This window comes from Sphaeramia orbicularis, chromosome 9 (assembly GCF_902148855.1).
Source record: "Sphaeramia orbicularis chromosome 9, fSphaOr1.1, whole genome shotgun sequence".
NCBI lineage: Eukaryota > Metazoa > Chordata > Actinopteri > Kurtiformes > Apogonidae > Sphaeramia > Sphaeramia orbicularis.
In genome coordinates this window covers 38,598,838-38,670,926 of record NC_043965.1, presented here as the reverse complement: position 1 = coordinate 38,670,926, position 72,089 = coordinate 38,598,838, and the positions used below count along the sequence as shown (strand labels likewise).

Genomic DNA, 72,089 nt, shown 5'->3' with positions numbered 1-72,089 from the left:
CATTAAAGTTTGTCAGTCAAAATGTGTGGTAACTATACATGAACCTGCTCCCACAACAAAAGCCTCCTTAAAAATGGAATGCACCTTATAATGTAGCTGTCACTTCTGTTACAAACACACCAGGAGTTAGTCATTGGCTGTTCTCTGTGCGGTGGTTTTTTCTATGTAACCGGTTAAACGTTTTTCCTTTTCATTTCTTGCTCCACAGTGTTCTTAAACAGACAAACCAGTGTCCCTTTGTTAGTCTTAGAAACAAAGGTGTTGTTCTTTGTTAGCTTTGGGGATGGGCGGCTAACTTTGTTGCCTTAAAAATGAATCATTACCTATTTTTGTTCAACTTGGATAAAACAAACAATGAGTAAAATTCCACCAGTGGGAAATATCTGTGAAACCGGTCTGTGCTGTCCAGGGTATTGTCTGGTCCTCTTATCAACAGGTATCAGGGTTTTGTTTGGGTTTCTGGAGGCTGCAGATATAATCAGGATCATGGGGTTAATATTACATGATTGAAAACGTTACATCTAACTTGTTATTGTGATTTTTTTTTTTTTTTATTAAAGCAAGGCTGTGTTGAGCAGTTAGACACAATGTTTACAAATGGAGATGATTTAATACAGTGGTTACTCTCCCTAGAAGACGATTCCAAGGGCATAATGCCGAACACTCAGTGAGGTTAAAAAAAAAAAAAAAAAAAACACTAGAGAAACATGTCTATGTAAGTTCTAATTTGCCCATGCAGGTCATCGTTCTTTCCTTAAAACATCCTCCACAGACCACTCCTCCTATAGGTTTATACGTCCACTCTCCCCCACCAGCAGTTAGAACTGAAAAAGTTTCTTGGATGAGGGATGAAAGGTTTTCAAAAGAGCAAAACTAGTCCAGTTGAACCTAGAAAAACCACCAAGAAGCTAGAAAAACAGATAAAAGCTTTAATAAGGAATCATTGGAACAGGTTAAAGGTGGGGTAGGAGATGTTTTCCTGGAGCATTTTTTTTTTTTTTACTATATTGCTTAAAATCCCCTTCACACCCTGATTACAACCAATTAATTAAATGATCTAACACAAAAATAAAAAAATTGAGTCACCTGTGGAACAGACAGAACTGAAAAAACACCATCCAATCACTTTAACCGGCCCATTGAAATGATTGAATGGTGATATGTCTATCAAACTCAACTGCCATTTGTCCCTCCCCCCTCTGCGCGTACCCGTCTTTGTGCATGAATCGTGCGCTCTGAGAGGTTCGGAGCACTTGTGCATGAAACAAAGCCAGAGCCAGAGCTTGGCTATATTAGCTATAATAGGATGGAAAGTTCAGGGCCGGAGCAAGAGCTGGGGCTGGGGCCGGGCAAACTGATGCTGTTTAGCGCTCCTGAACCCTCGGGAACATACACTGTGCCAGTACTCTGGAGGCGTGGCTTCGAGGGATGTCTGAAGAAAGGGGTTTGGTCTTTTGAACTGTGTATTTTCTATTAATAGAAGAGAATACAATACAATACAAAAAAATACAATAGATCTTTATTCTCACTGTTACAGGAACAATAAAAATCAATTTAGCAGCTCTGTTTCTGTTTAGCAGCTAACACTTAAAGTGCAAAAAGACTGTATAAAAATATCCCACAAAACACTGAAAAATAACGAACATTATGAAAAGCTATCGCTATACTACAGATAAGAAATATGCACAACATATAAGGATAAATACAGGTAATAAAGGATATATATATATATATATATATATATATATATATATAAGGTAAAATTAAAAACAAGGTGCGTGTTTTGTGATTATTGTGCTGAGGTACGGTGAGTATTCCACTGTCCATTAGACTGGGGGTGGTGATTGTTCAGCCTCTCACCACTCGCTGCAGGTCCTTCCTGTCCTCTGCAGTACAGCTGATGAACCACACTATACAGCAGTATTTTCCGTGTGGTATTACTGACTGAACACCTAAACAATTCAGTACTTAAATATGGATTTGAACACACCTAGGGAGCAACTACATTATTAGCATTCTTTGCCACATCTTTAGAAAAATAAAATAAAGCACCTATAATTAGCCCTCCACAGTCTACAGCTGGACTAAATCTAAATATTGTTGAAATGGCATTGAATTATAGATTTATTCATTTGATTTGAAGTTGATGACTCCATACAATGCAGATGTTGATACAATGACAATGTTACTTCAATATATGTAAATTAATTCACATGGAACTATATTATAATGCAGCTTTAACATGCTTGATGCAATGGACTTACACAGGAGGACATTTTCTTTCTAGACCTCCTTAAATCATAATTGATCCCTGGACTAAAGGAACATGAATAATCCTCGACACATGTCTTGGATTTATGATGAATTGTTCAACAGCAAAAATCGCAAATAGCAAAACTATGGAGAATCTAAGCCTTCTAATGAATGGAGTGAATGAATAATGGATTCAGCGAAAAGTGCTTCACCTGCCTAGAAAAGCCCTGTATTAACCCAATCAATTATTATTATTATTTTTATTATTATTATTATTGTTATTATTAGGGATGTCCGATAATATCGGCCCACCGATATTATCGGCCAGATATTGGCATAAAAATGTAATATCGGTGAACATCGGTATCGGTTTTTTTACCTATCATTAAAACCGATAAAATAATGCTTTGATTTCACCGGCATTTACCAACGCGTAAATGAAGCATTATTTGTAACTGAAAGAAATGTGCAGTTTTCAAAATTGTACAGTAGAGTTGCCACACTGTAATAGGCTCATGGAGGGAGGGAGAGAAAATAAATAAATATGGCATTTTTTCCACAACTTAAGTTGAAGTATGTATTCTTTGCACAGACAGTGTTTACAATTTAAAAGCCGTGTTGCATTTGAGAATGCATCCAATGGGGCATCACAATAAAATTAGGCATGATGTGTCAATTCCATGACAGGAGATATGTGATGTTACCTAAAATTAGTTTAATATCCCATATATATCGGCAGCGATATCGATAGATATCGGAATCGGAAATTAAGTGTTGGACAATATCGGCATATCGGTTTTTGGCAAAAAAGCCAATATTGGACATCCCTAGTTATTATGATTATGATGATGATGATGATGATAATGATTATTATTATTATTATTATTATTATTATTATTATTATTATTATTTATTTATTTTTTATTATTATAGCACTGGAACTAGCAATATGTTTATGACTTAGTGAACATTGTGTGTGTGCGTGTGTGGGGTTCAATGCTTAGAGCACAGGTGTCAAACATGTGGCCCGGGGGCCAAATCTGGCCCCTGGGATGAATTTGTGAAATGCAAAAATTACACTGAAGATATTAACAATCAAGTGTGTTAAAATCATTTTAGGTCAATTCAGTCTAAAGTGGATCAGACCAATAAAATCCTTTCATAATAACTTATAAATAATGAAAACTCTAATTTTTCTCTTTGTTTTAATGTAAAAAAAAAAAAGTAAAATTACACAAAAATATTTACATTTACAGACTAGCCTTTTACAAAAAAAGTGAATATCTGAAATCTCTTGAAAGAAATATGTGCAATTTTAATAATATTCTCCCTGTTATTTAATGTTTTGTAAATTTGTAGATCCACTGTGATAAGTTGTGATTCACGTGTATAAATGACAAACTAAGGCGCAATATTGTTAACATTGCACTTATTTTACTAAATAATTTTCAGGTTGTTCATATTTGTTCATGTTATGTTCAAGTACAATTCATGGATATAAACATGTTCATTACGGAATTTACTTTTTTCACCCAAAAGTTCTTATCCTATTATTTATTTTATTTGACTGGTCTGGCCCACTTTAGATCATATTAGGCTGGATGTGGAACTGAACTAACATGAGTTTGACACCCCTGCTCTAAAACATAGAGAAAAGTTTGGAGTTGACATTATTTATATATTATTATGTTATTATTTTACTGGTCCGGCCCACTTCAGATCAAATTTAGCTGAATCTGGCCCCTGAACTCAAATGAGTTTGACACCCCTGGCTTAGAGGATGGATGTCCAGGGGTTAATATTCACGGCAGTAAAATGCAAAATACATTCAGTACATTTTGGTGGTAACATACATAAACTTTTACTTTTAGTGTAGAATTTTTCACAGAGTAATATTAGCACTTTGGCTACAGTGAAAGATAAAAAAAATCACCTCCAACTCACCTATAAATAAATTAAATAATGATAAAGATAAAAGATGCTAAAATGATGTGATTGCTGTTTTTCTACACTAGGTGGCGCACTCCGTCCATGTTTCCTTCACTGTGCGTTGGGCAGGTGGTTGGTTTGGTTGTCACTTTGCACAATGTCAAACAGATCAGTCAATCTGACAGCACACACTGAGGTGTTTCAGAGCACATATAAAAAATGTATTTTCTGCCACTTTTATCAAATATGACCTCAATATTTGACGCTCACTGTCTGTCTCCTCTCACTGTCTCCCTTTGTCTCTCACACATATAATAGTAAACACTGGACACATGCAGTACCTCATGTGTGTCAGTTAATTGTACACTTCTCCTCATTCGGAGTTATCGGGCCTTGAACTGGCTGAAATAACAGGCAGCAAGAGTCGACAGGCTGATAAATGGTTTGTCTCTTCACAGCTGCTCAGCCAGGACCCGACTGAGCTTTAATGGACGGAGAGTCTGTTAGAAAGAGAGAGAGAGAGATGTCAGGAGATGAGTTAGTGAGCAGATTACAGCTGAAATCAATCAAAGCCGCCATGCTTTCCCTCTCTCTTTGTCCTGTTTCCTTCTCTTTTTTTCCATGGAATCTCCACCAAAGCTTTACAGCTGTCTTTCCTCTGAATCTTCTCCTTTTCATGAATTAAAAGGGTCAAGTTTGTGAGACAGAGACCACATTAGACTTGATTTATCATGTAGGAATAAATTCTGACTTTGACAGTGTCATTTTACATATTACAGTATGGTCTGAATGTGCCATGCCCAAAGAGCTTCACATCCACAATCTTTAGTATTGTAATCTTCTAGTCGTTTACATGTTTTTCTTTATCACATTTTGTCGATTTTAGTTTTAATTCATGAAAGCTTCTCAGTTATCAGTCAGTTTAGCAGCAACACATCTGTGTATTCCACATCTGTATTTCATTGTTTTGTTTGAATAAATCCACAGTAATGCAGAAAAATCAATTAAATAAAAGAAAAAGCCATGTGTGCAGCATACTAATTCTTGACTGCATTCATTACCTTTTTCACCCTCTGCCAATCAGAAGCATTTATGGATCTAAATGTTCCATCACTGTTGAACCACTAATCCTATCAATACATTGAAATATTCCAGGTAAAATACAGTTTCTCAAATTTTCATGGTCATCACATATGACCCATTTGGACTTTCAGAGTCTTCATAGTGAACATGGAAACATTAATGTCTTCTACAACACTGAATCACCAGTAAAACCCATGTGTCTGACAAATGCTTACTTTATGTTAGGTGAATGATATATTTAGTTAAAAGTTCAGTTTTTCGATTTTCGTTAGGATATCCTTTGAATACACTCTGAGCTTTTATAAACATTTACATCATCCTTCAGTTAAATATAGGAAAATTCATTATTTTCACTGAAAAATGCCAAATGCAAATGCATATTATGATAAATGGTGATAAATCACTTAGGAAAGGTTAGGTTAGATTAGATTAGATAGAACATTATTGATCCTTTGTGCAGAGCCCTCAGGAAATTGAGGTTCTAAAAGCAGTACAAACACCGAATATACACACATGAAAATACCAATAACTATTAAATATATATATAAAAAACAGTAGTGAAAAAATTGCAATTGCACATTGGAAAGTACTTGTAGAAACAAGTGGTAAAGTACTAGCTTATTATGTTATAATATAATATTATAGTATGCACAATCTCTCTCTCTCTCTCTCTCCTCTCTCTCTCTCTCTATATATATATATATATATATATATATATATATATATATATATGTATATATATATATATATATATATATATATATATATATACATATATATACACACACACACATATATATGTATATATATATATATATATATATATATATATATATATATATATATATATATCAGAGACAAGTGACAAAGTAGTAAAGTAGTCAATAATAATAAGTAGCTTATTATGTTATAATATTATTTTACAGAATTTACAGAAAAATTCATTTGTAAGTTAGCACAAAAAAGTTCAAGGTCTTGAAGGGTTAACTTGACTTAAGCGTGTGTTATGATTACACATACATCTCTGAGTTTACCTGACAGAATACATTAAATACTTCAACAGAGTACAGCGACATCCACCACTTTGCCTGTGTTTGCTTTTGGACTGTAACTTGAGTTTCTTTTGGATGGACAGGAGGCTGCTGGATGGCGGTGTGTTTGTATTTCAGGTGGCTGACGGAGGACTGTACATCGTGTGCTGAAACAGAAACAAAAGAGCTGAGGAAAATATTAAGGGCTTGAGGGACACGAGGTGCCCTGTGAATTGTTTGAGTGAACAGCCTCTGTGTGTGTTTGTCTGTGTTTCCATGCAAGTGACAGCTTGCGGCAGTGGCTGACAGCAAATAAACATGTTCCAGTAATTAACCTTGACAGGCCCAATGTGGTGCCAACAGCAGAAACCTGCTAATGACACAATTAATCCATAATTAAGGCATTCTGTCACACCGCGCTCACACACATACTCGGTCTGTGAATGTAGAGGGTGAGTGTGAGGGGCTGATGCAGAAAAATACAGTTAGATACATTAAGAAAATGGAGATGGATAAGTCACAGTTCAATCCACAAAATTGAAGCCACCTATATGAATCTGCAGTTGCATACATACTCAGTCTGTGGCCTGTTCTTACACATATTCATGTATGGATTAACCCATAAAGACCCAAACCAAAATCATCTGTTGACCTGAAATGTTTAACTGTTGATCCACTAATTCTATCAACACATGTAAATAATTGGTGTAAAATACAGTTTGTCATCTTTTCATGGTCATCAGATATGACCCATTTGGACGTTCAGAGGCTCCGTAGTGAACGTGAAAACACCATCATCTTCTGCAACATTGATTCACCAGTAAAACCCATGGAGTTGGATCAATGACAGTGGATGGACACATTTGTTTTATGATCAGTTAATGATAAATCTTACAGAAGAAGTCACTTTTTCTTCAGTTGTCTCAATTTTCGATACTTTAAACTGAGCTTTAATGAACATCTATATAATAAGTAAATTAAATATAACAGCCCCCCCCCCCCCCCCCCGATTTTCACTGAAAAAACATAATATAAAGAAGATAATATTACAATAAATGGTAATAAAGTAAATCCCACATCTGTGAAAGCATCATTAGGGTTAAAACCTCGATGGCATAAACAGTCATAAAGAAGTCCCAGTAGTTTCTCTGACGATGATGAGCCCATAATTTCTCAAGTTTAAAGATGACCTTTGTTTTATGCAAGTTATTACGATCACTTTTTACTTTTTTATTGCAAATTTTCCCACAGATGTGGTAAAGAATGATATGGTGAAAGATGTATTCAGATCCTCCTCTGCAGTAATGGCACTGATCTACAAGTAAAATGCTTCCAGAAAAAAAGTAGTTAAACTTTACCAAAGTTGAGTCACTACTAAAGAAAAATTAAGTCAAAAGTGCTAGTTGGTTGTTGTTTCTAAGATACAGTCTTCTAAGATGCAGGGCCAAAATGTGAAATTCTGAGAATTAATGAAAGAATGGGTTTTATTCAAAAGGAATATTTATCTCAGAGCTACCAGATCTACCGCAAAACAGTGTCTGCACATTACAATACATTCACTTTACAGGTTCTTTCTAGTGGAACATTTATAAATCCATTGTATAAATGTACATAAACCAACATATATGAGTAATAACACCATCATATATATTGAAAACATGAACTAACCAGTACTTTTGTCGTTTGTTTTGTGATTCATCTTATTCAAGTATGTAAGATTTAGCACATTTAATGTCTGAAGCAGACATTTTCTAAGAAATTATAGAGCAGTGTGATATATTCAAGTGCTCAAGTACTAATACAACAATACATTATGTAAAAATGTAAAAAAAAGTCTTAATCTATAGTTTTGTTGTTTATATAGGGTTGTAAATAGCATAAACATCTATTTATGTGTCATTAGTAAGTAACAAAAAAATAGAGGCAATGTATGTACAAATTTAACCTCAACACATGCCAAAAAAAATCTGAACTAAATGGCGTTTACCAGCAAAAGTAAGTATTTAGTGTGACCTCTATTCCCATGACAAAAGAAATGCTTGAAATTCGTTGAATGTAAATCTTGTTATCGTCCACATAAAACAGCTCGACAAATATCAAGTTAACTTTGATATATATTTTCTAAGACATATTTCCTGAGTATTCCACTTGTATTTTAATCCAGTGACAAAAATGCGTGTGTATGGATTTTATAACCTGGTAAGACATACATGATGGTGCCGCATTTCAAAAAAGTCAACTTTTCATGAGCTCAGATTAAAAAAAGGAAAAAGTGTGTGTGTGTGTGTGTGTGCATGAGTGTGTGTGTGCATGTGTGTGTGTGGGGGGCTTTCCAGTTTTGTAACAATGCATTTTCAGCTAATCCAAAGGAATTTTTAGATCAGAAAGAAGGAGAATCTTCTCAACCCATAAAAGTTTATCAGACATTCGAATACATTTAGACAAGATGAGAATAAACAACCTGAAACACAACTAAAGCTGTCAGACAAATGCACTGAAGAGAAAGGTACCATATTTGACTCTGAGATGCAGTGGAGTTGAAGTGAGAAGCTGCCAAAAGTAGAACGAACTACCTCAAATTGCATTAAAAAAGTCTCAGTCCTATGTGTGATAAGTTTCTGCACAGATCTATTTTGGTGCATTGTTTAACTCATACATTCACATTACTGCACCTTAGTCACTTTCACACCTGTATGTACATACTTTATATTTATATTTATATTTATATTTATATTTATATTTATATTTATATTTTCCATTTCCTGTATGCAAATCTTGTATTTTTTCTGCTTTATTGTTGTATTGCATTTATATTATTTATTGCTTTTATCTCTTCACACTCCCTTTCCTTTTTTTTTTTCTTTTTTGCTTGTGTTTTTTCAAGCATGTTTTTGTATGCAACTGGGCTATTGTGACCAAGTAATTTCCCTTGTGGATCAATAAAGTTTGTCTAAGTCTAAGTTTCTTTTACTTAATCCCTGTCGAAATATCCATGTGATGACATTTTAATGATTGCATCTGTGGGGATAAATGGAAGTAGATGAAGTAATCGTGCATACTCTTTATACTTAATCTATTTTTATCACCTTATCGGCATTTGCTCCATTTCTGCAGGTCATTAAAGTACCATGAGGTTTCATTTTATCCAGGGTTGTATAAACTGACTGCTTACTGTAAGTCTGTGCAGGTGAGCAAAAGCTGCAGATCTCTGAAAAACCCTACCTCCTCAAACACTTCATTTCTTATGTCACTCTTGCCCTATTTTCCTCGGTTCCACCATCCCTCTACTGATGCAGCAAGTAATCTCCTTCCCCCCTCCCCATCGCCCGCTGAGTAAGCAAACAAACAAAACAAACATTCATACATCTATTTAGAAACTAGGCCTGAAATCAATTACATCTTGTCAGCATTCGTGTTCAATGATCCCTCCAAGAGGAAATTGACCTACAGTGTGGCTAGTCCTCACACTCACCACAGGAAAATATTACATTGTCAGTCAGCGGTTATTGCTTTGTCGTATCCCAGAGGTATTGTAGGTATTGGCTGGTTAGATGGTTTTCGTGATAGTTGATCTCAGAAGAGCCTTTGTAGAGTAAATGTTCCTGTTAGATATTCTAGCATAGTCTTTTCACACAATACAATACACCCAGGATAAACACAGGCTCACATTGGCAGTAAGAGCCTATACCTTTAAATAAACTCATACATATTTCTACAGAATTGAATCAGCTTCAGCCTAAATGCAAATATTTCTGGTCATAATCACCTGAAATAGTACACTGATGTCTATTCACAAATATTCGGATGACAGACGTTGACAGCGGCAGCCAAAATCTGAGCGATGAGTGTCTGAAATACTGGCAGGTCGATCAAAGTAAAGAAGACAGGAGGTAAATGATCAGGTTTTCTGTAAATAGGAACAACAAATTATTTACAGAATAGTAACCCACAGTCAACAACTGACTACTGTTACATGTATTGGAGCTGCTCAGCAATCCAGTCCTCCTGGCTATAGAGACATTATCAGAAATCCAAAGTATCCAGGTATTAGATTTTGCATTATATACTTGGAATTTTAATTCTCAGAAGTAACACAACTTGATGCTGACAAAAAAGCAATAACTAAGAAATGATTCAACATGAAAACTGACCAACAGAGGGAACATAGAAATGTCTAAAGTGAAGTTTATTCTGCAATCCAGTTGATGTGAGTGAGTCTTGAATACGTTTCTGGACACATACAGATGTGTCAAAAGTAAGGCTGCATGATATTGGAAAAAACTAACACTGCGATTTTTTTAACTCTGCGATATATATTGCGATATGAAAAAATACTCAGTGGGATATAATAGCTGTGTGGTGCTGACATAAATAGTCAGACAAATTAGTTGTGTTTCCTCTCATTGTGGCAACAGGCGCATTAAGGCAGTGTCGACACAGAACAGGTGTTTCAATATCATCCTTCTTGTAGCCGAAATAATTCCAGATAACTGACTTTGCTTTTCTTTTTGGCACCAAGTCTTCATTTTCAGTGATTTTCTTTTGTTTGTTGCTCATTTTTCTATATTGTTACCAGCAACTCACTCCAAACTGATTAAGAAAAATTGTGATTGCTGTGTGCAGTGTGTGTCAGGTACCCTTGAAATTAGATGAGAACATGTTGAGTTCATTTTACTCCTACATTACAGGACCTGCGATGTGACTATGGCGCACATGTGCATCGTGATGTCGATGCTCAAAGTATATATTGTGCAGCTCTAGTCAAAAGTATTCACATTCATTCCTCAGGTAGAAGTATAGGTACTGGGGTTTTAAAAGACTTCTGCAGAACGTAAAGTATCAACTCAAACTTTTTACTCAGTTAAAAGTGTAAAAGTACTGGTATGGACAGAAATTTGTTTCTTTATTCATCAATCAAAAAGAATGGATGCGCAATTAAAAAAGAGACTTGAGAGCAAAAGACAGTAAGTGGCAATAAAAAAAAGGATCATTTTGCTTATAAACCAGTCCTCTTTGCTTATGAGTTAAAAACTTTTGCTTGAGACTTTATAAGTTTTGCTTGAAAATCCCTCCTTTTTGTTTGCAACTTCAAAAGTTTTGCTTGTGAAATTAACTGCACTAAATAAAGAGAAGTGGGTTTAAAGGTGGGGTAGGAGATGTTTTTCTGGAGCATTTTTTATTATATTCCTTAAAATCCCCTTCACACCCCGATTACAACTAATTAATTAAATGCTCTAACACAAAAATTTAAAAAAAATCAGTCACCTGTGGAACAGGCAGGACTGAAAAAACACCATCCAATCATTTTGAGCGCCCACTCAAAATGATTGAACGGTGATATGTCTATCAAACTCAACTGCCATTCACCCCTCCCCCTCTCCCCCCTCTCCACGTGCCCCTCCTCACCTTCCCACAGGCTGGAGCCTTGTACAGGAAGTGTAGCCAGAATCTGGCTGTATTAGTTCTATTAGGATGGAAAGTTCACCTGCAAACTGTTTTGTCACTAACATAAACCACTAGGAAATGTAACATTAGTCACATAGGTCTGAACTGGGGCTGTTCTGTAAGAGTGTGGGGGGTGTTAGAGGAAACTGAATGAGCTATGGATGGATATGTGAGCCAGAGGCTAAGTCGGGGCCGTAGTCGGGGTAGGAGCCCGAGGCGTATGGGACCGGAGCAAGGGACGGAGCCTCAGCCGGTGTCAGAGACGGTTCGACCGGACCGGACCGTAGACGGCGTCAGAGCCCAACCCGGGTATGGAGCAGAGCAGAGCCTCATGGCTAATTGGTGCCGTGCAGCGCTCGTGAACCCTCGGGAACAAGCATTGCGCGTGCCACCACTCTGGAGGCGTGGCTTCGGAGGGTCGTCTGAAGAAAGGGGTTTGGACTTTTGAACTGAGTATTTTCAAAATATAGTTAGTTCGAGCTGTTTTTCCAAGATCTCAGACCCCACCTTTAAAGCAGAAGCTGGAGCTGGTGCTGGAGCCAGGTCAAACCCACCAATAGAAACTCTTCTGTCATCCATCGGCGTAGGCCACGCCCATTAAGTGCAGTTAAATTCACAAGCAAAACTTTTGAAGTTGCAAACAAAGAGGAGTAATTTTCAAGCAAAACTTTTGAAGTCTCAAGCAAAAGTTTTTAACTCACAAGCAAAGAGGAGTGATTTATAAGCAAAATGATCTTTTCTTGGATTGCCACTTACTGTCTTTTGCTCTCAAATCTCTTTTTTGGTTGCAAATCTGTTATTTTTAATTGCAAATCCATTCTTTTTGATTGATGAATAAAAAAACAATTTTCTCTCCGTATACTGGTTTAAAAATTACTTAAAGTATTAAAGTAAATGTAAGGGGGAAAAAGCCATTAGGACATATAAGCTTAGGCCACACCACAGGGGCCTATAGTGCACTACCTGTGTCCTTGCTGGAGTGTATCGTGATTTGTGTCATGTGCAGGTGTGATGGATGGTGTACAAACCAATGGACTCTATGCACAGCCCCACTACTTCCTGAACTTCAGGTGAGTCCTTTATTTCCTGTCTTTCATTACTGGACACACTGATTAATCCAGGTGTGCCTAATTAATCAGTAGTCACAACAAGAAGTAGCAGACACACCTGGATTAATCAGTGTGTCCAGTAATGAAAGACAGGAAATAAAGGACCTACCTGAAATTCAGGAAGTAGTGGGACTGTGCATAGAGTCCATAGGGTGTTGGAATGGTGTATGTTTATACTTCTCATCCAACCACAATCAAATTCACTCTATCTGTATGGCATGATTTATCTGGATAGTTTTTTTTTTTTTTAATTTGAACAATGACAAGCTGGAATTAAATATATGGTGGCCAACAGGGGCCAAACACTTTGCAACCGCCCAATGCGTCTCAGTTAGAGAAAACAGCTGCAAGTACAGAAATGGTGCAAATTCACAAACTCAAACACAAGTCTAAATGAGGTACAAAAAGAGGAATGTGGTGCAAATGAAAAAATGCACCGCAAGACACAAACACACAAACATAACCATCAAATGCTCTGCAAATAGAGAAACGATGCAAAACACAAAATGATTCAAACCAAGAAAACATCAGCAAACAAAAAACACTGCATAAACCAGTCACTACAACAGAGGTGCTCCAAACCTGTAGGGGGCGCTGTCAGCAGAACAGCTCAATGCAGAGACACAGAGAATGGAGAGAGAGACAGAGAACAGCTGACTGACAGTGGGTAAGGTTACGTGATGTTTCTTTAAATCTGATTTATTTTTCCAGAAGAAATTAATCCGGACCTAAAGTACTTTCTCTTCTGTTTACATGGAAATGTTAAACTCGAATAAAGGTTTACATGAGAAACGTTTATTCGGGTATAGTTATTTCCGCTTCAAGAGCTGGGGGTGTTAGAAAGGGCTCTGACTGGGCAGAACATATGGACGTGACGTTTGATGTCTTCTGGGGGAAAAAAAAAAACTATGTCCGGTTCCTGTTTATTTTTGTGTTTCAAACTACAGTGGGAACAAATTGAAGTTACAGCATAGCACGGTAATGTGACTTTTATTTGATTCTATTTGACACTAGTCTGTTTTCTGTAAACACCGGCTTGCTGCAGGTTTGGTGCACTTCCGTTGTAGTGACTGGTTATGCAGCATTTTTAGTTTGCGGATGTTTTCTTGGTTTTCATCATTTCTTTATTTGCAGAGTATTTGATGATTATGCATTTGTTTTTGTTTCTTGTGGTGCATTTTTTCATTTGCACCACATTCCTCTTTTTGTACCTCATTTAGACTTGTGTTTGAGTTTGTGAATTTGCATCATTTCTGTACTTGCAGCTGTTTTCTCTAAATGAGACGCATTGGGCCGTTGCAATGTGTTTGGCCCTTGTTGGCTACTGTAGAAATAGGAGTAACTAGACTATTTTTAAAATGTAAGGAGTAGAAAGTACAGATAATTGCGTGAAAATGTAAGGAGTAAAAGTAAAAAGTTGGCTGAAAAATAATTCTTCTAGTAAAAATAGATATCCAAAATTTCTGCTTAAGTAAAGTAACAAAGTATTTATACTTCATTACTTGACACTTCTGGATATGTACGAGATGGAAACAATGGAAATATCATTTAATTACAATCAACTGATACAGTAATAAATATACAGTTGTTTGATAAAGACACCAACTTCACGTTTGACATATATTAACACAGAGATGCTCTTTCCAGTGAAGTAAATGCTTTTATGGTGCATATATGAGCAATACAAATACATATGACCTGCACTGTTACCCATAAAGTTGGAATAATTTTATTCTCAGCCACATTCCTCTTTTTGTTCCTATTTTTACACATCAGCATTCACCTTTGACCAGGTACAATGATTACATATTGAGTCACAGTTACACTGAATACATTGCATTGTCACAGTAATTTCATGAGAACAGGTGAAAATATTTTATTCCAACTTAATGGGCAACAGTGTGTATGCCTCATGAATTAAAAAAAAAAAAATATATATATATATTGGTCTTAATTAAGAAATATCCTTAGTCACCACACTAGTAAAACAAAAGTTGCACTTGTAAATGAGTTGCAGACATCTTATATGTTAGAATAAGACTTGAAAAGTTTGTGCATCTTTTATGAATAGATCCAAAGTAATGACTTAGTGAACTCATCCTTTTATGGACTGACTCGTATTCACAGTAAAATCAGCGTCACACCCTATTTTCAAAGCTCTAGTATCTCAAAAACCAGTGAAGACATTAGGCTGAAATTTTGTATGGCGTTTACTCAGAATAATAATATTAATTTCTGAATTTATGACACAAATGACAGATGGTTAGTCATGACGCCTTCATGATTTCACATGGACTGACTGACCTTTTCTGAATGAATTTGTCAAAAATGGTTCTGCATGTATTACTCAGAAACAATACAAATCTCTTCTATTGTTGAGTGTTTTATTTTATTTATTTATATTTGCTTACTATTGTTATAATGTTATATTTATATGTCATATTTTGCAAGTGAAAAGATTTTTGGGCATACAATTACACTGTAAGTGTTTGTTAAATAATAGTCATTTACAATTACTATACATTTAGAATGCATTTTGATCATGAAAGAACTGATTTCTTTAGATACCTCCAGATTACATACTTTGAGAAAACCCATCTCAATAACTTAGAAACTGCATATTCCAACGATTTGGATCACTGTCTTAGAGACTACTTACCGGAAAATCCCGCTATATCATTTGTTATGATACATTACAAGAACTGAGACAAGTAAATATGAATTGTATTAAAACCAAATGGGAGAGAGTTTGGGATGGATAGAACAAAGGACATCTGGAATGAGAATCTGAATTATGTCAATACATGTTGCATTAATACTAGACACTGTCTGATACAGATCTATATTATGCACAGGCTGCATTACCTAAAGGTGAGACTGACTGAAATCTTCCCAGACATATTGGTGATATGTGAGAAATCTAATCAAACAGAGGCAGATTTTCTCTGGTACGTGTCCTGATCTTTAAGACTTTTAGACTTACAATAGTCTCATAATTCTCAAAACTTTCTAAAAATTTAATTAGACCAGATGCACTTTTTATCCAATTGGGAGTCTCTGTGAAGAAAAAAAAAAAAAAAATCTTTGTGCAAAATTACTTGACAAGTTTAATTATTTTTTTCTAACCTTGTTTGGACGAATACAAACAGATCTTTAGTTCAGCTATTGACACCACAAATTGGACAGAAAACAGGTGATTTGTGCTTTTACTGTGTCTGTTTTCTGTCTAAAAACAGCTAAGCTAACAAAGATATAATGTAAACTATCATCTGATATAGCACATGAAGACAGTGTTATTTTGACTGACTGTCAAAATAAGTGGCTATGAGTTTTATTTTGAAGAAGAAAACTTGAGGATATCATAATACAGATGTGTGTAAACTATGATCTTTATACTTTATTCAGTGAGTGATACAGTCTGTGGATACATAGTGTTGATTCGTTGGTGGTTTTGGTAGTCGTTTGGTGGTAGTTTGGAATATTAATAATACATAGAACCCCTTTTAGTGAAATACAGCAAACTGATAACACATTAGATTAGATTAGATTAGATTAGATTACATCAGACTTTATTGATCCCACAGTAGGGAAATTCAACAGTGATTCCCATGATTCCCATAGAAGATCTTGTAAATGGTCAAATGAAGTGTGAATGAGACCCTTTGACCCTTAATATGGTGTTACAAAGGTGCACATAAATCTATATTATAAAAGCCAAGTGGCCTCTGTGTGCGTGTGTGTGTTTTGGGATTCACACAAATTCCAGAAAGAGCTGACTGCTGCAGTTCGGCATACTTATGAATTTCTGGTCATGGACGACACTAGCAAAAATGGCAAGTAGATAGGACCAGTATTTTGGGAGATACTACTAATTCTGGAATACAATAGTCTTCTAATCACGTTGCTATACCCAGAACGCTTTGGCGGTGACTGCTGGACAAATGTGGTACAGCATGCACGAATACACAAATGCATAAAAACTACCACATCTAGAACTGGTGGATCCCCACGGGTCAACACATTAGTTATACATACATGTGGTTTTAAAGTGCTTTCAACAAAAGAATAGTTGGTGTTCACTCTTTTTTTTCTGCTTAGTTCTTGTTACAGGAGAGGTGCAGTGGCAGATATTTGAATATCTTGGCAAATAAGATTAAATCTATCTGCACAGATGAGAAAATAGGTTTTCATGGTGATTTGGTCGATGAAATTGGGCCAGGAGTTGCTTAAAACACGTCATTGTGAATCTTGCAGGGTGTCAAGACTTTTGAGTAAGAAAAGGAAGTACATTTATCACACTGGACTGGCTAAAATCCAAAATAAAATGCCAACACTGGCTCGACATTTTGGCATTATATTAGTCCAACTCTGAAACTGATAGTACACAAACTTTACTGTGCCAACTCTTGTTCAGAGCTCTGCCACCCTGTTTATAACTTTGACAGCTTTATTATGTACTTTGTATACCGCTTCAGCTGCAAGTCAGATTCCTGGCATGTGTAAATAGACTTACAGGTGATTTTGTGGCTGTCAAGGTGTTAGTGAGACAGTCGTGACTGATTTATAGACGGCATGTCAAACACAACCTGAATAATCCAACAGGCAAATAAAGATGAGACTGTGCTCTCAGGTACACGCCAACTGCAGTTGCTTCCAATATAAACACACATGTAAATAGACACACGGCAGTACTGGTCTGCATGATAGCACCATATTACTGACCGACCAGATGAAGACAATGGAGCAGTATCATCTCACATATAAATATTTACTATTTTAACAAAAGGATTTTTAGGTTAAATGAAGATAGTGTCATGAATCAACAACATACAAAAAAACTTCAAAAAAAATTATAATCATGTACTATTTTAACAAGATAAATACATTTAAACACCAAAACCATGTTATACACTGGGACACATAGTATAATGAGCAAAAATATTTTTCCAAAAAGTGGGAAAATATCTTAATATGAAGTGAAAAACATCTTGTTTATAAGGGAAAGTATAGTGTTACAACATAAAAATATATTATAGTGACAAACATTTTTTTTTATAAGCCAACATATCTATCATATCATGAAAATATAATGTTATAACATAAAGATATCTTGATACCAAGTGAAAACATAGTGCTATTAACTGAAAAACATATGTTTAAAAGAGAAAACATCTTGGTATAATATGAGAATATCTTGTTATAACTTGAAAATACCTCATTATGGTGTGAAAATATATCGTTGTATGTTGTCTGTAGTAACATTTCTTTTAAATTAAACAGTTTTTTCAAGGTTAAATATCTTTAAACCTGGAAAAAAATGTTCTAACAATAATCTTTTCATAATATAACACTGATGTAGATTTGTGTGTTCATCAGCTCAAGAAATCAAAAGAAAGAAAAATATTAATTAAAATACATAATGAGTGAATCATTTACTGAACCGATCTACCTTCAGATTAGTGTCCAGTGTAATTTCAAATGACTAAGGTGTTGTACAGTCATGTGACACTGATCTGTTTTTCCTTGTCTGGCAGCTTTATGCTTTTATACTATATAATATAGGAGTGTGTGTTTTCATATGGACATCTGTATTTGCCTGTGCACTGTTCACCCACTGACTGTGTGTATGAATGTCAGGGCGTGTCAGGCTCAGCGTTGACAGGTGTGTGTCACCTCATCATTCAAGCTGTCAACGCTGCCGACGGGTAGGAGGAGACGAGTAACAGATGAAGGTCGCCGGTTGGCTGACGCTTAGCCCGAGTCACTTCCTGTGAACACAAACGCACAGTTCAGAGTCAGTCTTGGAGAAGTCCTATGTAGGACAAAGGCAGCCTGCGGCGAACTCCCCCCCATTACCACTGTCTGAAACGCTCCAAATGAAAAAAAATCCCCCATCTGACTTGACTCATCGCTCATCACCAGCACTGAGAGAGTAAGAGAGAGCTCCACGGATCAAAGACTGTATGTCATTTCCCCTCCCTTCCCCTAAATTCATCCAAAAAGCCAGAGTGAGGGCTGTATATATGTGTGTGTGTCAGAGCCGAGCTGCCTGCCAAGCTCCTCGACGTGAAGCGTGTGTTTATGTACTTTGTCACTCAGGAAAATGAGATGTGTAAATCCAAATGTCAGCAAAGAAGAGGAGATTTCTGACAGTGCTGTGCATCATGTTCCAGTTTTTTTTTCTGTCTTTCTTCCTCCTCTGCTCTCTCACTTTTGGCCGGCTGGACAAACTGCTGACAGCGACATGGCTGATGAGCAGAGTGGAGAAGGTCTCAACACTACCAGAAAGAAAAGGGGAGAGATGATGGTAGATGATGTTCCGTGAATGGATACACACATAAAACAGGGAGCGTATAAAAGCCAAGGTCAATGTTGCACATCTGTGTTTGACAGCAAGTCTTTACCTCGTATAGAGGGTGTGTGGATGCTTTCTGAGTACAAATTAAACTGAGGCCTCTGCAGCACTGATGACACAGTAATGGAGGCTAAGATGTGTGTGTGCGTTTGTGTGTGTGTTCATGTCTGTCGCAGGCATTCATTGGCTCTACCAGTCAGTGTTACATACACTGAGTTGACAGCTCCCGCTTAAATGTGTCACTCGATATTACCCATAAAACACCACTGGAGTGGGAGAGAGGAAGGGTGGGTGAAGAATAGGCCGGTGTGTATGTATCTCTTAATGGCAACGAAACAGAAATACCGAGCTAAAATGGGTCATCTTCCTCTTTTTCTTTTAATCGGTATATTCAGGGGCTGCTGCTCAGTTCCGGTTTCTCAAATTTAGGAGGAGAAACACCCAAGGGCCCTTCAGGGAAGTCCTGCACCCCCTCAAGTAAAAATAAGAACATTTCCTTTTTCAAAGAAAATATGTCTTAGAGAAAACTTCCAGTAGAGGTTGCCACCTGCAAATAGTTTGAATGTTAGTTGCTATTTATCTAAATGGACTGTGGTGACAGTAATAATAGAGAATACCTGTACAGCTATAAGGTAATGGAACACACTGTACTGCTATAGGTGTGTTAGGTACAACTGTAAAGAAAAAATACATGCAAAAGTGTATTTCTGTGCACATGAATAGTCAAAAACACTTTGACTCCTGCAATGGATCTCAATAACAGTGTCCAATCGTGAGATTAAAATTACTACGTACAACTTAAAGGATGCATATGTTTTAGGAACATCTAATATATAATAATAATAATAATAATAATAATAATAATAATAATAATAATGGATTGGATTTATATAGCGCTTTTCTAGACACCCAAAGCGCTTTACATTATTAACCCATTATTCATTCGCTCTCACATTCACACTCTGGTCATATAATCATGATCATTTTGGAACAGTATTAAAAAATTTTTACATCAGAATCAGCAATTCATATTTACAGAGGGACCCAGTCTGCCATTTTTCTACAGTTGCTCTTTCTTCTGCATCCTCTCCTCTTTCCTTTTTAAGGCGGACGGCACCCAGTTATAGCTACAAACTGTTTATAAAAAGGGACATAGTGTCAGCTCCGTAAAACTGAAGTCAAAACATCTCAGGCTCTCCCTTGTGGCTGGTTATACTATATATAGGTGATATATCATATGTCTGTACCAAAGGTTTCTATTGTTTTAGTTAGATTTCATGAGACTGATTTGTGTTCAAGTCATTAAACAGTTATATTTAATCAGTTACATGTAGTATTGATATTCTCTGATAGTTTCGAGCAGCAGGAAGTTGAGTACCAGAACACACTTACGATGAACAAAACCATCCATGAATCAAAGCTCACGGTTTATACACATCTAAATTATGGTATCAAGTTTTCTTCTTCAAATAAAAGTCCAATCAGTCAAAATAATCTTCACATGCTGTAGCTGATAGTTTACATTATAGCTCTGTTAGCTTAGCTCTGTTTTTAGACAGAAAACAGCCACAGTAAAACCATAAATCACCTCTGTTTTCTGTTCAGTTTGTGTGGTCAATAGCTGAACTAAAGATCTGTTTGGAATCGAACAAACAGGGTCAGAACTGTCACAGTTTAGTCTGAACCGTGGATCAACAAACTGCAACTTAGCAAAGATAATAACATCCCATTATGCCACTCAGATTACACACTGGACTTAATCTGAAGAATACTCCCAAAGACAATGATGAAATACTAAATATAACAACATAAAAATGATGTGCAGTCTCATTTAAGTTTCTGGATCAGGTTAGGACAAAGTTTGTTTCAACCTCAGTTGCATTTGTGTTTGTGGACTAATGACTACAATAGTTAGTAAAATTAAAGGTGAAAAACGGTGAAAAACAGTTCGAGCAAGCTACATTTTGAAAATACTCAATTCAAAAGTCCAAACCCATTTCTTCAGACATTCCCTGAAGCCACGCCTCCAGAGTACTGGCACGCACAATGCTTGATCCCGAGGGTTCACGAGCGCTGCATAGCCTGGCTCCGGCCCTGGCTACGGCTCTGAGCCCGGCTCCAGTGGCCCCGGCTCCAGCCCCGATCCATGCATACCTCATTCAGTCTCCTCCAACACCCCCGCTCTTACAGAACAGCCCCAGGTCATACCTATTTGACTAACGTTACATTTCCTAGTGATTTATGTTAGAGACAAAACAGTTTACCCGTGAACTTTCCATCCTAATATAACTAATATAGCCAAGCTCCGGCTCCGGCTTCGTTTCCTGTACAAATGCTCCAAGCCTCTGAGAACGCATGATTCATGCACGAAGAGGGGTACGCACAGAGGGGGGAGGGACAAATGGCAGTTGAGTTTGATAGACATATCACCGTTTAATCATTTTGATTGGGTGCTCAAAATGATTGTATGGTGTTTTTTCAGTCCTGTCCGTTCCTCGTGACTAAATTTTTTTATTTTTGTTTTAGAGTATTTAATTCATTGGTTGTAATTGGGGTGAGAAGGGGATTTTAAGCAATGTAGGAAAAAGTGCTCCAGGAAAACACCTCGCACCCCACCTTTAAGGTACAATATGATGTATAAAAATGTGGCAGGTAAAGGAAAGTCCAGGAATTGCTTCATTCTCCACTGAAGAGTATGGGCAAACACATTTGATAGATAATGATTCATTTTCTGTATCAGTTAATCCTGGAGAGGGTTGTGGAGATGTAGACGTCTGTCCCAGATACCAACAGTATAACAGGTCTATCTGATATATAGGGACGAACAATCATTCGTTCTCTCATTTTAACAGGGGCTTATAAGAAACACATCGCTGTGAGCAGGATTTGAACCTGCGCAGGGAAACCCCATTGGATTTCGAGCCCAACGCCTTAACCACTCGGCCATCACAGCCTGTTTTGCAGAGAAAAACAATAAGTAAATCATGGAAAAAACAAATGGTCAACTTTGACCAAAACATACATACATGACATTTTATTCTGCAGGGAAACTGTGATCTTAATACCATCGTATGCTTCATGTGCATGTGTTTGACCACAACAAGTTCTCTCCTGACACTCCTTGTGGTAGTAATACCAAGGCTGAGTAGACCCTGGACATTCAGGTGCTAAATACAATTTAATGAGTTTATTACCTCCTACTGGCACAAGGAACAAATGATTAAATTTTGGTGGTGATCGGGGACAGGGAGGACGGGGGGACAGGGGGGCTGTTTGTTTGTCTGTCTGTTAGCAAGATAACTCAAAAAGTTATGGAAGGATTTTGATGAAATTTTCAGGAAATGTTGATACTGGCACAAGGAACAAGTGATTATGGTGGGGATCAGCGGGCGGGGGGGGGGGGGGGGGGGGGGGGGGGTTAATCTGCCTTGGCAGAAATCTGCACTCTCCGAGTGCTTTTCTAGTTTTTGTTTTTAATATGTGTATTACTGTTATTAAATGGACACAGTTTATTTTTGTTTTTGATATGGGTGTTTGTTACTGCTACGAAAGGGACAGAGTTTATTTTGATGTGAAATGCTGTTTCAGAATGGGCAGTCTATCCTTGATATGTATAGCATTTTAGTGTTTTGTGCTTAGTCAGTATTTAGTCTGATATGAGTAGGATTTTGAGTTACTTATGGGGTCTGACATTGGAGTTTAGGGTAGGTAGAAGGATGGGGTAAGGGAGCGGGAGATTATAAGTTAAACTTCATCCCTCTCCTTTTCGAATGTTTTCCTTTCTTTTTTTATAAATCTTTTTGTGGTTTGGTTTTAATGTTATATTTGAAAAAAATAAACAAGCAAACAAATTGTAAAAGCCACTAATCACCATAAAGGACTCCACACAGTAAACATGTATGGTGTAAACTCGAGGTTCATTTGCTGCCAGTGCCTTTGACGAAACTGATTAAACAGATTTACACACAGGCCCGGACTGGCTAATCGGGAGGACCGGGACAATTCCCGGTGGGCCGGTATAATATTTGGGCCGCGAGGGCTGGAGTTCACTTTAAATATGTATTTAATATTTTATTTATTTATTTTTGGGGGGCCGGTGTTCAGTCATAGCACTGAGTTGATCACGTAATCTGCAGCCGCTGTTCCTGGGCCACACCCCCTCTACGAGCAAACTGTTTGTTTTCTTCCTCTTATTTGCAGACGCACCGTGACCTGGCGTAACATCTCCTTGCATTCGGTTAGTAGCTCTGTACTGTAGCTGTGGAGCAGATATGATCTGTGCTCTGTAGGCTGTGGATGGTCAGCTGTGTTTGCTGTTTGAAACATGGATAATAGAAAGAGCATGGGTGGTGTGGAGAAGGCAAGAATTAAAAAGAGGAAAGTTCTGGAAGCAAACGCAGCCAAATGTGACAAAATCTGCAACTTTTTCACAAAAACGACCTCCGGTTGGAAACAACTAATGAGGACGATGAACCGGGTCAGGTGAGCTGTTGGAACAGACTGTGTGAACAAGCATTAGTTCCAGTAAAACCACTTTCTAGACCTAAACGATAGTACTGGCCTATTTTAATTTTTATTATTAAAAGTGAGACAGTAAATACACAAAGCACACAACTGAAAGGCAATAGCATAAAGTCATATTAAATAAGCCTGCATATTTAGCCAATGTAAATATCTTAATTAGTTAAGTAAGTCAAAATGTCTGTAGATATTATTTTTATTGTGATCCAGGTGCAGGAGAGTCTAGGGAAACTGGAGGAAGTGTGAAAGGGAGAGCAGAGTCTGCTGATGACAGAGGAGCAGCTCAGCAGCACAACCCTGAACCACTAGGCACAAATGACACAGATGAAGATGAGTCTGTCATTAGCTTTGCTTGCCCTCAGTCACAGGATACACATGTTTTTTTCTTATCATCCTCATCAAACCCCTAATATCACTATACCAAAAGTTTTCAATAGCAACGATGGAACAAACCGCAAGTAAGTTGTGATGGAAATCTTTTGTTGCAGAGGATACAAAAATAATAGTTATTAGAAAGTGCAGCAAGCTTTATTTATTTATTTTTATTTAATATTTTTATATATTCTTTCATTTCAAACATTTTAAAGGTTTGAAAAATGTTAAGACTTATAAGAACAAAAATATAGATTCTGTTATTGTTGTGTTGTGAGGAATAATAATGTTGGAGATGTCGATGTGCACTCACTGTTAAAATAAATCCACATTGTGAAGCAATCTTTATTTGTGCTGAATTGGAAACATTTTAGAAAATACACTGAATTAGAAGGCTTTGCAGAACAGTGTGTAGACCTAACATGTAAGGTTATAATTGCATGATTTTAATAATAATCGGTCGTGATCTAAAGTGGGCCGGTCTGAGGTATGAAACTCCAGGGCTGAAAATGAGTCTCAGTCCGGCTCTGTTTACACAGACACTTTTCCGTAAATGAGAGCAGCTGAAGATATTTTATTAACTAGACTATATGACTAAAGCTTTGTTTTCTGTCTGTTGGTACATGTTTTGGTGAATTGACACATACAGTAGGTGTTTGGCTGCATAAAGTGGTCAGATCAAGCTGGATTATGAGAGTTAAGGGCCACATGTCAAAACACGTCTTTCAGTCTGCCCTGGGGCGCCATAACAACAAACCCCCATCCCTTGAAAATCCAACTACCACCGTTCTCCTCATGTCACTCAGTTCCTATCCGAGGGCACAATCAACTCTCTCAGCTCCATTTCCTGCCAATGTGCCTGTTGACACGCACACACACAATATGTACAGTCACAGACACAAACATGAATATCAGTAACTGGCAATGACTCAATACACACAAACTATCATGAAATGTTACAGATTTCTGTTCTGTCTGACAGCAGAGTTCTCCAACAGTGAATCAGTTTAGATAATCTTCACTCACAACTGAAGTGTCTGATGTTTGAGGACATATCTGGATTCATCGGCCTGTTGTGTGACTGTTTGTGTGAATGATAGTCTTCCTTTATGTGTACCGTGAACCAGGAATTATAGAGAAATGGAGGTATATTTGTTCATTTTATTTATTTGTTTGTTTATTTTGTAGGGACAGCGCACACTGATGAACATCTGTATTGAGACAACATCAAATATAAATATGGCGGATTATAGCTAACCTGCTAATTTGCATTTGTGATCCCTTGGTAGGTAACAAATAAACATTAAAATTAAAACATGCAAATAGCAATAAAAATGTAAATGTATGTCAATGTAACCATGCAATTAAAACAATAATTTTCACATATCAGTCTGACTTGTTTATATGTCCTATGTCCTGTGCCCAACACCCAAAACTCTGCTCATCAAAATCAAACATCACATATCTATATAATGTTACATAACTGCAGTGTTTAAACCTAGTTTATGTCATTTATGTGAATGTTTTCTCCAATAAGAAAAAAAACCAAAACTGTTGTAGTATTAGAAGAGTTGGATCATGGGGTGTTATTGTTTACACCAACACTGTTAATGCAACTTGGGTAGAAACCATAAATACGGAGGGAAAGTCACTGGTCAATGAAACATCTGACCCACATGGACAAATATCATCCACACCTTCAGGGTTGTCAAGGTGAACTTTTCATAAGAGTGTGCAAATACCTACGAGCAGGGCTTGAACTTGGACTGGAAAACCCCACTGGATTTCAAGCCCAAGGCCTCAAGCACTTGACCATCACAGCTTAGTCAATGGTAGAGAACTATTGTGTTACAGCACTACTGACGTGTGCATGTAGTCTGACTTGAAGGATGCCAGTGGCAGGATTGTTACTGTCCTCCCCTCTACTTTCTGCATGTCCCCTTCACTGTGAAGAACAAAAACAGACCTCCAACTGCGAAAGGGAAACACCCATCAAACTATGCAGGATGAGGGAACATGCACACCTTGGGTGTTTTGTACAGCTACACTAGTCAGTGAAATTGAGGTACAATATGATGTATGAAACTGTGGCTGGTAAAGGAGAGTGCAGAGATTATTTCAGTCTCCACTGTGACGCTACAAACCAGTAGAGACAAACACATTTGAAGCTTCCTCAAGGGGGCTGTGGAAATGTTAGAGTCCATCCCAGATACCAACAGACATGTCAACTGTTCCGTCTGATGTGGAGGTGAATAACTATTCTCTCATTATGAATGAGTATTATAAGAGACAACTCACTGTGAGCAGGATTTGAACCTGCGCGGGGATCCCTCATTGGATTGGCCATCACAGCAAGGGTCCAAAGGAAAACAATAAGTAAATAATAGAAAAAGTCTGACTTGAAGAATGTTGGTGAGCAGCATGGTAAACAAATGATAAACTCTGACCAAAACACACATACATGACATTTTATTTTGCAGGGAAATTGTGGTTTTAATGCCATCATATACTTCATGTGCTTGACCAGAACAACTTGTCTCCTGACACTATTTTGCAAAGACACTCTCGCAGTAGTAATTCCGAGGTTGGGCACACATCAGCTAATCTATGTTATAAAAGCTAAGTGGCCCCTGTGTGCTTGCATACATGCGTGTATGTGCTTTTAACTAATAAACTGGACAGATCTATCCTTTGCCTTTTGGAGTTCTTATGTATTTTGGGTCAAGGATCAGACAGGCAAAAACAACTTATTGATACGACCAATACTTTTGGAGATATTAGTTATTTTTCAAATTACAATAGGCTTCCAGGCAGCCTGTGGACGAGTCCATTCACAGCCACAACCGGAGCGGGGGGGGGACTGGATCCGGATCAATGGAACCACCGGAACAAGACGGGAGAACCAGGTCCGGCTGTGATCACACACTAACAAGGACGGTCTGGTTCTTACTGTGGCCCAGTTCCACTCTGCTAGTCCCCGGTCAGATCTGACCTGTTAACATGCCCCTCCAGACCACACCCCCCTCACCGTAACACAGTGACAGACCATTCTGTGCAGATTCCGATCAGACGGACCAGAGTTCAGCAGATCCGGACACAGGATGGCAGTGAGTTGCAATAAACCGTCATGTTCAGGCTTGCGTCAAAGTCTATGGTCCACATCGATACAAAACAAAATGAGTCCTCTGTGTTTTACACCAGTAAGATTAGTCAAGTCATCAAGTAATGTGATGAAGTCATACAGTAATGATGTAAAGCCCTTTCAAAGACATATATAATGTAACTATGAATACATTCTAATCTGTTACTTCTGATTTCAATACAAAGCCATTATATATTTTTTAAATCTGTGTATTACACCAGTAAGATTAGCTTCACATTTGATTAACTCTACTGCCTCTAGAACCCATGGATTCTCTATATGTACATACAGAAATGATCACTCACACATTATGCAGGAGAATTATAAGAGGTCAGTCGCTGTGAGCAGGGTTCGAACCTGCGCGGGGAAACCCCATTGGATTTCAAGTCCAACGCCTTAACCTCTCGGCCATCACAGCTCTGTCGTGAACCTACTGAACTTAGCAAGATGAAGCACTATGCAACGCTGTGAGCAAGATTCGAACCTCCTCTTTAGGTTTCTTTCACTTTGTCTGACGTTCAGTTTGGCAACTCATTTTGACACCAGACTCTCTCTTCTCCAGTTGAAGGATGATGACGATTTGCATATTCCATTTTCATAGATGAAGCTCTGTTTTGGATTTGCAGCAGTCAGTCTAAAACTCTGTATTTTATCCAAATGTCCAAATCTCATCAGGGGCTGTGAGTGACTTTTTGATCCTGGATATGATAAAGTAGTCCAGTGAGAGTCATTATAACTATCAAGGGTCAAGATGCTTTCACTTTCACTCATACTAACTCAAATATCTGTGTGAATATTACACCAAGACCCAAGGTAACATGTATCTACACTGTTTTCTTGATTTCACTGACAAAAAATGATACTCTGAGGATGTTTTCACTTCCAGACAGAAAAGAAGGAGAGGACTAGTTGACAGAGATAAAATTGATGGACGGCATGTTAAGTGGATATTTTACCCCAGTGTAACTGTGTCGTGACAGGGAGGATTATAATGTGACATGCAGCTGCTTGGCGGGGCCTAAAGCCATCGACTGACACATGTCGACGATATTTTTAAATATTCTACCAATGGAAGTCAGATAAGTCAGTCAGGATGAGTGAAACAACATGTGTCTGATGTTGTCGGCCATGAATTTTACATGAAACCAGTGCCGGATCTACGTTCGCCTAGAGATGTGTTGTCTAGAGGAGGAAAAGGGCAAAGAGGAGGGTTTACACTGCAGTTCCAGACCCTGTTTTGAGATTAAAGATGGCCAAGCATTTACAGTCCAGGATCCAAAACTTAGATCTGTTGAATCTGTTCCTATTTTTAAGTCTCTTCTTCGATCTCTTCTTACAATAACTTCTAAGTATGTGAGTTTTTCCTAGTTTTTAATGTTATAGCTGTTTCTAGTGTTTAACTTTTGTCATACAGCTATGTTTTTGTATTTTTCCATGAAGTACTTTGCAGCTCCGTTAGTTATTAGTTCTGCAGACATTTAGGTGAAATAAAATCCTTTGACTGTAGCAAGTAAGGCCTAATAATTGCAACTTTGATTGCAAAATAAAAATAAATACATTAAATATGGATGACATAATATCATAAATAAAACCGTGTGAAAGAATATGTTAACAGTTACTATAGATTAGTGTTGAAATCAATGATTAAATATTCTAGTTTACATTTTAGTGGACTTTTATGTACGTCATGTCTGTCCTCTATACCATTTAACCCCTGAGACATAATTTCAATGAAACAGTCTTTGTTCAGTGGTTTTGCTTTACTGTGTGTTTTAGGGTCAAAACAGGGTGACATAACAGAAAAAGACAAAGAGAGGAACTGAAGTTTTACGGGTTTTTACTTAAGTACTAAATGATTTAGGATGTTGAAGATGAACTGTGAACTGGAACACACTGAACAACAACAGGTACTGTATTTGAATTTGGGCCCAGTAGTTTTTGTTTTGGGGTTCTTTTTGTCTAAATCAGTCCAGTTGATTTTTGGCACCTGGTTGAACTCCAAATAACAGTTACACGGTCAAAACTCAGTAAAGACACAGTCAAGAAAAAATAAAGGAAAATCACCACAACACTGCAAACAACAGTAAAAACAAAAAAATGACAAGGAAAACAATGTAAAAAAAAACAACAACAGACAAACCGTTTATTTTTATAGCAGGTTGGTCTCACTCACTGCTCTTTGTTTTGAGCAAATGGTTGAATTTTTATGAATATTTAAAATAAATCATACATTCAAAACGCTCACTACAGAAAGAACATTCTAAAAGGTCATTGTCATTGGTTATTGTGTGTGTGTACGTGTGACTTTAAGTGTGACTTTGTCCTGTCAACACACAGACAACAGATATCTGATTCTGTTTGTGTGTTATGATGTTGGTTTGATCATCGGTATGCCATATTTGGGTGTAACGTGCAGTCAAGTGTCTGATCTCATCTGACCCAGACACAACACAAAGACAACCCCACCTCATCTCACCTCCTGGGCCACCAGAGGTAAAATCAGATGAGACACCGCTGCCAAAGACAACAGGGCTGATGGTCTTGGGTGGCATAAGACGTCTACGTGTGGTCCTGCACAAACACCAGCTTAGTCTGCTCCATAGTCCTGGTCCATACATGGTCCTCACTCAGTTTTCTTCCCGTCTTCCTTTGCATTTTATTCACCCTTCCAGTCCTCATTTCCCCCTTTCTTCATCGTCATCCTCCCTCCTCCCCCTCCTCCTCCTCCTCCTCCTCTCTGCCTGGCGTTAATGTGGGAGTGATTGAGGAGGGCTGTATGAGCAGGCTGACAGAGCTCATCTCTGGCCCATGATGCATTGCTTCCCTGGGCCTCCCCGCTGCCCCATTACACCCTGATTAATTGGCCCTGCTTAAGTCAATAACTCATCCGTTAAAAAACAAAAAGCTCCAGTGGAGAAGAGGAGGCGGAGATGGGGAGAGGCAATGAAGGACACAAGAGGAGCGAGTGAGGGAAAGAGAACAGAGTTGAGAGAAAGAGTGAAAAATGGAAGAAAGATAATGGACTGAAAGAATATAGAAGAAACAGATAAGAAAGGCTTGAATGCACTTAAAAATCTGAGATTTCTCTCCAGTGTTCTAATAATAAATGTGCTGTACGTGTATGCTACAGGGTCAAAATGTACCAAACATCGAAAGAAACTTTGGAAATCACACACTGTTCTCTGGCTTTCTGTCTGACTTTGGGTAATGTTGTGCAGAGTGACATCCCCACAAAAAAAAAAAAGAAGAAAAACAGCGTCAGTCATCGGAGTGGGCAGCAAATTCGATCTTCTCTTTCATTTTGAGGAGGCTGGACTTCGTCTCAAGTTTCTCCCGAAATTATTACTGAGTTAATGTTAGTAGTGATGGATATATTTTTATTGCCAGTGATGATATCCTTAAGCCTGTGTTTGTGTGTAAAATATGGGATCACATTACAATCTGCATTTTCCATATATACAGTCACCACTAGTAGCTGAAAACTTTGGACAAACTGGAGGAGTATTCTAAACTTTTATGTAAATCTTTAATTCTATCATAAAATTATTTCAAAGCTCAATATGTAAGATTTACACATGTACGTATTTACCTGAAGTTTGTATTGAAATCTGCATTGTTTTAGGAGCCCATTATTTATTGACATTGACAAACTCTTAACTTCTAAACAAAAGTATTCTTACTAGTGCTGTCAAACAATTAAACTTTTTAATCACATTAATCACAGGGTTGCTGTGATTAATTTAAATGAATCACGATTAACTATGATTCATTTTTAATTTATATTAAATGCGTTTCATTTTGCATGAGCAAACAGACTCAAGAAAGAAGGGAATATATAGGCTATTCATTCCATCTTGGGCTTTTTTGTCCTCTTATTTCCATCCAGAGGGCCAACTTCCTGTTAAGTGTCTTCCATCTTTATAGGTTGGTTCTGCTGCCTGTCACTACCAGATCAACAGTCTATTTGCATGTGTGCGACGGTAACTCTACTTGGATAAACTGGCCGAAATGCGCTGCTAGACATTCAGAGTCATTCTACGCTGCAGATGAGTTAATTGCGTTAAAATTATTATTCAGATTAATCATGATGATGGATTAATCTGTGTTAACTCTTTAATTTTGACAGCCCTAGTTCTTACCTAAACCCATGATAAGACCCTGTTCACTGAATTCTATGCAGAGGACTTAAATCTACCGGTGCTTTTCCACTGTAGCTCTCAGCTTAACATGCATCAATTTGACTCTTTGAATTTTGACTTTTGTCATTTCCACAACATGACAACAAGGACTCATTCAATTCAATGTAATTCAGTTCAGTTTATTTTATGCCAAATGTAAAAGATGATTACTTCCCAAATTCAGATCAAGGCCTTAAAAACACTTCATGTAGGAGACGTTCAGCAAATCTTGGGAAGGCAACAATGGGGAGGAAAAACTTCTACAGATGGAAAAACCTACCTCTCCTCTGTCCTCTTAGTGGACAGAGGAGAGGGAAAAGAACAGCAGAGAAAAAGAGCGACTATTAGCGCAGACACTGGACGACACTGTCCAGAACCATCAGGAATGAACAGAACTAGAACCAGCCACCACCAGATACTATCTCACACTATTCCTAGTATTCCGTTTGCCGAGGCCCTTAGTGTGCCAAAGCAATATTAAATGTAATGTAAAATCATGTAAATCATTGACTGGTTGCTCCAGAATTGTTGCTGTGTTAGCACATGTGCATCATCATGTTACGAAGTAGCATGTAGCATGTCCAAGCTAGCAGGACAATGTTGAAATGAAAATATTCTCACCTGAAAACTGTTAAAATAATGTTTCATTCTATTCTAAAGTAAAGTTTTAAGTTTCATCCTCCATTGTTTCCGGGGATTGTAGTTGTAGTCGTGCTGAGGATGCTGTCAAAATAGTTTCCCCTGCATCACTATGACAACCAGTCATGCTGAGGGATAACTATACCTGGAGTAGAAATGCGACACAACACCACAGTGACAACCAAGTCAAGTCAGGTTGTGCCAAGTTTAGCTGATTTTGACAGTGGGAAAGTGGCATATCCCTGCCATGTCTCTCTTCTGGTCCTCCACAGTGGCAACAATATCCACCTCCAGCTACTTGTTAACTTAGAAATAGAGTCCATGAATATATAAAAAAAGTCACATAAGCACATGCCAATTTAATGCATTTAACCTTTAACCCTTTCATTGATGAATTATGAGAAACTTAATCAAGATTTTTTTCCTGAGTGTTTTTATTCCTCTTTAGGCATGAAAAAAAGATGATTGATTTTTTTGTGAACCTATTCTTCATGGAGTTACAAAAATGTCCACTGAGCTGGACACCATGTGTTTAACTTTAGAAGCAAAGAAAGATGTATTTACTGACATACTGTGTGAAAACTATGAGATAAAAACATTTTTAATTCTGCTAATCTGATGTTTTCTCCCATTTTAACATACATGCATGGAAATAATACACAAAAAAACCCCCAACTTTTTGTTTAAAAACAAAAAACAAAACTGTTAATTACAGTCTAATAACAATTAGCAATTTTTTCACACTCAAACATGTTTCTGCAGATCAGGTTTGTCTATACCAGCAAAGTTACAGTAATGGTATGCATTGCAGTGTATGGGAAGATGCACAAGTGTGCACTGCGTTGGCTGATATGGAACTAAAACAACAAAATCCATGAGTATACAAGAGAACACCTTTGAACAGCTGACCACGGTATTGGCCACTAAGTATGAAAGGGTTAAAGGAATGATATTTTGCTTTTTTTTTTTTAATGGAATTTTGCATTTTAAAACATTTCCCTGTGGTCTACATAAACTGTAAATGCTATGTTTGGGTCTGAATTCTTCATTAATTCAACTCCACAGGTCCATCTTCAACCCTATTTCTGAGTAATGACACCAGAAAGGTTGTTTTAAGCGCTGGCCCTTTAAATGCAAATGAGCCATTTCATGCCCCACCCCCTCCAGGTTGTTGCCTGTGCTGCTCTGTTCCATTCAACCAACAACTGAACATTTTAGGCAATCGGCTCCATGTTTGGACGTATTTTCAGTATGGACTACAACTGCTGTTGTTGACAAACAATTACGTTGTACTTGGAGAAATGTTCATCAGAAGTCTTGACCTTATATGTGCAAATGTTGTGACTTAACTAGTTGTAGACAAAACAAATTAAACAGGAATTAAAACGAGTTGTAGAAATCCACTTGATTTTTGCCAAAATAAATATAAAGATAGCTTTGCAGCACCTGGAGGGTTCAAATTCAAACTTTTTGAACTATTAGGGTCCAAATACACAAATAAATGAACCAAAGACTAATAAAAGTGGGTTTAGCAAAATATGACCCCTTTAAGGTGTGATTATTTTATTTGGTTTTGTCACTATTGTGTACTTAATTGGATTTCTTGTACTCACCTATATTCAATACTCATTACCTTTAGATTAAAGATTGAATGAATTAAAATGTCAGTTCTGGATTTTCATTCAGTCATAGCAATGATATTAAAAGAGGTAGAAGAATTTCACACTATACTCAACCGGCAACAGATGCTTTATGATGACTACCGTAGTTCAGCTTAAATTGAATATTTGTGAAATCCAACCTCCATTACCTGCTCCTGACTCATCACATTCGGTTAGTGCCGTCCAATACCTTACACTGATTTCCAGTAGCTTCGGTCAGCTCGCTGAACCGTGCCTGAGTTGAACCAGGATGACATGCTAACAGCGGGGGTTTGGTGCACGGCTGGGGTTCTGGTACAGCAAAGAAAGGCCAAAACCTACAAGAACATGTTGTCATATAACCTCCAACAGAAAGTGGATGCATTTAAAAAGTCACAATATTAGCCCCAGGAGTTCTGCTTTGAGCTTTTTCATGGACTAAAAACTATAATAATAGAAAATAAAGCAATTAACTGACATAGGTAGTACTTTAGGTATAGTTTGGTATTTTATATTTCACTGCAGGACCTGTACCAGAGTATGCTGACACTATGAAATTACTACTAATGCTCATGTAAGACATCTCAGTACTTCCTCCACCTTTGCATATACAGTATCTGGTTTATAGTTTACTCTATGCAGAATGAACACACACACATGTCAAGTAGTGTGTCTTAGTGTAAGTGTCACAGTTGTCTGGCTGCTATAACCCTGTCTGCTCTACACAGACCCTCCTCATCCAGCTGCACCACATAGATCACAGTCTTGGAAAGCAGATTACACCTAATCACCACAGACACTTAGATCACCGTTTTGATCAAATAACAGCTCAGCTGTAATGTCAACACACACACACACGCACACACACCTACACACACACACACACACACACACACACACACACACACACACACAGATATCTACTTGCTGAGCGATGGATCTGAGAGCAGAGCCTCTGTTATCTTTGTTATGGTTTGGAGAGCTGACATGTTTGACAGCAGTGAATGTAAGTAGCGGTGTTATGACATGTCTGAGCGACCATGAAAAAGGCCAAATACTGTAGGCCCAGGCCTGGGCCGCTGCCCGCCAGCCCTGACACGGTGAAGATAAGAGTGAATAAACACAATGAACTGCCCTGATCTCCTCCATTGTCTGTGCACTGAAGAGGCTTTTGTTTGGGGACATCTCTGGATTTATTGGCTTGTTAAGTGTGTGCATGCGCTCTTGTATAGAAGTCTTTGAGAGAACCAGCTTGAATTTTTGACCAATGAAGTGAGGACATGACCTACACAGTAAGGAGAGTTTCACCTTTAGATGAACCTTCAAAGTATCGTCTGGGAGTTAAAACTGGGTTAGAATAAGAGGATTATTCAAGAGTAGAAATACTACAGTGTACTCTTTTACAAATAGTCAGTCTGATAAAAGTACATAATTGTATTAGCACAAAGTTCTCATACTGTAGATTAGATATTGTAGAGGGGTTCTATTACTGTATGTCACAATTTTGTTGAATTTTCAATTGAACTTTATTTCTGTATAACACACATATTTATATCCTTTATGCAATGGCAGAATTGAATAGACTGTTTTATGTAGTGCAAGCAATGAAATTTGCACACCAATATATATAGATTTTTGTCAAATTAAACCTATGTAATAGGCAGCATAATGTCCAGTGAGCAAAATAACCTTTGACAGAGTTTGGCATTGAGGTATTGCACCACCCATTATTTTGCAGCTTCACTTTTTCCTCGAATAACATATTATTGTGTTTTTATGCAAGTTTTAATGTTGGAGTGTGTCAGTGTAGACCCGATTATTGATATCATCTGTAATACTGTGTAGTTTACAGGTGCAATGCTACATCACATCATATCTTTCATGCAAAACTAACTAAATCCACTAAATGTAGTGGAGTAAACAGCACTGAAATGGAGCTGAGTTTAAGTCTAAAGTAGCATTAAATAGATTTATGTTTAGTTTGTAAAATCATACTTAAAATCATACTTACTTGCAGGACTTGAGTAAACACAGATTTAGGTTTAGTTTACTTTTAGGCATCTAGGGTAAAAATTGGGAAGGGGATAGTGAAGGCATCGTGCCAATGCTGTCCTCACAATTAAATATTTAGTGCAGACATGCATGTGCGTTCATTTTTCTGTGTTGAAATAAGAAAAGATGCTGAAAGAAGGAAACAGACGACTGAGCAAGTAAGTTGGTCATCTTTCCATCTCTCCACATACAATCATCACCATCTTTTAATCTTCACCCTCCAGCAGATAACACAGACAGCCTGGCTCCTTCCTGCTCAGCTCACAGATATGGCCTATATCACTCTCTTTTACACACACACACACACACACATATGCACACACATGCACACACAGCCAGGGCAGAGCTGTCACAGCACACATATGAGCCTCGCCTGGCCTCTGAGGAAACACGGCCCAGCTCCAGTCATAAATAATAATGGGATTGGCTACATGACATGTTGAGTGATGGGGCCCCTCTCAGAACTCATTTACATGGCTTTGTGTAGCAATCATCGACCCCCTAATGTAGCGCTAAGCAAATGAGCCTTTTGGAATATTGTGCAATTTATCGCAAGTCAACTGGCACCAGGCGAGTGCTCTATAAATCACGCTCGAACACATGCCCCCAATGACAGCTAAATCAACATGGAGTAATTGCTTTGAAATGTGGAGGAAGCGAGCAGGCAGGCTGGACAAAGCGGTGTGGTTATGGGGGGGAATGTGTTGCTAACCTCACTGTGACTCTGGAAGTGTAACATGCAGATGTTTGGGAGACTTGTATAAATCTCACAGGACAGCAAATAGGTGAAAATGTCTGACCCAATTGAGTAGAAAGATGTTGAGTGCTCCGAGTGACCAGCAGAGGGGGTGACAGCCGACAGGGAGAACGTACGAGCAGACACTCACACACAAACACCAGCAGCAGCAAAAGGCTCGTGGATCATTCAGTGAATGGCCGTCAGCTGCTGTGAATGAGTAACTGAATTCTTTGTGTGTCTGTATTTGTGTGTGTGGCTGGTTCAGGCTGTCAGCACCTAGAGGTACTGCTGTGTATGTGTGTGGGTGTGTGTTTTTGAGAGTGTGTGTGTGTGTGTGTATGTGTGTGAGAGAGAGAGTGTGAGTGAACAAACACAATCCTGTCCATCAGTGTCCATTACCCTGACAGCAAGTGAGATTAATGACCACAGGGTCAAAGAGAGACACACAACCCCACCTCATGTGAACAGAAACACATGATCACAAACACACATACACACTGGAAGAAAAAAATAAATAAAGAATATATACCATTTAAAGCTCTGGAGGAGGTTCAAGGGCTGGAAAGTAAGTTGAAAAGTTGAAGCCCACAGTTATTTATAGCTATAAAGAGTATTAAATGTTGACGTCCCTGAAGCACCACTTATACAAGATTGTTTTAATTCACTCGTGATTTTTGGCCGTCCACATGAATGCAGATATTTTGCAAAACTGATCATTTTCTCTAAATTTGTGCCCCTCATCTACATGTAAACATTGTTTTGGGTCACAAAAACTCAGATGTTTTAAACTAAGGTTTGTGTGCATCTGTATGGACAGGAAAAATGGCGAAATTGGAGATTACCATCAGAGGCTGTTTTACACACGTCTGTTATTGCTCTATGTAATGAAGCTGCACCTGAAACATCAAATCCAGGTGTATAAATCAGGGTATGACCTGCAGTAAATTGAGGTTAACATGGATATTTTAGGAGGTGGACTGGACCAGCATTATGGACAAATCCACATGATATACACTTCCAAAACCACAACCAACACTTAACCCTTTATTGGGCAAGTGACTATTTTTGGTCATTTCCACACATATTACAAGACAGCGGCAGCATCAGTTACAGTGAGTGAAAGTGAGTCGACACTCTCAGGTCCAGTGTGGTCTACAGGGTCTGTAAGGTCCACCTCTGCATGAACAGTGAGTGTATCTGCTTTGTTAGGTACCATGAAGTAATGGTACTAATGTAAGGAATGATGTTCAAAGGGATAATGTGGATGTGGACAGGGGTCTGGATCAGCACTTATGTTGGTCTAATGTTCTAAAAGTGATGTTCTAATGTTCTAAAATACATGTTCCTTTCACATTAAATATGTTTTTCTTGCATTTTTATATTTACTTCTTGTATTTATAATCTTTTTTTTTTTTTTTTTTTGCCACTTATGGGTAAGGAACCAAATATGGTAACTTGATTTTCTACATAATGAAATTTTTTGAAACATTTCACAAAAATAATGACGTTTTTCTAGGAGTGCCCTATAAAGGATTGACATAACTGAAGTTTATAACTGAACATGTTGTTTCTGTTTCACCTTCAGGACAGATTAAATCCTCTGCGTTTGCTACGTCCACAACGTCCACAGTTTAGGTTCAGCAGAAACAAAGGTTTATTTGAATGTCTGTACCAGTTTGTAGTTGTTTTTGCAATGTTGTGTGGACTGAGATATTTTGCAAGACATAGGAAGAAAATACCCATATGTGGACAGGGTATTTGTATGTGAAAAACATACTTTTACATGCACCATTCCATGTCCTCTGGCTGTGAATTGGATGCTGGCTCTGGTTGTAAAAGTCCAGAAAGCTGCTACATGGATCCATCTTTCAAGAGTTTCTTACTAGTGGTATTTGACACCAGAGAGGCTGTTCCTTTCATATAATTGCACATGGTTTCAAATCTTCAGCCTTTCATTATCTTCTCTTGGAGACCTAAGTAAAGTTCACCTTTTTTGTCCCCATAGGGAAATTTATTCTTTGTATTTAACCAGTGGGTTGCCACTCAGTGGCATCTGGGGACCAACTTGAAACGGTACCTTGGTTAAGGGCATCGATGGGTGAAGGAACTTAGAATATATTTTCCATGCAAATTTCACATAGAAAGGCTGACCACAAATCCAAACCAGACCTTTCTACATCTATAGTGCAAACTTCGGAGCTGCTGCATCACATTGTGGAGATAGGTCACTGCTATTCTGGAAGAAAGTCCCGCCCCTTCCTGTTGTGCCCCATTGGACCTTATTTAGGCAAGAAAATGTACTAGCATCGATGGTGAGAGCCAAGTAGTTTTTCATCCTGTTATACCATCACTGACGTATAGAATATTTTTCAGCTTAAAAGACACAACTTGAGTAAAAAGGCAAATGCATACATATTAAGATTATACACCCAAAGATAGCTGGAGACGTCATCATCCATGACCTGCTCAGAGTTGCTGTAGATGTCTCTGCAGCTTCAATGTTACTAATCTTGTCGCAATTTCAACTCTTTCACCACATTTCACATCATTCTTCTATCATGTAAGACAAGACATACAGTCCACTGGGCTGTTCTGTTCTTTACCACATACTGTGACTTTCTTGACATGTATCTTATATGTAGTAGAAAGCAATTATTCATTTCTTGCCATCAACCACCTTCATATCTTTTCCAAAGTAAGGTAATCTAAGGTACAACTGGGAGGGGTGGTTTGTTTCTCTGTACTGGGAAAAAGGTTTTTGGCTTGTTTTTATGTCCTTAAATCATACACATTTGTCTCTGGGGGCGCAGATCAGTGATGGGATCTTGGCAAAATCGTATCAGGAGAGAACTTTTTTTGATTGAACATTTGCACGTGAAGAAATTAGTTATGGTATTTGAAAGACTAAATGTGTGCAAAAGACAGCACTTTGAAGATTTATGTTTATACCGAATGTTGAGCTTTAAATATGTAAGATAGAGGAAAGGTGGAACATTTGTAATACAGAATACTGTTAATATTCCATGATTTGGGAAATCAGTTTGTATACTTCTTTTAAACACGTTTACTTGTCTGAATACTGAACAATTGCTTTTCTATGAAGTGACAAACTTAGAACACATTTTTTTCTGACTTACATGGACTTCAATGGCCACTTGGTACCAACAGAACAGCTAAGGTGATTTAACTAATCAACATTTGACCTGGTATCAACATTTAACAATGAACATGTTAATGAATAGCAAGAAAACATGTAGCTATACCATCATTTCAGATCTGTTGATGTCCTGATGATGATGATAAGTGTTGAATTTATCAGGGTAGAGCTGAGTGGCACTGTGTCGTCTGTTTCACTTTACACATGAATCGGATCAGTTGTCTTAGAATAAAACCATGAGATTAGCACAGCTTTGAGTTTTTAGATGCATGATGACCTGACTTATTTGTAGAACAATGAAACACTAATAAAAATGAAGCTGTAAAAGTACAATTTATTACATCAATTCATAATATATATGTATGTATATTGCCTAAAATTTAGATGTCATTGTACAGACCAATGACTCCTTGGTCAGCTGTGGTCAAAGGAAGTCACTTTGAACAAAAAGCCTTAAAGTCTCTGTTATTAATGACACAGGCCGCTCAGCAATCTTAATTCCATTTGCATAATGAGCCGGAGCTGATAAGCCACTCATCAGAGCTAATGGAGTGGCTTTCATTAATTAAAACATCTCATTCCCACTGCTGCCTTCATTACTACGCCAGATGGTTGTCATTACACCACTGTTTGTCAGTCAAAGACTTGACACTACGCCATAAAGGGTTAGTTAATATTACTAACACAGCGGTGGAAGGAGTTGATGTGTGAATTAGTTTTGGGACATTGTCCCCTGCAGCACAGTTAGATTAGATGAGACTTAAAGTTTGCTGGATGTCCTGGTGGCTCAGACCACCACTCTTTACTGACAAGCTGACTTCTTTTTACATGTTGGAAACTTGGATAACATGAATATATTCATAAATCTGGTAGTGCATGTGTGTGATATTTAATAATATTTCTCTAATGGTGAATCATTAAAGCTTCAAGTCTGAGCTCACAATTTGGCATGTAGAACAGACATGATAGATGACTAACATGGCACAGAGGAGTAAGGTCAAATAGGAACACATGAGATTAAGGCTGTGATATGGGCAAAAAAATGAAACCATGATTTTTTAATGTGTTAGGGATAATTAACACATTTTACTAGATTTTTTCAGTCAACGCTTGTGTAGAGTCTTATTACTCCAATGTGCAAATTACCAACGAAACTTTATGAGGCCTTTCCCTGTGAGGTCCAATTTCCCTTTTTTATCTGTTTTATCATGTCACATCATTTTTACCCCGTCCCCCGAAGGGGAGGCAAGGGGTATTGTTTTTGGTTTGGTTTGTTTGTTTGTTGATACTCTAGCAACAAAGCGATTGGTTGAATTCATACCAAATTGGGTTTATAGACTGCAAGTGACCCAGAGTAGATCTGATTACATTTTGGGAAAAGTAGGTAAAAGTTCCAATGTTTTTATGAATTGCTTTTTTTTTTTTTCCCATTTTCTTATAATGGGCAAAATTTCAAATGTCTATAAAAACATCAATTTTATTTCACTTTACTTCAGACTTGGCACATATATAGAGGCAGTTGATATGCTGACATCATCACATGCATAGACATGATGACATCAGCTGGATCGATGCCAAAATAAGCTACAATACATGCGAGGGGTGGGGTTTGTTGTGCCAGGCACCCCTTGTATTATCCTCTGTGTTTTGCTTTTTCTTTTTTTTTTTTTAGTGAAAATCAGGCATTTTCCTGTATTTAATTCACTGATCATGTAGATGTTCGTAAAAGCTCAGATTAAAGTTGAGGGTTATTATATCAAAAACAGAGAAAACTGAAAAAAAAGTGACTTTTTCAATAATTATAATCAATAACTGAACATAAACCAAGCGTGTCCATCTTCTGTCATTGATCCAACTCCATGGGTTTTACTGGTGAATCAATGTTGTAAAAGATGACAGTGTTTCCATGGTAACTACAGAACCTCTAATGTCCAAATGGGTCATCTCTGATGACCATGAAAAGATGACAAACTGTAATTTATACCAATTATTTTACATGTATTAATAGAACTAGTTAATCAACGGTTATTAAACATTTTACATCAGTGGTTGCCTTTGGTCACAGGTGGCTGTTTGGGTCTTTATAGGTTAAAGAACTATATTAAGATGCTCAAAAAGCCTTGCCCTTCCTCTGAACCCTGAACGCCACCTGGGTCGATCTGACCTGAGCTAGACCTTTCTTGTCGAACATGAAGGTGTGTTATATAAAAGTACACAGAAAAGAACGCACTACTGTTTAAAACAGAGTTACAAAATGAACCAATGAGCTTTACATAGGCAGAGTTTCAAAACCAATGTTGCTCTCTGTCAGGCAATGTACACTTAGTGGCATTAAGATTCAGTGTGTGGTTGTAGTCAGTTTAATATTAGAAGCGGCTGAGGGTGGTAGGACATCCATGAATTGGATTGTGCTATTTTCCTCTCATCTAGTTAGATTAGATATGAAGGTTGTGGTTTTGGTGTCCAGGTTCAGCTAGGGTTTATACTGTGTATGACATACAATAGTGACATTTTGTGTTTATGTCCAGGTTACACTTCATTTCCTCTCTGTCTGTCATCCACTTTGCTGTTCCTCTTTAGTATATTAAGTCTCACAAATGAGGGAGACATGCCAGCTGAATCTGAAGTGTGTTTCGGCCAAAAGCAGTGAAGCCTGGGTTTTCCACTGCTATGTCGTCACACAAATCTTTGATGCGTTTTATGCTCTGTGCTGTGATCTGAGGGCACTGATTGTCTCCAGAAACTAATTCCCATTGCATTAGCAGTGAAGAAAGGTTGAAATATTTGAATTAGAGACTAGATCTGTTACCACCGAATTCAAGACTACTAAATAAGGGCCAGACAAATCTACTTGAAATTACTGACCGCGTTCATCATGTTTATTTGTTGTGACATGTGGCTTAAATATTAAAGGTCAGTCCAAGCTGATGCATATGGATATTATTTTAAAAAAGTAAAAAAAAAAAAAGTCAATATTTTGTAAAGTTGTTCTAAACTGGCATGTACACTGATCAGTCATAACATTCTTACCAATGACAGGAGAAGTGGTGATAATATTGATCATTTCACTATAATGATACCATTCACTGGGTTGGATTTATTAGGCAACAAGAAAACATTTTGTTCTTGAAGATGATGTGTTGGAAGCAGTAAAATGATCAACATAAGGAACAGAGTGACTTTGACCAGTTCCATATTGTAACAGTGATGACTGGGTCAGAGCATCTCCACAACTGCAGGTCTTGTTGGGTGTTCCTGGTCTGCAGTGGTTAGTACTGGAAAAAAAATAAGAAATAGACGAGGGACGGTCATCCCAATCCCAATTAATTAAATATGAATTGTGTTGTTACCTAAGAATGAGCTGTTTGTATCCGGAGAAGATGCAGATCCTGTTCACTAACTGTGTTTTACAGTAGCTCAGAAAGAACTTCTACTTTTTGTGGTGGCATCTAGGTGCATCATCCCCAGTGGTGTAGTGGTCCCTGGAGAAGTGGGTATACTCTCAATTTTTGCCCTTTTTTTTTTTTTTAAGTCATCCAGAAAAATGCCATTTTAGAAACAGTGACATGTAAGACTACTATTTAGTTTACCCAAAAATCTGTCAGTAGTAGTAGTACTATTTTAAAATTATCATGACTTGATCAGAAGCAGTTTGTAGGTATTACTGGTCACACAAACAGCTGCATGAATGTAAATGTATTCAACATGAGGCAAACAAAGGATAATGTTAACCTTTCTTAACGTTAGCCTTTTCATAATGTTAGCCTACTCGCATAGTTGAACTATTGGTGACAAAATCTCTTCTCTAAATGTACAGTCATATGGGCAGTTGTTTAAAATAGTGACTCATTCTGAAGCCACCTTAAAACTTACCTCAGAATTATGTATTCCATGAAAGTAAGTTCTCTGGATATGTGTCACTCATTTGAAAGATGTTTATTCTGCCTTTCTTGTTCGCATTTCCAATAATCGCGGATCTTTCAATGAGATGTGCAGTGACCTGTCAATCATCTGGGATGGCACTGGCACCTGAGGTGTCCAGTCAGGTTCCAGAGGTGGTCAGCGCTAGGCAGAGCCCTGGCTCTGGCGCTAAGTTAGCAATATTTTCCTTGGCATGACCCGCCCTACTCTGCCTCCGATTGGCTCATCAGTGCCTAAAGTTAACCAATCTAATCAGTGAAGGCAGTGAGTACTAGCCAATTAGAGGCAGAGTAGGGCGGGTCATGGCTTCACTCTCCCAGGAGAAAACATGGGCAATTGGGCTCCCAGATACTACTTAATGGTGCGGATCAGGGGGATTTAGAAGTGGGTATACACAATGCTGACTAAAAAATAAGTAGGCATACTCCGTATACCGCCGTATACCCTGGACTGCACCACTGATCATCACCATCTATGTTTGAATGTGGAATGGTTATATTCCACATAACACTGGCTCTAATGAAGGTTTTTGTGTTTTTCGTGCTGCCATCAAGGAGGTTGAGGCAGGATTTTTCCGTTTGTGATCTACAACTTCACTTCTAGATACCACTGAAGATCACACAATGAACCTTTAACACATATTAAACATCCGTATTACTAAAACTGATAAGAAACACAGCAAAACCTGACTTTTCTGCAGTTCTAAGTGTCCTCACATCAGTTTTCCAGGCAGCTCCGTTATTGTTGAAGGCTGATGCTTTTTGTACCGCAGGGGATTATTTTTTCATTGCAGTACCATAAGTGTCCTCTGGAGGAACTGGCAGCAAGGTTGAGTGGCATCCGGCTCTCAGTAATAAATCAATGTGCCTCACTGCATGTAACCAGCGCATCTGAAAGTGAACTTCTCCCAGCATGCAATGGTAGAAAGACAGTTAATGAAAGCTGTGTGTCGTCTGCCTGCAGGCACTTCACCCTGCAACTCTTTAGAGACTCTTCAGTTCTTGCCTGTAGGGCCTAAAAAGAAGCACAGAGGCAGTAAGGTGTGTGTGTTGAAGAGAGAGAGAGAGAGAGAGAGAGAGATCTGGCTGTGGGGCAAGTTAGATTGGGACAACATTATCTTCTCAGCGTCACTTGGTAATTGTGCCTCGTTCTGTTCAATCTAACTGTCCATTCCACTTAGCCTCTCTCTGACCACACACACCCCACATATAGGGCAGACAGACGCACTTACACACACTTATGCACACAGACAGACTAGTTAAATTTACATATTTGATGTCCACAGGACCAATCACTCACATTTACACACAAATGAATGAATATACATGGAATCCACATTACGCACACCTTCATACACACAGCTTCCTCTCAGGCTAAGTGGATTTGCTTCTCTCTGTAGCCCTTTCCCCTACACACACACACACACACACACACACACATTGGAGCCCGTCACCATGCCCCAGACCACTGCACTGCTCTCTAGCTCACTGCTCTGAGGACGAGGGGCTCCAATTAGCCGGCGCTGGGGCTCTGCTCGCTCTCTCGCTCCCTCCCTCCAATCGCCCGACTCTGCTGTCACAGCTAATCGAGCCGCTACCACCTCCCACTGCCACAGACAGGCCTTGTCACTGCTGCTCGGCAAAGGTCAGAGCCTGGCAATTAAAGCTACCCACTGGGGGTGTGGATGAGGGGGAGAGCGGAGAATGGGGACAGTAGCTGCAGTGCACTAACCTCTCATCATGATAACTAACAGGATTAGCTGTGGGGTGCTGAGAGCTTGACATGCACACGCATACACACATGGACATGCAACCAAACACATGCAAACACATGCAGCTGCTCTGTGGGACGGCTACAAAACGAAGTTACTCCAGTCTGGAAATTTTGATTAGTTTTATTTGTGTTTTAGGTTGTTTTTTCATTTCAGTTCAGTTTCACAAAAGTACAAGGTTTTTACTGTGAAGATGTGATTAGTTTTTTAAAATTCCAGGTTTGAGTGATTAATAAAGAAAAAATAAGTCAAAAATATTGGTTGTCCATGAAATCCTGAGGAATCTAGCTAGGTCTACTTCTAAACACTGCCTGTACATTACAATACATTCACTTTATAAGTTCTTTCTAGTGGAAGATTTTTAAATCTATTGTATGAATGTGCATAAACCAATGTATAAGCCTATGTATTACACTTTATCGTATACACTTAAAACATCAACTAACCAACACTTTTTTTATTTGTTTTCCAGTTCATCTTATTTAAGCATGAAAGTTGTAGCACATTTAAACTCTGTGGAAGATCATTTCTAAAAAAAAACAAAAAACAAAAAAAAAAGTAAACCAATGAAATTAGTGTCTGTGTTCTTTAAATGTTATATGTTCCTTTTACTCTTGCATTGGCTTTCAAAATCAGAGTAAACCGCAAATTGTTCCCTACTGGAAAAAAAAAATATAACTAATGCTCCGTCTAGGCACTTTATGAGCATCATGCTAGAAAGTGGTGAAAACTAGCCTGTGCACCTGGGCGTTTCATCCCTGTTCCTGCCAGTCACAGCTGGAGCCAATAAACGTCTGTCATGTGTCATTCGTCATTTCAGTTGCACCCTTTCACATTGACAACAAAAGTCAGATATTTGTGACTTTTTCTTTTTTGTAAAAGGGGTTATTAGTCTGTTTTTCAGCTAATATAAGGAAAGCCTGGACTTGTAGGAACTGAAATATACATTAACCCATAAAGACCCAAATATCCACCAACGACCTAAAGCATCCACTGATCTAAAATGTTTAATAACTTTAGACTCACTAATCCTATCAATACATGTAAATAACTGGTGTAAAATGCAGTTTGTCATCTTTTCATGGTCATCAGATATGACCCATCTGGACGTTCAGAGGCTTCATAATGAACATGGAAACACCATCATCTTCTACAACACTGATTCACCAGTAAAACCTATGGAGTTGGATCAATGACAGTGGATGGAGACACTGGGTTTATGTTCAGTTAATGATAGATTTGACTGAAAATGTCCATTTTTCTTCAGTTTTCTCTGTTTTTGATATAACAACCCTCTAATGTAATCTCAGTGTGATGATTAAAGTACATGATCAGTGAATTAAACATAGGAAATTACTTGATTTTCAGTGAAAAAAATGCAAAATACAGAGGATAGTATTATAATAAATGGTGATAAATCACTTAAGGTTAAATGTAGAGAAAAAATGTAATTGGTCACTGCCATAAAATTAGTGCTGGGTCTTTATGGGTTAATTTACAAAATCATTGTTTATTAAGAAATTGAAGCAAAAAAATCAAATAACCATGCATTTAGTTTTGATGGTTATTTTTAGTTTCATTGTGTTTTAATTCATTTTGCATTAATATACCTTTATAGCAGGGGTCTCAAACTCATTTTCTTACAGGGGCCACATTCAGCCCGATTTGATCTCCAGTGGGCCGGACCAGTAAAATAATAGCATAATAACCTATAAATAGTAACAACTCCAAATTTTCGGTTTTTAGTGCAAAAAACCCCCATTAAATTATGAAAGTACTTACTTTTATAAACTATCCAAACAAAAAAAAATGTAAATAACCTGAAAAAACTGAAGTTTCTTAAGAAAAATAAGTACAATTTTAACAATATTACGCTTTCAACTTATCATTTCTACATGTGTATTATGTATCAGATCTACAAAGAGACTACACACTTCATAACAGACAGAAAATAGTTAAAATTGTGCTTAATTTTCTTTAGACCTTTCAGGTTGTTCATATTTGTTCAGATTATTCACATTTTACTGTTCCAGGATAGTTTGTACATGTAAATATTTTCATAATTTAATGTTATTTTTTGTACTAAAACAAACACAAAAATTTGAAGTTGTCATTATTTATAGGCATAGTATAATATAATTTTTTTCACATCAAACCAAGAAGAAAATATGGAGTCATTATTTTTCATACGTCATTCTGCTGTTATTATTTGAGTGTAGATCATATCGGTCTGTATGCGGAACCTGAACTAAAATGAGTTTGACAGCCTCGACTGTGGAATTTTTGCACTTTGCAAATTCATCCCACGGGCTGGATTGGAACCTTTGGCGGGCTGCATTTGACCCCCGGGCCACATGTTTGAGACCCCTGCTTTATAGTATGTGCACCTGAGGTCAGAGGTCAGTGCACGTAAACTGGCACATGCACATCAACACACACACTTTTCTTCCCTGTAGTGAGATGCAAACTTTCTCATCACCATGACAGAGCAGACCCTGTCTCATTTCTCTGCTTAACAGTCTGCCAGCTTCTGTCCTTGTGCTCCTCACCTCCCCTCCTCCCCTTCCCCCTCTTCCCGCCTCTCTCCTCCCCCTTCTCCTCTCCCTCCTCACCCCCACCGCTCCCTTCAGCGCTCCTTCACTTCCAGCTAGACTAATCTGTGCCATCGGCCCCTCCTCTGCCATCCGTCAGAGCCCTCACATTGTTTTGACGTCTAGTTAATTCTGGCCCCGATGATTTATCAAACTCTTATTACGGCCCGCTGAAAGCCTCATTTATTGTCCTGATGTATGGTAATGATAGCCCCGCGCCACCGCCTGCCCTGAATCTTAACCAACGCACTTTTGTCCTCTCTTCTCGTCTCTTCCTCTCTCTCTGGATCTGGCTTTCTCTCCCTGCATTTATATATCGCTCCTCTTCTGTTGTCTTATCCTCAGTGGCTTTTGCTTCATTTTCTGTTTTGGCCCTAAAGTCTCTTTTTTTTTTTGTGCTACCGTCTCCCTCTTGCTCCCTCACTTCATCTCCTTTTTCTTTTTTTTTTCTAACTTTGGTCAGCTATTGTTTTCACTTCTAAGCTATTTCATCAACGCCTCTTTTAATCCCCCTGTGATACTGAGAAGTCGGTCATCTCCTGTTCCGTCTCATTCCACCTGTCTGTCCTGTTTTGAAATGAAAAGCCTTGATACTGCATGGGACAATATTGGAATTCAGCCAGACGCTAAATATCACTGTCACGGGCCTTTTCTCAACCTGATATGGATGCCCCGCATCAGACGACACACACATCATACCCGCGGCCATTGAAAAACGTCACTCTGCTACCCTGAGAATAGGCATTTTACTCCTGCAGCAGATCATCAAATATCGCAGATCTAGAATTACCCCCGCGGCCCTGACACAAAAACAAAACACTTCTGCTGAATAATTCAGACTGCGGCAGGATCTTAGGGGCATTAGCCGTCGATGGAGTGCAATAAAAGCTGGTGAGAAATCAATGGAGCGAGACTATATCCATTGTCCACAAAGCAAGATCCATTCCTAATGTGTCTGCAGCCATTTAAGTTGAAAGCTTAGTATTCTTTTCGCTGATGCTTGATGTCTTCCTCTGTGATGCTTCAGATACAAGTTTGTATTACAAGTCGTGTTTTGCTTTGTCTTTTTATTCTTGTATCAAATGCCCATATTGTAATAGAGGATTTGTCAGTGTTTGAATCATAACATTAGTGCAAGAATTTGATGTAAATGCTGACTGGAAGATAAAACACAACACACTGTTTTAAAGCCAGACTCTTATCTTGAAAAACAACAACAACAACAACAACAAAACAGCACATTTCCCTCAAATGCAACAAAAGTTACATTCAATTCAACACACTCTGAGTTCATACATTTCCCTGTGACCAGTAGCTAAATGAGCAATGTTGGCAAAGACTAATCATCAATATTGACTGACAGGTTTTTTTTTTTGTTTTTTTAAATTGCATTCTTGATTCTGTTTGCACATTGACAACAATTTATGGATTTTTGCAGGTGCACTGGAAAAGTCATTGTATATGTCTGTATACAAAGTCTTAAATAATAGTCATAATGCTGAATTTCCTAGTACCATACCACACCATACCATACCATACCATACCATACCATACCATACCATACCATACCAACTTTATTTATAAAGCACTTTAAGAACTTTACAGTTAGCCATAGTGCCGTACACAAATCATAAAACGGGAATAAATGAGTAAAAACAGTGATAACACAGGGTGCAAAGCGGGCTAAGAACAACAAAATACAACCATCATAAAAACAAAGACAAACAAAAATCTGGTAAAAACAATATAGGAAATCTAAAAAAACACAACAACCCCCCCATCTCACTCTCTGATTTAAAGCCAATGAGAAAAAGTGCATTTTTAGACGTGATTTAAAGACAGGCAGAGACTGAGCCTGCCTAAATAGTCATTTCAAAGGTGCAAACATAAGAAACCGTATTTATGTTTATCTACACAAAATGCTAAGTTTTTTTTCTCTCATTCTGTAAAATTCTGTGAATAATGTCTTATTCATTCTTTCATTTCATTCTTATTGAAAATGTCTGCAGTGTGATATTTGCACACATGCAAAACCTGTTGATACAAAACTCTGTCATAGTATTTCAAAGTTGCTGGTTTTTCTTTCAGGTTCTCTCTTTCACAGAAATCTGAGCTTATCTTGTCTTGTCTTGGCATCTCTCGTCCAGCCTTGTAAACTGTTGGCTGGTTGGTTTGAGAACGTGCTCCTGAAACCTGAATATAGACATGTTATTCCTGGATGTGTGTATGATTTCAGGGGGTCTAATTACAGAAATTGAATATAATGACTTAATAATAATGTTTTGATTAGTACATAATGACACAACAATGTGAATCATTGCTTGTTCATTACTGTAGACCTCATAGTTCACCAAATCACTCCATTAGCTCAGAGGGACTGTTTTTTTAAATACATTTTATAGCTGGTGGTATTAGTCTTTAAGTGTATTATGGGCTTACGCATATTACTGTCACCTGCCATGTTACATTTTGTTTTTGCAGAGGATGTAGTGGTTATTTTGTTGGCTTCAATCTGCAGCTTCACCACTTTGATCACTGTTATTTATTTATTTATTTATTTATTAGTTTGGAACAGCAATTTATATTACAGAGCATTACATGTATAATATCAAGAGCAGTTTTGGACCCACTGCCATGCACATATTCTATAAATTTCAATAACTATATACACATTGGGAGAGAAAACGTGTACAAACTGACAAAAAAAAGTCAGGGAGAAGGGATTAGATGAGGATAGAAACTATGATAAATGTAGAAACAATGAGAGTAAGGTAAAGTCAAAGTTACAGTTCAGGCTTCCACAAAATCTGGTTGTAAAGGCTCAATATACTTGATCCATTTGGTTCAGAGTTAGAAGAAAAAAAAACTGTTTTCTTAAGATGAAGAGAAAAAGTAATCCGTTCCATTAAACTAATGTTATTCACTATATCGCTCCACTGCTGTATGACAGGGGGGTTCAGGAAGCAACCATCGTCTTGTGTGTGCTTTTTGCCGGTGACTATCAAAATATTAAACAAATATTCATCAAATCACCCTCTGCTAAAATCAGCATTCCCTAGAAATAATGTGGGGAATTGCAAGGGTAAGTCAAATTTAAATAAGTTTTTTAAAGCTTTATTAACCTCTGTCCAGAAGGGTCGAATCACTGGGCATTCCCTAAATATATGCCAGTGGTTTGCTTCCAGAGATCCATTTGATCACTGTTTAATGAGAAAATCTAACACTTAGAATAAAGTCTACTTCAGAATGGAAAGTGCTGTTTACATGACTCATTACAAAGCCTGAATATTAAAGTGACCTATCATTCCCAGTGGTTCAATTGGCTTTTGTGAGGAGGGGGAACCTTTACATAACCCATGGTCAAATGGTCATCTTATTTCACAAGCATCTACATTATATTACCCTCACATTGTCCACAATTTAAAAACAGCTCACAAGCCGAATAAGTGTGGGTAACCCTGCTGTAGGCCCTAGAATTCTAAGATCCGTTTAGAATAGATCATGGTTTAGATGAGTGGTGCACTGATGTTGACATACTGAGATACTAGAATCATAGAATGTGTTATGACGCAATGTCTGATAATCCCATGTAGCAGATTTAGGTGTGTCTTTGGGTCGTCTTGCTCTTATTCAACTTCATAGTTTATTTCATTTATCAGGAGATGAAACTGAATCACAGAAATAGTAGAGGGTTGTTTTACAATGAGGGAGGTGGAATTGAGCTCTGATGTGCTCCGGCCTAATTTTGTCACATCTGCTCCCAGACGTTAGTCTGGTTTTGTCTGTCTTGTCTGTCGTTTCCTGTTTTATTTTGTTAAGTCCTCCACATGTGTCATGTCTGGTGTCTTTGCTTCCTGTTTCTAATTTGTCCCACCTGTGTGATTACCTGTCCCCGCCCTGATTTGTTCCACCTGTGTTTCATTGTCTTCCCTCCCTCTTGTGTATTTAAGCCCTGTGTTTCCTCTTGTCCTGTGCCAGTTCGTAATCTCCTTCGTGTGTTACTTACCAGCGTTTTTTGGATCATGTCTGTCTGTTTGCCTGTTTTTGATCCGGATTGCCTTCTCTGACTTCTGCCCTTTTGCCTGACCCTTGTCTGTGCCTCTGCCTCCGCCTCCAACGATTCAACGTGTGTTCGACCTTTTCGCCTGCTTTACCGGTACGTGAGCTAGCCTGTTCCCTATGTCCTGTTGCCCTTCCGTCTGCCTTTCTGTGTATGACCTAGTTCTGTTACTGACTTCCTTCTGCTCTCCCCTAGTCGGATTCTTGACGTGTTTTACCGGAACGAACTGTGGGGTTCTGTCTCCGGTCCACTTCATGAACCTCGTGAAGAACCCAGGACTCTGTGTCTTCAAAATTCTGTTTATTAACTCTATCAGAGATTTGTCAGTTAACTTCCTGTTTAATAAACACTGTATACTTTTACGTCTGCCTCTGGGTCTTGCATGTGGGTTCAGTTTTCGTACTCGAGCCATTACAAATTTAAGAAAGTAAAAAATGTATTTATGTAGCATTTATCATAGAGAAAACCACACAAAGTGTGTTACAGATTAAAAGGATACAAGACATGATCATTCCATGTCCACACTAATACAGTTATTCATCCAAACAGATACTGTCTTCCTCTTCTAACCTTCGTTTTACAAAATATCTCACATAAATCAACACAAAAATTACTGGACACTGTGGATAATACTGGACATAAGAAATTCAGAGGCTTTAATCTGTCATTAATGTGAGCAGAAACCATATATTCGGCTTTAACCCTTTCATGCATGAATTATGAGAACTTTAATGGGTCAAAACACAGTGATGTCCCGTCAGAGAGCGAAATTTAATTGATTGCCATTGCAATATAAAGTAGCTCCTTGTTTTGGATAATCCCTTATGGTCCAACTAAAGCAAAAATGAATTTAAAAGTAAAAATGTGGGTCAAATTGTCTCTAAAATGTCCTGTCAGAGATTTTGATTACCGTGTTTTGACCCTAATCAAGATATTTTTCTTTTTTTTTTTTTACTCCTCTTTAGGCATGAAAAAAACAATGCGATTGAAAATTTTTTTTATGAACTTATTTTTCATGGAGTTGCAAAAATATCTACTCAGCTGGACATCATGCATTTAATATTTGAAGCAAAGAAACATGTATTTACTGATACACTGTGTGAAAACTATGAAATAATTTTTTAAATGCTGCTAATCTAATGTTTTGTCACATTTTAACGTACTCTAATATTAGCTGTTACTCACTTTATGGAGATAATATGCTAAAAAAAAAAAACTTTTTGTTTAAGAAAAATGGCTAATTACAGTCTATTAACAATAACAAGCAATTGATTTACACTCAAACATGTTACTGCAGATCAGATTTATCAAGAACAGCAAAGTTACAGTAATGGTATGAATTGCAGTGCATGGGATGATGCATAGCGGATATGGAACTAAAACAATAAAATCCATGAATATACAAGAGAACAGCTGTAGAATAGCTGTCCACTGGAGTGACCACTATGCATGAAAGGGTTAAACATAAGTTACCTTAAGTGTTTTTTGGGGTGTAGAAGTGTATTTTTACACGATGTGGATTTGTCCTTAACACTAGTCTGGTCCATCTCCCAAAGGTATCCATGCTGACCTTGATCTACTGCAGGTCATACACTGATTTACACACCTGGATTTGTGGTTTCAGGTGCAGCTTCATTACACAATGTAATAGCAGAAATGAACAAAATGATTTCTGACACGATGGTTTTCCAGTGTGTCCATTTTCCTTGTGCACACAGATACACACAAACCAGAGTTTTTTAAAATCTCAGCTGCTGAAATGTGGACGAAAGACCCAAATGCAGAGAAAAATGTGTTTTGCAAAATATCTGCATTAGTATGGATGGGGTGAAATTGATAGTAAAATATTTTCTTTGAGTTTCTGTCCTAACTCAGCTCTACTGCAGGTCATGCATGGATTTATACACCTGGATTTGTTGTTTCAGATTAGGGATGTAACGATATGAAAATTTCATATCACGGTCATTGTGACCAAAATTATCATGGTTATCATTATTATTGCGGTATTGTTGAAATTTTTCTCAAAATGTTCAAAAAGTACTAATACACACACTGAAATAATTTAACCAAGTTGTATTTTGAGAAAAAAATAAAATAAAATAATTGGCACAATGCACTTTCTCTAGGCAGAAACCTTCAGTTATTAACCCGTAGTGGTCGGAGCCTATTTTTTCCTGTTTTTCAGTACTTGTGATTTTGCCTTTATTTACTATATAAACAAATGTTTACTACACCCATGTTTGGTATCTTTTTTTCAGCACAACTTCATTTATATCATCTGTCTATTATTTTTTTTCACTTTAACCTACTATATCAACACAAAAGGCCAGAAAACACAAAAATATATAAATCTGATTTGAAAAATGTATATACTTTATTGCATTAATAACACACAGATGCTTAACAAACCTTTTCAAAGACTTTAAAAGTGAATATTGGCTCCAAATATGAGGTATATAAAATTAAAATTGTAATAAATTAAAACTATACTCAAATATTTGACATAAAAGCATATCTTTACATGGGGTTTTTTCCCCTAAAAGTGCGGTAATCAAACACGGTTATCATGATAATTGGAATTTAAACGGTAATACTAACCGTCCGCAATTTTCCCGCAGTTTATCGTTATACCGGTAATCGTGAAATCCCTATTTCAGATACAGGTTTATTACTCAAAGCAACAACAGATATGTGAAATATAGAGTGTGACGCCATCATTGAAACATATGTAGAGAAAAATATCTGTTTTGCCAAATATCTGCATCACTGTGGATGTGGCATCAGTGTGCATGTAAACACACTGAGTCAAGATCATGGTAAATACATTGTAATCAAAGATGTCACTTACAAACACTGACCAAATAAGTCAAATATGTCAAACTGCATCCTCTGTCTCTAGTCCCTTTCCCCTCTGGGCCCCTGGTGTCCTCACCCCATCCTGTCGCCCCCCTGCACAGGCACCCGGGGAGCTTTAAATACTTTATTGGCCTGTAACATTACCTTAATGTCTCTGAGCATCTCATTCCAATAGAGACTAATGAAGAGTGAAGGGAGGCTGTGTATGGCAGCCTGCGTCAACACGAAACACATGTGGCTTTACTCACTGCCGCAGGTGCGTTTGTATGTGTATACATGTGCGTCAGTCTTGATCATACTTGTGCATGAGAGAGAACATTAGTGCAATTGAGTGTGTGAGCGCCGTAGTCCTATATTGTGTTTCCCGGAAGTTAGAGATCCCTGGTGATGTTAATGGCTCCTGACAAACTGGGGAGAGGGAAATTGAGATCATATCGACAGACGTGTAGACATGCCAGCGACTCACAATGCACACACAGGAACACACATTTCTTTTCTTCGTCTCCTTCTCCTTCGTTCCCTCTGTCGCTCTGAAGGACGTGCAGCGAGTGAGGTCAGGCATTAGTACTGTTATCTGATGACTGTGTGTGTATGTGTGTGTATGTGTGTAGGTGTGTGTGTGTGTGTGTTGTGGTCAGGCCATCTATCAGCCAGCTGTCTGCCAGGACTCTCCATTAGGCCTTGGACCTGAGTGATGGCTACGCTGGTCCTCCACTCACTACTCCACACGCCTATATATCAACTATACACACACATACACACATCTTGGGGCTGGAGATGAATGGTGCCTGTGCTTCTCATGTCACACTGCACTGTCTGTCTGGAAAAAAAAAACACACACACACAGACACACACTCTGATATCTTCACTCAGCACACAGAGGCTGGAGCGGTACTTAGATGTGACTGCACTATACTGGTGACTTCATTAAAGAATATGTATTGTGCCATTAGGCGGCTGGGGTCACCTTTAGTGTCTCTGGCAGCGAACACACAATCCCCCTATACACATAAAATCCAATCATCTCTCTTGCTCTCTTTTTCTATCGCTTTTCCCCCCTTCGCCTAATTCATCCATCACCCCGTCGCTCTGCTCTCCTTGACCTAATTAGGAGCAGGCACCTGATCTTTCACCTTTCAAATGATGTCACTCTCTGGCTACTTTATCAACATCACCTCCCTCGTTCTCTCCTTCTTTTTCACCCGCTGTCGATCACTTTCTCATCGCCCCCCCCCCCTTTCCTATTCCTCCTCTTCCTCCCTTGCACCTTCGCCCTGCCATCCATTCATCTCACACCCTGCAATCCTCTCTCTCACCTTGCCGTCCTCCTCCTCCCCCTCCTCTACTCCACTTCTCATCTCTCCTCTCCTCAGCTCCTTATTGCTCTATCAATCTCTCTGGCAGAAGATCAATATCAGCGCCGCGGCTGCTTTTCTTCCCTTCCTTCTCCGCCCCTCTCTTCTCACTTTGGAGCCCATCTCCTTGTCTGCAGTAGGATCCTTTTTAGTAGGAAATGTGGCTCTCCATTAGCTCTCCCTCACCCACTGTTGTTAACCACTTCCATCACTGTTTTTTTTTTTTTAACTTCCTGCTCTGTTGCAGCTTTTTTCAGACGGGTAAACACTCGCTTCTGCTTCATTTACTGTAGATCGTGGGTGTCAAACATATGGCCCGTGGGCCAAAACAAGCCTGCCAAAGGTCCGCAGCGTGAATTTGTGCAAAAAATGACAGTGAAGACATAAACCATTCATTCATTCATTCATTCTTTTTCTGAACCCACTTTATCCTCACTAGGGTCATGGGGTCGCATGGAGCCTAACCCAGCTACTTATGGGCGAAGACATTAACCAATAAAGACCCAAATATCCACCAGTGACCAAAACCATACTGATGTAAAATGTTTAATAATTTAAGACCAACTAATCCTATCAATATATATAAATAAGTGGCATAAAATATTGTTTGTCATCTTTTCATGGTCATCAGATGTGACCCATTTGGACATTCAAAAGCTCCGTAGTGAACATGGAAACACTGTCATCTTCTACAACATTGATTCACCAGTAAAACCCATGGAGTTGGATTAATGACAGTGGATGGACACACTGGGTTTATATTCAGTTAATGATAGATTTGACTGAAAAAAATCCCAGTTTCTTAAGTTTTCTCTGTTTTTGGTGTAATAATCCTCAAATGTAGTTGCAACATAATGATTAAAGTACATGATCAGTAAATTAAATACAGGAAAATACCTAATTTTCACTGAAGAAATGCAAAATAGAGACTACGATATTATGATAAATAGCAATACATCACTTAAGAAAGGTTAAATAGAGAGAAAAATTCATTTGGCAGCTGCCACAAAAGTAGCACTGAGTCTTTATTGGTTGATAGTAAAGTGTGTCAAACTCATTTTAGTACCAAACTACAAATTACAACAATAGTGTGTCTGTTACTAAATGTTTTGTACCTTTGTAGAGCCACTGTAATCTACATAAAATGCACATGTATAAATGTTAAGGCATAACATTGCACTTACTTTTCTTAAGAAATTTCAGGTTTTTTAGGTTATTCCATTTTTGTGAAAGGATAGTTTGTAAATGTAAAAACATTCATAATTTAATTGAACATTTTTGCATTTAAACAAAACAAAAACATCTCATTATTTATTGGTTATTATGCTATTATTTTACTGGTCCAACCCACTTGAGATCAAATTTGGTTGAACTAAAATGGGATTGACACCACTGCTGTAGATCCTATATTCCAGTATACCATATGTTAGTTTTTGAGTTATTCATGACACAAGTTATGTACATGCACCTCATGTGTTTGTGTTTGATTAGCAACTGGTATGAATTGTGGCTTGATGAGAAAAATTTTCTAAATCAAATTGTCTTTGAAAATATGGCAAATTCTGGTATAAAACACAATATACAACATTTGAAGTGACCTTTAGTTTGATAAGAACATTGACAACTCAAAGACATCATTGCCTGATCATGTGGGTATAAAGAGGGAGGCGTTCATACCTCCTCTGAAGTAAAAGTAATGAAAAGTAATTTACTGTGCACAAAACATGAAACATGAGCCTCTGCCTCAAGGTCACATTTACATTTAATTTCAGAATGAGTGCAATCAGGGCAGAAGATCTTAAAGTAACTCACTTTTGTAACAACATCCTACAAGTCAGTAATGATGGATTGATGGTAAAAATTCAAAGCTTGGATGCTATTTGTCTCCACATACAGAGAAAAGATGTTACTTTGCTCAAGATTCCTGGTATTTGTACTTGATTACTTTTTACTTTTCATTTTAAGACACATATCTGTACTTGCTTCTCTTTTCCAAGTCAGGCTTGTTACATTAGTTCCAAATCATTTAGAGAGGTTATATGTAGTATTGACATTCACACATATTAACAGCAGTTAAAGCCAGAACCAAAAGCTGGTTAAAGACAAAACACAACTGTTCTCATATGTAAATATTGTGTATATTGTGTACGAGAGTGAGTGAGTGAGTGAATAAATGCCTCATATTATATAAATGCAACACTGGATTATTGAATTGTATGGTATGATTGTTTTAAATAGTGTATATTTTATATTTCACTGCAATGTTGTGGAAGAGCCCAACCGGGGACAGGAGTTGAGAACTGGCACTAGCTATACTCTATATGCATCACATCAGCTGCAACTAGGTTTGAATGCATTGTCCCTGTCAAATAAATAAATAAATAAATAAATGAAAAGTTTAATGTGCCAACTGCTGCCAAAACCACAAACAAATTAATGCTATGTATCCTCAGATCGTATCACCCACGGAATTAAATATGAAGCTCATTGTTTATGCATATCGGTATTATGGTATCATCAAGATTCTCCTGCAACTACAAACTCACATGATTGGTCAAAATAATACTGTGTCCTATAATCTTCATATGCTTCATTAGCTGATAGTTTACATTATAGCTTTGTTAGCTTAGCTCTGCTTTAAGACTGAAAACAGCCACAGTAAAACCACAAACCACCTCCGTTTTCTGTACGGTTTGTGTTGAATTATAGATCTGTTTGGAATCCAACAAACAAGGTCAGAACTATCACAGTTTAGTCTGAACCGTGGATTAACAAATGACAATTTAGCAAAGATAATAACATCATATAACTTTATACCGTCATAAGCCTCAAAATCAAACTCACCCAAGTAGAAGAAACGCTACCATTTCAGCATCAAACTCCACTCTTTTCATTCAGAGCTGTGTCTAGTTATGGAAATAACAACAGCACTTCTAGTTTTTATCACTTTGTCACTTTCTTTGACTTAAATTGTCGTTTCTTAGCAGTTCTCATGACCATCGACATTGGGTCAGCCTTATAGAATGATTCACTACTGCCTCTAGTGGTCACAATTATTCACAGTGACATTTTGACCCATGGTTAAGAATTAATTGTGTTCATTTCTCTGGTTTACACTACATTGTCACCTTTGTCATAATGTCAGAGCTCTTCATTCTGAACACTCTCATTTCAAGTCATTCTTACCTCCGCCAAGGAGGTTATGTTTTTGCCAGGGTTTGTTTGTTTGTTTGTCTGTTTGTTTGTCTGTCCGTTAGTGTGCAACATAACTCAAAAAGTTAAGGACAGATTTGGATGAAATTTTCAGGGTTTGTTGGAAATGGGATAAGGAAGAAATGATTAAATTTTGGTGGTGATCGGGGGTGGGGGGGCCCACGGGGGGGGCGGGGGGGGCACTGATCAGCCTTGGCGGAGGTCTGCGCTCTCCGAGTGCTTCTAGTTTTAATATAATAAAGTATAATACCTATACATATGTCCTTTATGGATAAATAAATATTCAGTCTTTTTTTGATTATGCACCCTCCTGACCTGAAAACTGATTCAATGTAAATGAATAGAACAGTCACACATTAAAAACAACTGGTGCCAGGCACAACAAACCCCGCCCCTTGCACATATTTCGCCCATTATAAGTAAATGGGAAGATTTAAAAAATTCATCAAAAATCTGAACTTTGACCTACTGCTCCCAAAATGTAATGAGATCCATTCTGGGTCACTGGCAATCTATAAAGTCAATTTGGTATGAATTCAACCAATAGCTTTGCTGCTACAGGCATGTGAAATTTTGTATATTATAAGTAAATGGGGGGAAAAAAAAGATTTTAAAAATTAATAAAAAAAATTGAAACTTTGATGTATTTTTCCAAAAATATAATGACATCTATTCTGGGTCACTGGCAATCTATAAACCAAATTTGGTATGAATTCAACCAATGGTTTTGCTGCTACAAACATTTGAAATTTTGCCCATTATAAGTAAATGAGGAAAAAAAAAAAAAACTTAAAAAATATCATAAAAAATTGAAACTTTGATGTACTTCTAATAAAATGTAATGACATCTATTCTCGATCACTGACAATCTATAAACCAAATTTGGTATGAATTCAACAGATAGTTTTTCTGCTAGAGTGTTAACAAACATACAAACAAACAAACTAACTGAACCAAAAACAATACCTGGGGTAAAAATGATGTGACATGATAAAACAGATAAAAAAGGGAAATTGGACCTCATAGGAAAAGGCATCATAAAGTTTTGGTGGTTATTTGCCCATTGGATCAAATAAAATTCATATTTTCAAATAAAATAAATAATGAGGCCTTTGTATTATGGTAGATTAGAACCTCTTGTTCTTGAGTTGAATCATACTCCTAAAATCTACTAGAATAATATTTTTTATCTTTTTGAGCAAATAATGTATGTACAAAAACATCTGTGTCCATTTGTCCCATTCAACAGTGCTGCACTGATTTATTTTCATTTCCATGTAGTTGTTTCTCTGCAAATTTTTATGCATCTGCAGCAGGAAAGTCACAGTCATAAAAGCAATGAGACACACTGCTGGGTACTGTAGGTCACTGCAGATAGGACTGTCAGTTAAATGCTTTTAACATCTACGCTGACCTCACTGTTTGTGGCGTAGCATCCCGACCTTCTGAGATGGGCGGCAACACGTGACGCTCATGCCAAGCCAGCAGTCAGACAGGCTGCACTGCCAGCCTTTCCAATTACAGAGACATTAGCAGGCAGCGAGCGGCAGCTAATTTGACAAGCTGAGATGATGCCCATTCATATCCACCCTGCTTCAGTGGCCCAGGGTAAATATTTCCCCAAGCTCAGTATAAATAGAAAGACAATATTTGAACAGCTGAGAGGAGAGACGGACCGAGCGAGGAAGAGAAGGAGGTGGAGAGGAACTGAAGGAGAGATCTTAATCCTTTATGTATACATGCAATACATATTCATAAAGTAGATGGTCCTTAAGGTGAAACTGGAGAGTGGCGGCACAAGACAGGAATGTTATCTGATACAAAGGACTCCAGGACTCTAGGACGACTTTTGTTGAATTTGGATTATTGGTGTTTTGACTGTAAGAAAATTTGGGATATTGAATTTAGTAAATAGCCGATGAGAGTTGAGCTATAACCGAGTAGGAGTTTATCTCTTGTTGTTGTTGGACTTGAGCACATTTTCTTTAAATTCAGTGGCGTTATATGAAATTACCACATGGAAAAGCTACATTGAATTATATACTTAAAAAAAAAAAAGGCATTTACTCATATTTAATGCAAATTTTCACTCAACGATGTAACAAAACTTCATATATAACAAGATAAATAGAAAATACTTTCAAACTAAAGCTGCAAACACTTATCTGGAGCCCTTAACTTCATATTTTGGGTTCTTTTTTTTAATCATTATTCCTCTGTAAATCGTTGATTTGTAACATGATGAAATAACAACCAGAGCATAATATGAAATGCTAAATATTTTTCACACTGTTAACATTCACAAAACCATAATTTGGGCAGTTATTTAATGCTATGATTACAGATTGAGCACTGAATACAGATTTTAGACATAAAATCATTTGAGTCTATTGTCTGACAGTGTGTAGATGCATCATTAGGTCAGGTATCTTTCAGGTTTTTACACACTCCACTGCATTAGAGGCATGTTATGGCCCTGGCCCTCTACATCCAATGTGAGTTATTACACCTCTGCAATAAATCCAAACTTTATGAAGCCAACCCTGTCTACAATCATTACATTTTTAAGATGCGATTGGTGGATGTGTCTAACCCATTACTGCACAAATAGAAGCTGTTCATCCCCACCCACATGTCACTCTTACTTCATGTTAGTATATGAAAAGATGGAGGATTAGGGTTAATTCCGTAGATTAGACCTAAATGCAATTCCTTGGAAATGTATATCCAACATTTACAGCTGAATACACACTGCTAGCTGTTAACTATCCTGACATTTCTTGGGCAAGGGTGCAGATTTTATTATGTTTCACTGATGTGGCACAGAGTAAACACTTTAATGATGCCCTCTCTTTCCACTTTGTCTATATAGATAAGAGCAGAACACTGTATCCACAAGGTAACACTCAGTGTGGTTTGATGGATAAAGTTTTATAAACACCTAAATAAATACAAGACAGCCAATTAAAAATAGTTCACCATGCAAGAAGAGGAGAAACATGTGAAATATGGAAGTGAACAAAATATATCTGACTCATTAAACATGCAGCAAGACACAACATTCTTATAGTGTTCTGCTTTTCATTTAAAATCAAACATTTCAGCACAATGTGGTCATATTTTCTACATAATTCTTTCTGTGATTACATTCTTTTTCCTTTCTCTAATGGTATCTTTAAGTATTAATTTTCTGGTGTCTTTTTGTTTCTGTTCTGCATGCTCATACATGGCTTCACTGACTTTATATTTGTTTATATTTAGATTATATTGACACCATATCATGGCTTATGGATGAAACATAGCATGTTTGCTAAATCTGGCACTTTTGTAAATGTGTGCTTGTTAAATAAACCAATAATTATGATTATGATAATGGTAAGCATGGTAGAGTGGTGCAGTGGTTAGCACTGTTACGACACAGTAAGAAGGTACTGAGTCTGATCCAGTTCTCCTCATGTCTGCATGGGTTCTCTTCTTCAACCCATAAAGACCCAGTGCTAATTTTGTGGTAGTTCCGAAGTAAATTTTTCTCTCTATTTAATCTTTCTTAAGTGATTTATCACCATTTATCACAATATTATCCTCTCCATTTTGCATTTTTTGTGTGGAAATCAGGTATTTTCCCATATTTATTTAGTGATCATGTATTTTAATCATCATGCTGAGATTACATTTGAGGGCTATTTTACCAAAAACAGAGAAACCTTGAGAGAAAGTGACTTTTTTGGTAAAATCTAACATTAACTGAACATAAACCAAGTACACTCAAGGAAAAAAGAAGCGCACCATTTTCATTCTCTTGTTTTTTTTGGTTTTTTTTTTCCAGAAATATGGCAGTTATTGCAAAATTGCAAACTACAATGAGTTCAGTACTATTCTGAGTCAAAATGAAATGACTGTTTTCCTGGTTCCGGTTGATTGATTTTGATTAGCAATAAGAACTGTATTTCTGTGTTCCTCACCCATGTCTGCTCATGAGTGAAACTCACAGATGAATTGGACCTCTCCTCAATTGTGTGCAACCATTCCCTATAAAAAGACACCAAAATGGAGCAAAAACACATTTGTCCACAATGCCATGACTGCTGCAACCGGAGAGAGATCAGGCCATTGGCATGCTTCACGCTGGACGGAGCAGACGGGCCGTAGCCAGGGTGTTTGGAGTCCGTACTGCTCATGACGTCTCCTGTACACTTGGTCTCTGCCATCCGTCCTGAAGCACTGGAACTTTTTCTCATCACTGAAAATGACTTGGGACCATCTCTGCAAAGTCCAGCAATGATGTGCATTGCACCATTGGACTCAAGCGTGATGATGTTGTGGAGTCAGCACTGAACCTGTATATGGATGATATGGCCTGATACTGTCAGCTCATAGGTGATTACGAATGGTTCTAGCAGACACTGGCCTGTGACGTGTCCCAGTGGTCTTGGCTGCAGTTATGGTTGCTGGCCGAAACCTGTCACAGAGATGTAACAGCCGATTGGCATGGTCCTGTGCAGCGGTTGTAACACCCGGTCGACCAGATCTGGGACGGTCGTTGGAGGAGCTGGTGGTGTACAACGGTAGAGTGGTGGACTCCAAACACCCTGGCTACGGCCCGTCTGCTCCGTCCAGGTTGAAGCATGCCAATGGCCCCATCTCTCATATCACCCATATGTTGGTTCAGTGCTGACTCCAAAACATCGTCACGCTCGAATCCAATGGTGCAATGCACATCGTCTCTGAACTTTGCAGAGATGGTCCCAAGTCGTTTTCAGTGATGAGAAAAAGTTCCGGTGCTTCAGGGCGGATGGCAGAGACCGAGCGTACAGGAGACGTCATGAGCAGTACGGACTCCAAACACCCTGGCTATGGCCTGTCTGCTCCGTCCAGCTTGAAGCATGCCAATGGCCCGATCTCTCTCCGGTTGCAGTAGTCATGGCATTGTGGACAAATGTGTTTTTGCTCCATTTTGGTCTTTTTATAGGGAATGGTTGTGCACAGCTGAGGAGAGGTCCAATTCATCTGTGAGTTTCACTCATGAGCAGACATGGGTGAGGAATACAAAAATCCAGTTCTTATTGCTCATCAAAATCAATCAACCTGAACCAGGAAAACAGTCATTTCATTTTGACTCAGAATAGTACTGAACTCATTGTAGTTTGCAATTTTGCAATGACTGTCATATTTCTGAAAAAATCGAGAAAATGAAAATGGTGCGTTTCTTTTTTCCTTGAGTGTATGTCCACCTACTGTCATTTGTCAAACTCTATGGGTTTTACTGGTGAATCAATGTTGTAGAAGATGATGGTGTTTCCACGGTAACTACAGAGTCTCTGAACATCCAAATGGGTCATATCTGATGACTGTGAAAAGATGAATAACTGCATTTTACACCAATTATTTACATGTATTGATAGGATTCATGGATCCACAGGTATTAAACAGTTCAGATCAGTAGATGGTTTTGGTCGATGGTGGATGTTTGGGTCTTTATGGGTTAATTAGCTTAATTGGTCATCTTAGTTGTTCATTTCCATATGTCAGCCCTGCAATGAACTAGAATAAGGTGTACCCCAGCACTTATGGACCACCGCCACTAGATCTAGGGGTACCCTGTCACGCTGACAAAGCAGCAATATGTGATGAATGTGTGCATTTCCATATACTTCATTTATAAAATTAGAAAAATACATTATTTTACTGTCAGATTTAGAATATTGTCCTACTTAGAATAGTAGTGAAGTTTTTTTTGTAGGAGTTAAGTCTGCAGTATTGGTTTCCTTTCTGTAAAAACTGGTCTGTACAAACAGCCTCCCTCGACTACATGGATGGTGTCCCAGCCTTTTGAGTGTCCTCACAATGGGGGCCAGTGCTCAGTATTGTGCCACGCTGTCCCATTGTCCTGTCATATGGATGGATGAGGCTGAGAGCAGGAACAGAGGCTGTGGCCAGCTCTATTATGTATTACATTCTGCTTTTGCACTCACTCCCTTTTCGTTACACTTTACCCCAACCGTCGCTACCCTCCCTCGTCTTTCTCCACTTCTTCCGGTGGAGAGACGCACACAGAGGCAGGACGGCAGCCAGAAAACGCTCATTGTTCCCTTGGGTTCTCCATTGATCCTGCCAATCACTTCATTTACTGCCTTATCAATGCAGACTCCCACCTCTTTCCCCCTCGTCAGCCCAGACCCCAATCGATCCACGTACGGCTGAGTGCATGTTCGACTGGAAGCACAGGAAAACACACACACACACAAGTACACCTACACACACATACACACATTAAGATGGCCATACAAAGATAGACAACCTTTAATCTCAGTAAGAGACAAGTGAAAGACCATAGGACCAAGATGTCAGAAAAGTGGCAGATGGCAGATGGCTGCATGAAAATAACTCACTTATCAGCCAGTGACCCACAAACACACACCACCAACTCACATGCATCGCTTAGATTTCAGCCTTATTGTCCACTCCTGCCACAGAGAGACAGATGGCAAGGGTCAACAGCCAAGGATTATCAGCTCAGGTAGCACAGCAAATATTGTTACTGATGGAAAATATGCAACTACAGACAGAAATCGATTGTTTGCTGGATGATGAATACAGACTAGTGATTATGGTTTACCTACTGCTTCATTATTCACTGCTACCGTGCTGCCTGGGCATGAATCACAACCGTCTTCTGCCCCGAGCCATTTCTTAAATCTAAACAAGAACAAAAGCAAGAGGAAGTGGAAAGCCCACTCTTTTATTTTTTAAAAAAAGGAGAATGTATAGGAGGATTGAGTGGGTGAGACAAATATCAAAAACAAAGAGCAGTGAAGAGAGAGGGAAAGGATGTGTGTAGGAGTGGAGGATGAAAGGAGTGGGATGGGGAGAACGGAGGCACGATGGGATGATGATGGATGGTTGGTAAGATTCACCTGGGAGCGTTTTGGTTGGTGGTGACTCAGGAAAATATCTGTTTGCCCTGAATGTCTTCTGATTATTACTGTTACATGGTAGAGAAATTTATTATGATAACACTATTTAACTTTATATGTGCAACTACCCCACCCACAAATCACAAAAGGCTCAGAGGATGGATGGATGGATGGATGGATGGATGGATGGATGGATGGATGGATGGAAGCACAACTGCATTAAACGATAGCTCATGTGTGGCTTATATTTTTATACATAAATTGTACAAATAATTTGGAACTTGGAAACACATTGTACTGTTAAACTACATGGATTTAGTACCAGGATATACCAGCCCAGTAAGTGAAAGAACAAGTTTTGAATAGAAAGGTTTTTGGAAAATTTTTACTTTTTTGCAGCTTCACTCGTCAGTCAGGTGAACAGAACTGAGGTTATAATGAAAAGATCATTTACATAAAACAATCCATATAAATGCAGGGTTTTTTTGGCCAGTTGTCTGTTATACAACACTGTAAAATTAACTGACGAAACACATTGCAATATGTTGTAAATATGGATTTAAAGGTTCAGTGTGTTACACTGAGTGACATCTAGTGGTTACTAATCTCTAAGATGCATCTTTCCAGCATATGGAACTGATGCTGTGTGACTGACTGTAGAACATTTACTCTGGCAGCCTGAAACCTCAATTCAGATTTACTGCTCAGATTACATTTTTGTTTTTGTTTTTTTGTTTGTCTCTTCTCTTCATTTTAAAAAATGCAGCCAATTTCCCATTCCAGTGTTAATTAGTCTTAGTCCTTAAATGAAACCCAGCCACAAAAGTACTAATACATGCAGTAAAACTACTCCACTACAAGTAACATTTGCAGCAGTGAGCTGCCACTGAACTCCAGATCTTCATCAGTACCTGGTCAAAGGCACTGATGGGAGAATTCATCTACATATACCTGTTTTTGACAGCAGGGGAAACTGAAAGAGCTGGAGTCAACCCATGTTGCACAGAGACATGAACTCATCATAAGCTCATGTATGATGATGTGGATTCATTTAGCATTCATGTATGGTATATATTGCACTTAAGACTTTTTAGGATGTGAGAGACTCCTCCAGTGTGGAGTTGTATTCAGCACTAGAAATATTTTCGGTGTGTAAAAACTTTCCGTTCAGATCATTTTCAGTTCATATTCACAAAAGCAAGTGTTCAAAACTGTGATCTGTTCACAATGGAATCTGACATTGGAAGTACCTTTGAAAAAGATCAGATCTGTATTTGATTCAGGACCACATATGGAAACTCCTAAAATCAGAAGAAAAAGTTCAGATTCCATATAATTTGTGTTGATCACACTGAAAAACCAAAATACTTTTACCTGCAGTGTAAATGGAGCCAAACATGCACAAAGTATTCACTTTATCTCCTTATTTCCTTCTCATGGTTGATGCAAATGAATGTCCACTAAATGCAGTTGTGCATTTTTCACAGTTTTCCACTTGTTGCATCCTTTCAACCACCTTCATAATGTTTATCATTGTTTTCCTCCTCTCTATCCAAGTTGGAAAAACCACTTGCTTGGTTTGTACAGTGTAGAGAAGCTAGTTAGCTAGCTAGCTAGATAGATAGGTAGATAAAAACTAAACTTGGGCCCAGGAACATTTTTGGTCCATCTATTCACACCTGGCATTAAAATACATCTACACTTATGTCTCAATTGTCATCTCACCTCTATCCAAATAAAAAAGTCTGTATTTTACATCTATATTTTAAATGTATGCTGTCATTTTCTCCAGGCAGGAAGAGACAATGAGAATTGTACTGTAACTTTTTTTCCTTTTTCTTGCAAACTTGACTCACTGGGCTGTTTAAAGGCCACGATAATGGTTTTAAGGTTCAGTATTTGATGTTTAAAATGTGCAAAATGAATGACCTTTTGCACCAGTCCGTACACCTTGAACATCAGCATGACAAGTTTTCATCATTTACGCTTGTATGACATACACATTAGTGATGATTGTCTTTTCATGCATATCTGATGAATTTCTACTGGATTATGCAGACTGCAAATTGTGTTGCAATGTAATGTGTTCTACAGTTCCAACAGAGTGACATCAAACAGTGAAGTTGCACATTGTAACCAATTAAACACCATAAATCTAACACACGGCACAATATATACACACTGTATAATGATTAAAGTTGTATGTTTTACCATTTCTGCACCAGTGCACAATATTCATTAATATGTTGTAGGGTAAACTTTACTTAGACCTAGTTCTGTTATCACATATAACTGTGTGAGGTTGTTTGTACTTGCAGCTAAATCAGACTTTATTCTATTGCAGCTCAGACTCATGGATAGTTGTTTTATTTTCCTTTGTGGACATGGTCATACACATGGGTTGTATTTTACCCATATGGGATTCTTCTTTTCAGAAACCAGTGCAACTTTTCCATTCTCCTCTTCTTTCTTCATCCACTTAAGCTATGGGATGTCCCGAGTGAAAGTCATTAAATCTTAAACACATTCTAATGCAAAAGCATTTGCTCCTTCTTGACTTTAAGGCTCTTTTCATGAAAGCATTGGAAAATGTCATGTTCAGTAAAAGAAATTATATCTAAAAGAGACAGCCACCAAAGAGGAGACATTCACATGTTCTTGATTTGTGGCTGTGTGTCCTCAAATCTCTCTCCTTCCTTCTATTACTCTTTTGTTTCATCTTTCAGTTTTACTCAAATTCAGCATGCATTAACGTATTGCCTTGCCTTTCAGAGTGTGGAAGAAACATCTAAAATCAATCAAATATGAAATAAAATTCACTCCATAATGGTAAACATCTGTTAAAGTGACCTTATGTTGCTGTTGTTGAATTCATTGCACAGCATATTTGAATTTATGTAGTGCATCTGCAGCTCAGGGAAATAATGAATCCTGGAGAGCAGAGTGAACTGGTTATTTTCCTTTTCGTCCCCCTCTCTTTTCCTTTTCTGTTTTAAGATTTTGTGTCTTCTACAGTGCCAGTGATCCTCCTCATCTCCTGCCGAGTTAACACACACACACACACCCAGAGTTAATAAATCAGAGTTGACATACAAGTGGTGGCTTGGCACTGCAAGGACCTGCGTGGCCCCTGATTAAAATCGTTTGTTTAAATGTGCAGTTTCCTAACTTTCTGACATTCCACAACATGGCAAAGTTGTGAAATTGATGTGCGGTTGGATGAATCTCCGCATTCCGCACCCTGGGTGGGTTGCTCTTCAGAACAAATCTGCACAGACCATCTGGGTCTCAGTGTCCAGTTGTAAAAATACTTAAAAATAATGGATCAATTCAACATGATCTTATCAGTGAGGCAGGTTTGCTTTTCTTTCACATCAAATCAGAGGTAAAAGTACAGGGTGGGGAAGCAAAATTTACAATATTTTGAGGCAGGGATTGAAAGACAGTGTATGACCAATTAGTTTATTGAAAGTCATGAGAATTTATTTGCCACAAGAAAACTTACATAATAGAAAATGTTTTATTCTATGTGTCCTCCTTCTTTCTCAATAATTGCCTTCACACGCTTCCTGAAACTTATGCAAGTGTTCCTCAAATATTCGGGTGACAACTTCTCCCATTCTTCTTTAATTGTATCTTCCAGACTTTCTCCTAATAGTTTTGCTCATAGTCATTCTCTTCTTTCCATTATAAACAGTCTTTATGGACACTCCAACTATTTTTGAAATCTCCTTTGGTGTGACGAGTGCATTCAGCAAATCACACACTCTTTGACGTTTGCTTTCCTGATTACTCATATGGGCAAAAGTTTCTGAAAAGGTATGGATAATAGTGTTAGGTATGATTATGACATCAATATATGTTTGGTTTCAAAACAATTGACGTAGTGCCCGCTGAGAAAAAACAACTAAATGTTCATTGTAAATTTTGCTTCCCCACCCTGTACTAAAGTAATACCTCAGTGTACAAATACTCCATTTACAAATACAAGTCATGAGTTCAAAATGATAGTTTTATTTAAATGCTCAAAAGAATAATAACGAACTTGTATTTATTATGCAAAGTGGCACATTTCAAAGTACTATCATTTAGGAGATTATATTGGAATTCTGTTTGCATTACTAATGAATATGTAAGATCTTTTTGATGGAGTAGTTCATCAGTATTTAGCCAGTTTTGTTTGCTTTCTAGAAGTGACTAATGGTGCAAATGGTAGATTAAAATAATAGGTAGTACTAACAGCCCAAAAACATGTCTTATACACATTGTTTCTTTTGACCACCTTTAGCTTTGATCAAAGTTTTACACATTTGCTCTGAAATTGTTTATACCACACAATGTTTGGGCAATGTCACAATAAATGTCTCAGCATTTATTTCTGTCCAAATGTGTTTTTATGCCGAGGTCTTGTGTTGATGATTGGAGAGTGGGACTGCTGTGTAAAATCTTCTCTGACACATCCCATAGATTCTCAGTGTGGTTGGGGTCTGGACTCTGTTTGTCCATGCTCCCTGAACCACTCTTTCACAAGTGTGTTGATCCTGACAAATCCTGGCATTGTTCAATCTTTATGCTTTCTAACAAACTAATGGTTTAAGAAATGAGAGTCCGCTCAGTGCATCAGTCAGGGTTAAATACCATGTTTCAGCTGGAACATATTCATCACTGCACTAATTATCCAATGGAAGCCTCTCAACCTTCTTTACTTAGTTAAATCTTGGTGGGGACATTTTCTGGCCAAGCAGAATATAATATAAGCACAGAATACGCTTTTTATAGAAATACTGAGCAAATTAAGGTATTGGATTTATAATATTTTGCACTAGTTTAATAATGAAGGTGAATCAATCAATCAATCAAAGTTTATTTATATAGCACTTTACAACAACACAAAGAAGACCAAACTGCTTTACACCTAAAAACATAATCAAATTATAAGATAACAATAGTTTAATCAAATACTACATAAGTGCATAAACCAATAAAACGCAACACACAGTGATAAAAAAAGACCTCAAATTTAAAACCTAAGAGTGTCTCGGTGATTGAAATGGAAATACCTAAAGTACATACATAAAACTTGCACGTAAATGCTAAGTATCTAAGCTATCATACACATTACATTATTGAGGTATTTGACATTCTTCTAAAAGTCCTTCAGAATTGCCCAGTGTTTTATTTAATATGTCTTGTTTCTTTTTGTGGAAGAACTCTGGCAAAAAAATATAGTTCTACAAATCTTATGCCACTTAGCTAATATATTGAAGCTCTCAGCATATTTTCAAGATACAGGAGCCAAAAATGTGCTTTTGTTGGCTTTGTTAGGTTAATTCCAGCTGTCTATGTTCTAAGACTATTTTTCACACCTTGTTTGTTGAGATTGTTTCACCATGATTATTTTTACCAAGTTAAAATCTCAACTGCCAGTGTCAGAGGTAGTAGCTCCCACATTAAACCTAATCCAGACTGATTAATTATGCTTCCATTTTATGTGAAAATGTGTAATTTCCTCTGTTTCATCTCTGTCAGCTGCAGAGGGGTTTGCATTCCTCTGCAGCCCACCCTACGTCAAAAAGCCTGGATGCCTCTGAAGCCCCGTCCTGCTGCCAGCGCAGCCAAACCCAGGCCCAAACCGAGGGCCCCCGCCGGCCCCTGCAATGGAAAGCAGATGGCCGGACCTCTGACGGCAGCCTGCTGCAGTCGGCAGTCCAGGAGAGGAAACTTCTCATTCGCCGTCATCCATCATCAGGTCTGGAGCGGGGG

General features: G+C 38.0%; 1 long non-coding RNA gene and 2 other non-coding genes across 3 annotated transcripts; 1 reads left to right on the top strand and 2 right to left on the bottom strand.

The window, feature by feature from the left end:
- Positions 1–22,076: 22,076 nt before the first annotated feature.
- On the bottom strand, positions 22,077–22,158 carry trnas-cga (transfer RNA serine (anticodon CGA)). Its single transcript has one exon. It is a non-coding gene; the product is annotated as a tRNA-Ser (tRNA).
- A 5,418-nt stretch (positions 22,159–27,576) lies between these two features.
- Positions 27,577–27,658, bottom strand: trnas-uga (transfer RNA serine (anticodon UGA)). The gene has a single exon. It is a non-coding gene; the product is annotated as a tRNA-Ser (tRNA).
- Positions 27,659–37,358: 9,700 nt separating this feature from the next.
- Positions 37,359–51,638, top strand: LOC115426099 (uncharacterized). Its single transcript, XR_003936311.1, has 3 exons — positions 37,359–37,369; positions 47,286–47,291; positions 51,376–51,638. It is a non-coding gene; the product is annotated as an uncharacterized LOC115426099 (long non-coding RNA).
- Positions 51,639–72,089: the final 20,451 nt, after the last annotated feature.